This window comes from Peromyscus leucopus, chromosome 3 (assembly GCF_004664715.2).
Source record: "Peromyscus leucopus breed LL Stock chromosome 3, UCI_PerLeu_2.1, whole genome shotgun sequence".
NCBI lineage: Eukaryota > Metazoa > Chordata > Mammalia > Rodentia > Cricetidae > Peromyscus > Peromyscus leucopus.
This window is the reverse complement of record NC_051065.1, coordinates 2148863-2220951: the sequence shown is the minus strand read 5'-3', so window position 1 is coordinate 2220951 and position 72089 is coordinate 2148863.

Sequence of the window (72089 nt, the reverse complement as noted above, 5' to 3'; positions counted from 1 at the left end):
TGCTATTTCATATTTGGTTACTACAGCTAGCACAATGGAGACCCTGGCAGCAAAAGTAGCTACCACAGTTAGTTAATCTTTCTTCTTATTGGGCATGACAAATTTAATTCCACTTTTATACATTATAATTGGCTTTGTAAGTTGTAAAAAATTATTAAAACTCAAGTTCCATTTGCTTATGGGATACCACCTTACAAGGACTCCAATTTGCAGTAAGGCTCGTTTAAGAAGGGAATGGTTCAATTGCCTTTAGCCTCCTGGCTATGGGTGGGTTCGGACTTCTGTTGGTCTTTTCTGTGTCGCACAGATTGCAAGCCCAGTGCCACTTTGAGATCTTTGGCAGCAGTCACTCTACAGCTCACGTAGTTGAGTCTGTATGATAATGAGTATTCAGAGACGGGTAATACTTGGGGGGCTGCCACCAACCTAAGACAGAGCACTTGTGTGGCCTGGGCAAGTGTGTCTATGACGGGTAGGGTGGTCTGCTGGTCCCACGCAACCTAAGTCAGAAGCTCATTTAATAAAAAGGGGGGAACTGTGGGCGCCATGGGCCCTGGCCCCCGACTGGGAGTGGCTGCAGCCTTGCTTGCTTGACCTTGATCAGATGTCCTCCCTATTCAGATTCCCTACCGGTATCCACCCTTCTGAATGCTTAAGGGAAGTTCCTTGTTGTGTATCCTGCATTTTGGGCGTTAACTACTTAGATGCAATAATGTAGAACATTGAGTCTGGAATGTAGACCACTGACAGCGAACTTCTGCCCTCCGGGGGTCCCTCCATTTGTGCTGTAAGCCTGTACGTATTTAAGGTTTCTTCCCTCTTTCAATAAACGGCATTCGACATCCAATCGTACGGATGACCCGCTGTCTTTTGTCTCTATTTTTTAATCTGCAGCCCTTCGCTCGGACATGGTGAACGGTTATCGGTAATGTGGGCGTTACCGCTACACTCCACTAGTGTGGCCGGTCATCTCTGCACATCTTTGATTTCCATGTCCCCTACCTGGAGAATCCCTCATCTCTCTTATCAATTGGATTCCTGGAGCTCAGCCTGATGCCTGGCCATGGATCTCTGCATCTGCCTCCATCAGTCACTGGACAAAGGCTCTGTGATGACAGTTAGGGTATTCACTAGACTGGTCACCAGAGTAGATCAGTCTAGGCACCCTCTAGACCACTGCTAGCATTCTAAGGTGGGGTCATCCTTGTGGACTCCTGAGAACCTCCCTGGCACCCTGCCTCTTCCTATTCCCATGGTGTCCTCACTATCATGGTATCTCACTCCCTGCCCTCCTACTCTGTCCCTGTTCCAGCTTGACCCTCCCATTTCCCTATATTCTCACCCCCCACTCCTTATCTTCTGCCACCACCACCACCATTCCCAGTCTGCACATGTAGATCTCATCCACTTCTCCTTCACTGGGTCATCCTAGAGTCTTTCCCTATTAGCTAGCCTCTCTGGAGCTGTGGGATAGAGTCTGGCCATCCCTTTCCTCACATCTAGTATCCACTTATGAGTGAGTACATACTATGTTTTTCCTTCTGAGTCTGGGTTACCTTACTCAGGATGATATTTTCTAGTTCCATCCACTTGCCTGCAAATTTCATGATAGCATTTTTTTTTTTTACTGCTAAGTAGTACTCCATTGTGTATATGTGGCACATTTTCTCCATCCATTCTTCAGTTGATGGGCATCTAGGTTGTTTCCAGGTTCTGGTTATTACGAATAATGCTGATATGAATATAGTTGAGCATGTGTACTTGTGGTAAGATTGAGCATTCCTTGGGTATATGCCCAAGAGTGCTATAGCTGGGTCTTGAGGAAGACTTATTCTCTCTTTTCTGAGAAACTGCTATACTGATCTCCAGAGTGGCTATACAAGTTTGCATTTCCACCAACAGTGGAGGAGTGTTCCCCTTGCTTCATATCCGCTCCAACATAAACTGTCTTCAGTGTTTTGATCTTAACCATTCTGACAGGTGTAAGATGGTATCTCAGAGTCATTTTGATTTTCATTTCCCTGATGACTAAGGATGTTGTGCAACTCCTTAAATGTCTTTCAGCCATTTGAGATTCTTTTCAATAGCAACTCTTTATTTTGTATTCCAACTGTTTTTCCATACTATAGTTTCACACTGTTGATAGCAGCCTTTACTTCAGTTGATTGCTCTGCTCCAACACAAGGAAGCACAGTTCAGAAAGCTTTTCTGCTAATTCCATCTCTTACCAGTAACTTCCTTCCAATAAAATGTGAACACCATGACTTGTCATTTCTCCCATAATTCTTTTCTCATCCTTGAAATTATCTCATTGAAGGGCAGTTAACTTTCAGATTTTTTGTGCTCATTGAATATTCATACATACTGCTGAAGAATACTGATGGGAATATGATGTGACCATTGAATGTCCCTGACTTCTGAAGAGAACTAATCTATTGAAATCTACTACCAAGTAAAGAGATACTATAGAATAGACTGTGGGTAATAGAGAATAATTGCCTAGAGTATGCATGAGAATTTGTCATGCTCTCCATTTTGTATATGTGCATTGTACATAGGTAACATAACTCTATGCATAACATATTGAAGGCATTTGTAACAGCAAAATGTTTTATAATTAAGTGTATCATAATAAAGCTAATTACAGAAAAAACTTCTCAGAATGTGGATATTTTAATGCTGAATCAACAATTGCACAAATCAGTTTAATCTGCTTTTGTTTTTGTGCTTCTAGTTAGAGCTTGAGCTTGTACTCCTTTGTGTTAGGACAGTACACTGGATATCTGTGTTAGTCAGAACAGAATGGTGAGAATTTACTGATGACCTCTTAACCAGAAATAATATTTTACCAAGAACATTAATAACTTTACTTTGCTGTCCTTTCTTTGTTTGGGTCAAGGAAGACTATGAAAACAGATGAAGTAAATAAAGTTTTTCAATATTTTGATTAATTATAAAAAATATGTTTTTCTAACTCTATATCTTCAAGATTAATGTTCATTCATAATTATAAGAAATACTCCTTAATAATAAAAAATAAAAAGAGAACCATGTCTGGGTCCCACAGCTATGTTTTGTAGTTGGCCACATCATATTATTCCATTGCAAAGAGCACTCTCAAGCGACTTTAGCCCTTTGCACAGCACTCTGAACATCCAATATGAGGAGTTCTACTTCGATTATCTAGACTTGTCAACCAACTGTCACTGAGAGTGCAGAGAAAGGCTTTTATGGGTTTGGAGAGGGAGAACTTACTGGCAGAGCAATTTATCACTTGGCCTCCCAATCAAAAAGACATTTTGCTCTTACTCATCAAGCCACTTTGGGAGCTACATTGAAAACAACTGCTTTGCTACTATCACAGGTGTAGAAATATCTTCTAATTCTCAAGTTCGGTTTCATTTTTACTGAGGGTTTCACAAAATTCCAATTTTGGTCAGGTTATCTTCTCTTTGGAAAGTAACTTCGTCTCTCACTATCTCCCTTTTAACTGCGCCTGTTAGGATTTGAATAGACCATAAATGTCATCACGGTCTCTGTGCTTTCCAAGAATAAGTGTTGTCATTAGCATCGCATAAAACAGTTTCTATCACTTTTCACATATGTGCTTTTCAAGTAGCTTATCACTTGCAAACCAGGGGTGTCGACTTATCTTTTGTGTGTTTTTCTTTTTTTTAAAGGTTTATTTATTTATTATGTATACAGTGTTCTGTCTGCATGTTTGCCTGCAGGCCAGAAGAGGGCACCAAATATCATTATAGATGTTGTCAGCCGCCATGTGGTTGCTGGGAATTGAACTCAGGACCTCTGGAAGAGCAGCCAGTGCTCTTAACCACTGAGACACCTCACCAGCTCCATGTTTTTATATTTTTAAGAAATTGCACCACATTATCAGAAAATTATGGATCTTGCGAAACAACTAATGAAGCTGAGATCAGCATGTTCTTTACTGAAATTTACTATGTTTAGACCACCATTTGTCCTTGGAATCTCTCTAATGGAGTGTCAGCTGTGTAGGTCCTATATTTTCATAGTCCCAGCAGTTGGTGTAGGCCTAGGCATAGAGAGTCACAGAATAACTAAGCTGGAAGGGATTTTTAAAACATACTTGGTTCCAACCATGTGTGGCTTGTTCCAACACAGCCTTTTCCAATTGTCATCAAATCATGATTCTGAATTCTCCTGTCTTGTTGAAATAGTAAATGACCAAACAAAGTAACTAAAATGAACTATATTTTCCTGGGCATAATTCCCCCATCTTTATTGTCAATTGTGAAGCATGTGATGCTTTCTATTGCATTTAATTTGGTAGCAAATATTCTCAACACTGCATGTGAAATACTACATCCTGTATCCCCTTGCACAATAATGTGAATGAGCAACTTATACCATTTTACAAAAAGCTATATTTCAGGAATTTTATGACTTGATTATTAAACCCAGAATATATTTGAAATGCAATTAAATTATGCTCTTATATTAACCCACAAGGCAAGGTGTTAAGAGCAAAAGTAAAGTTTAAAAGGCATCACTTATAATTGACATCACTTCTGACTGACATTTTATTGCATATTACATATTTCACCTATAATAACTATACCATAGAAATATCACTCAATATATTGCACTTACATTGGTATGTAGAAATTTACAACAGTGCGAACATTTATGTCATAGAAATTGGCAAATGCTAACAAGACATAATTTACTGTTTTTCTGGCTACAAAGATTGAAATATGTGGTACAGAAAATGATAACAATATATGAAGATGGTTAAAATATCATTTTTATATATTATGAAACTATTAAAAATATTCTACCTTGAGAAGACCATTATATAACTCAGAGAAGCCCTTTATGTCATTAACCAATTTTCCATTTTTTAATCTAAAGGCTTAGGCTATCAGCCCACATCATCTCAAAAACAACCTGACCATTTACAAGTTGGAAGCGATCTACTCTTTTTCTTTTCTTTTTGAGGCAGAATTTCTTATAGCCCAGGCTGGTCTTGAATTCAATATGTACTCAAAGATGACCCTGAATTTTTTATACTCCTGCCTCTACCTTCCAAATTCTGGAACTACATGCTTGTGCCACTATAACCCACTCAGTTTTATCTCTCTTATTTCCCTCCTATTCTCTTCAATTTCCAGTATGTGTTTTCCTGGCAAGTCTTAATAAGGAAGCTTTTTTTTTTTTCCTGCAGATGGAAATAAACCCAGAGACTCACAACTGGACACTGTGCAGAGAACAAGAGGCTTTGGAACACTTAGCCCTGAATGGAATATTGCTATCAAACTCTGTCCCTCAGGGATTGGGGAACAATGATGAAGAGGAGGAAAAACAGATTTTAAGAACCAGATGAAATGGATGAGTCCAAGGATACAGTGTCTTCCAGACACAACAAGACTGATGTTCATATAAACTCATAGAGACTGTGACAGCACACACAGAGTCTACATAGGTCAAGCCAGATGGGGGTCTCAGCTCTGAGAGGGAGAACACAAAATCCCACCTCTAAACCAGAAGCTATTTGCTATTGCTATCAGCTGGCAATGGGAACATTAGTTTTTTTCCAGTATGGTGTCTCTGAGTACATAAGAAAACATTTCAGGATATACTATAAACCCACGAGTAGTTGACCAGCACAAACTGAACTTCATGTTTCTGTTGTTGCTATTTTTATTTATTTATTTATTTATTTATTTATTTATTTATTTATTTATTTATTTATTTTGTGTGTGTATCTTTTTGTTTCATTTTGTTAGTTTTGTCATTGGTCTTTTGCTGGATTGCTTTGTGTTTTAATGTTTTTTGTTTTGTTTTGTTTTTTGAGAGAGAGTGTGTAGCAATGAGTGGGTAGCCAAGTGGGGATGATCTGGGAGGAGTCGGGAGAAGGGAAAACATGATAAAATATAATGCATGAAAAAAAGCCGTAAAAGTTTAAAAATAGTTCAGACCATAAAAGAAAAAATTAAAAGAGAGAGAGAGAGAACTGGATTTGCTGTCATCATATCACCATTTTGCATCTCGCATTCACAAACTTCAAGTGGGTTGTGTCTCCAGAGTTCACAGGGAAATCATTCTTGAACATTGCCAGTCCTGTCTTCATCCCACGTCTACTCTCAGTATCAGGAGACAGGAATTTACCAGTTACTACTCCCTTCAGTGAATGCTGCCCATCCTTTTCCTCTGGTTTGTTCATTTCTGAGTTCTGAATGTTGGGGTGTCTTGGGAAGAAAACTTCAGCAGGTTCCTTTCTATATTCCCTCTAAATTTTCATCCTATCCTGTGGCTCTCAAAGGCATCTACATTTGGTTTACTCCCTAATTTGTATCCTTAGCAATGAGTATGTCATAAATTCAGATCGTATATCTATTGTATTTTTAAATTTAGACATCTCATAAGGATCTAAATTTTTATAGTGCAAAAAAATTTGATTTCATTTCGTATTTCTCTGTACCACAAACTTCCTCATGCCATTGATATGGACACAAGTTTTAATTCTTTGTGCTCTTGTAAATTTCATGTTGAGCCTATTAAATAACACATTATGATTAAAGCCAAACCAGAATTGTAGCAGGTTGCAAATAAATTGCTTTCTAAATATAGTTTTAAAGAGTAAAAAAAAGACCATAGAGAAGTATGGTAGTACATGCTTATAATTCAAGCAGTCATGATGTGGAGACAGGAGAATCTTTATGTTAGAGCAGGTATGGCTACCTCTGAAACCCAATATCCCACCAGAAAAGCAGAGAATTAAATTTTTAAAGCGAAGAACACTAGACTACACTCATAAGAGAAGTAAATGGCAAGCAGCATGCTGACTGCTTTTCAGAAATGGTTTTGTGATTTTATCTGAGGCAGGAATAAGCTATTTCCCTGTTCTTATTTGCAGATGGAAATAAAAATATCAACCAGCAAAATCATACATTTACAGTGGCCATAAAAGTTCAGAAAAGAATCAACAAATGGGAATGAATTGTTCTCATTAGAGTAACTCCCATGAAAACCACTCTGATTTCTGTGAGAATTTCAATACCCCAAGAGTACAGAGTCTACAGAAAGGCCTTGACCCACAGAGGCAAAGTACTGGTAGACCATTTCAAAGAACCAGTTTTGAAGCATCCGAGCATTTGTAACTCAGAATACCTAGTGGTACTTAATTAATAATGGAATAGCAAATGAAATAAACAGGCAGTTTCTTGGATAAAGGAGATATTGTGATTGTAGCAAGTTATTTCCTGTAAATTCCCCTCCAAATTTGCATAGAGATATATGGTTATTTCCAGGAAAGTTCTGGTAGAAACACCACAAAGGTTCTCAGTGTAAGAGATTTTAAATATAAGATAATAATATGAATATCAGCACAGACCTATGTTAAGCATAGTAGAGTCAAGAAACAATTTCTCTACTTTCTGTCTTTTCTGGGGGAGCCTTTGATGATAGAAGTAGGTATAGCAGATACACTGAGTCCCAATGACATACAACAAAGTACATATGAAGCTTAGGCAAATGTTGCATACATTGGTTTATTTATAACATTGCTAAATATAATGGGACCAAGAACCTGTGACTAGTTTCAGTTCAAAATTATTTAAGTTAGTATTTCCTTATGTTCCCTTTGGAGATAGCTTCTCTGTTATAGGTGTGTGTAGATGATAGATTTAACTGTATTTTCACTTCTCAATCTTGAAGTCTATACTGTTACTGTACATAGGATCTATTTTGAGAAGCAAAAGTAAGGTACAACATCACTGAAACCTTGGAAACATACCAGTTTCCATTCATTTTCTGTTGATATGTATTGGTCTTAGTAACTGATACTATTTAAGATATCATTCTGTCTTCTGTTTTCATGAGTATTTGAATGAAGTTTGAATAGACATTGTGAACACGGATGACTAGATGTATTCTAGAATAGGAAGTTTTAACGTCCATTTCATACTCCTCCTTTCAAATTTTGTTACTTAACGCAATGCCTGCTTGTAACTCACTCCTGAAATAAAGGAAGATTTTTCTTTCAGACTTCTTCCCCTTTAATTTTTAAAAATCTATTGACAATTTATACAAAAAAATTTTAGTTATTTTAACTGAACCCTGTAGGTGGTTATCTGTGCCTTACCCTGAAGCACCAATGCTAGTAAGGCAGCTGCTCCCCTGGGGTGTGGGCTAGATGGGAACCTTAAGACCTGGGATGGACATATATGTCTGTGCCTCACCCTGAAGCATCACCCCCAGTGGGGTGGGGACCTAGCAGCTACCTGCTGCCTTACTAGGGGCGGTGTTTCAGGGTGAAGCTCAGACAACCGCTCCTACATCTTCCCCTTTTGTCTAAGGAAGAAACTTCTAACCTAACACAAAACTGTATACAATAGGAAGAATGATAAAGGAGAAATAAAGGGTGATGACATAAACAAATGGAACTACAACCAACAAAAGCAACATCAAACAAGAGATATATACTGAAATCTGGAGAAGTCTAGAGCATAAGTAAATGGCATGTTACAGAGATCATTCCTAAAGGTGTACTATCCTGAAGAACCTCAATCTAATACTCACTATATTCTAGCTAAGATATGAGAAGATTGTAACTGTAACTGTTAGTCTTCAATTTCATCAAAGAGCTGAGAAGGAATACAATAATACCTGAGAAAACAGGAGATGAATGCAAGCAACTTCCAGGAGTCTTGCAAGAATAGACAGAGACACATGGCATCCTGGAGAGTCACCTAAAGTTTCTCAGCATCATTGGTGCATTCAAATTGGCTACAGGCCTAGACAATCTGGCAGACTGCTTTCAAAAGCAAAAATTTTGAAAGACCCTCTTACCCTGTCTTGGCAGAGTTCAGTAGTTGCTTTTCCTTGTATCCCACTCATCCAGAAAGAACAGTATTTCTACTATCAGCAGTTGAAGCAAAGGACAGTTCTTTGCCCAGTAGAAACCCCACCCCACCCCCACTCAGTTCCCTGTTTTTTTTTTTTTTTTTTTTTTCTGCTGGAACTCTTTTTCTCAGTCCTTCATGGTTTTATGCCTTCTTCTTTATGTGGTGTGGTGTTGCTGGAGGGCTTCTCTCCAGGTTCCACCAAGCTTTCTGAGTCTTATGTTTTGATTATGGACCAACATTGTAGTGGGTAGCCATTCCAGCTTTGACCTGGAAGTTCCAACCCCCACTGAGGCTTCAGTAATGGTCATGCCTACAAGGAAGGGCTGAGAAAGGACGATGAAGACCCTAGATCCGGATAAGCGGGCTCTCTTGGTTCCTGGACCCAGGATGCTGAAGGTAGACCGAGCAGAGTTCTTCAGAGAACACCACTGGACTGCTGTTGCCTGAGGGCTTCTCTCCAGGTTCCCCAAGCCCCGCAGTCCCACAATCCACGTATAAAATAATCACTCAGACGCTTATATTACTTACAAACTGTATGGCCATGGCAGGCTTTTTGCTAACTGTTCTTTTATCTTAAATTAACCCATTTCTATAAATCTATACCTTGCCACATGGCTGGTGGCTTACCAGCGTCTTTACATGCTGCTTGTCCTGGCGGTGGCTGCAGTGTCTCTCCTCCTTCTTCCTGTTTCCACAATTATATACCTGACATACAGAAATTATAACTACATTTTTTCCTTAACTTCATGAAGCAGAAATGTTACTAATTTTGTAAAATGTTGAAAACATTTTTGCAAGGCTGAAGTCATACATGATCCTCAACTATAATTTGACTTCCAGAACTTTGGAGAATATGATCACAAAATTATATTATAGGAAAGATTTTCCTTTAACTTAATAAATACTTGTACTCTACCTAGCACATGCTTAGACTGAAGTTGGTTTGGGAATATATAGTGTACAATATTTCCTTGTCCTCAAAGAAAGCCAATTTTAGTAAGAAAGATGGACAAAACATACTTCTAACTGTGGAAACAGAGCTGAGAACATGACTGGAATGCACATGATTTATTGGTAAAGATCCAGAAATCTTTGACAGAATATTAGAATTATTTTAATCCAGTATAGTTTTGTTTTAAGTTTTGGAATGAAACCACGAGACTGACAATTAAATGACTTGTATAGAGTGATTAAATTTTGACTGGAACGTGTACATTTTGTTTTATCAGGTCTGTTGTCTACTTCCTTATTTTGTTTTAAACTACCTCTTGACCTGATGATGTTCATTGTATAAGGCAGAAAGTTTCTGGTGAGTGAATGAATTGACCCACCTAACATAGAAATGGAGCCAACATGGGAATTAGAATCTCCTAGTCTAATGCCATTACCCATTGTTTTTAAGGCAAGATGTCAAATAAATACAATGTCTGTGAATAATGCATTCTGTAGTACTAGATATAGAAATTCACAGACATATATTAGAAATGAAGACATTTACTTTTTCTTCTATTTTTGAACTACTTTCTATCTTTCATATCTATAACTAGAAAAGTAATAAATATAGATTAGTTGTCATAAAACTTATTTAATTAAAATATTTCTATAAAGATAATTTTAAAATAAAAACAGTGCTCACTGAGATTTTTAAAAATTTTTTGGTGGTTGCACTACTGTTAACTTCTGTAGTATTGTCAACTTCACTCATTTCAGACTTGTCTTTTTACTTCCCATTAATTAAAATAAAAACTTAAATAATTACTCATGTGTTCTGTATGCAAACATTAAAATCAGAGTGCATGTGCTATCTTTGGGACTTATGCTTCCCAAAAATGTGTGAAACATTCATTAGTCTCACCACAGATAAAGGTGTCCTTGTTTACATATTTGCAAATTTGCAACACATGCCCTGAACAAGACTGCAAAAGTGGTAATGCCTATGTGAACACCTTGATTAATTTCAAATCCTCTGTAGACACTTGGGAATATTTACCTCCGGTGGTACTGTTAGTCCATGACTATCATTTATGATAATTTATACTGTTCAAATGTTTGAGGGATGGATGAATGCAAAATTATGTTATTGATTATAATACAATTCAATATGCAAAAGTCCATAAACTGTGTTTCAAGAAGCAATAGTAACTTGACAGATGGACCTGAAATATGCTGTCTTCCCTTTCATCCATTCTTCAGCCATGCTGTCCTGTTTTCAAAGCAGCCATTACAATGAAGATCTAGCAATTGTTGTAACGGAGTTGATTTGTTTTGGATATATGGAAAAGGGGGAGTTTATGGAATTCAGAGCAAGGAAAATCTTAAAATATTTTGATCCTTCTAAAAGCCTTTTTATTTTGCCAAATAGCCCCATGTAACTGCTGCAAGAAGTAGGACCATTCATCTTTTCAAACCCAAAAGACTATTAGAAAGGGTTTTTTGTTTTGTTTTGTTTGGGGGAGGGGGTAGAGTTTGCTCCTGGAAATCTTTCTCAAACGTGATTACACAATACTATTATATTAGATTAAGGACAGGAAAGTTTGCTTTAAAATTATAAGTATGGTAGATTAAAAATTCAACGTTTGATAAAAGGGAAACATTTGGGAGGAAAGATGACTAAAGAGACCAGAAGATACCATATAATCACAGAGCTCATTTTTAAAAAGATAGTCTAATGCTTTGGGAATTCACTTACACAGGCACATGATGGCTGATACAGCTGTCTTCTTTTGATTTCTCCAAAAGCATTGCAATGTTATTGGATCACTAACTCATGTGAAATAACTCTGTAATTAATGGGATATTTGTTTTTATCATAAGTATTTAATGTGTTTGTGTATATTTAAATGCAATATTAATAAAATGGAAAGCTGCATTATATAACATTTTAAATAAAAAGCATTTCTTTTGGAAATTCTGGTTCACATTTGTGGATAATATCAGCAGAGACTTTGACTGCATAATGAAAGTGATCTTGACTCACATACATTGATTAGGACAAGTTAGTGTTTAATAGTATAGAATGAACTTCACCAAAATTTCTAATTTCAACATTTGACAGGTTTCAGCTTTTATAGCAGAGACAATGTACCTAGGTTTCCTGTGCCACTTTTAGTATTTCATTCCTCCTTATCTCACTGCATTTCTTTACAAGTAGGCATTGATTACTTATTCAATAAGGGCAAAACAAATTTAAGCCTAAACGTTTTAAAAATTATTTTTATTTTATTGATTTTTGTCTGTATGTATGTCTGTGTGAGGGGGCTGGATCCTGGAGTTACAGACAGTTGTGAGCTGGGAATTGAACCCTGTGGGTGCTGGGAATTGAACCCTGTGGGTGCTGGGAATGAATTTAGACAGCTCTTAATAACATAGTTAACCCATAACCTTATATAATATTGGAAGAGAAATGCTATATAAAATATTCATGGGAAAAATAAAGATCCATGACAGATATTTACTAAAATCTTTTCTAAAATCAATGTCACTTCTGTAAAATAACTAAAAATGCAACTTACTGCATCTGCTATAGGATTTAAAATAGAGGAGAATGTGCTGGAGGGATGGCTCAGCCTTTAAAGGCTAGGCTCACAACCAAAAATAAAATAGAGGAGAATAAAAGCAAAGCCAAAGAAGACATTATTTATAATAGATACGTTTTATTATCTAAAACTGTGTGTGTGTGTGTGTGTGTGTGTGTGTGTGTGTGTGTGTGTGTTCACATTAAAATATAGGAGAGGAAGTCAGAATACAATGTGTTGGAGCTGGTTCTCTGCTTCCATCACAGAGGTCCTGTGGCTAGAACTGAGTTGTCAATGCCCTTACCTATTGAGCTATTTTCACCAGCCCTTCATTAATATTTTATGAGACTTCTTTTACCAGATATTCACAATTCAGAGTACGTTTAAATTAGCTAGCTACACTACCAGTTGAGACATAAATTACTTAATAAAATAAAATAACTGCTGCTTGGGAATATTGCTCAATAAGCAATTTTTGCTGGCTAGTTGTGTCAAAGCAAGAAAGATCAGGTGCAATGAAATGTCCTTTTTCTTGTAGGAAGATGCATACAGTGGTATAAGTGAGATAAGGACTTGATTTATCTTTATCCCTTTGAATAGAATGTAGTTAATTAAAGTTATCAATTCACGAGTAACTTTTGTTCCATTGGTTGGCAACTTATAGATGTCATTTATTTTCATTACTTAGGCATCACAGAGACTTTCATCCAACTAATATGTTTGAGTATGATATAGAAACAATACAAACAATACCTCCCCCTAAAAATAAAAAAAAGGAAATATATACCTTAATGTCACCATGCTTTCTAGGGACTAAGGCAATGGCTCATTGCTTGCTGTAAAGACATGAGACACCACTTGATAGGCTGTAGTAATGGTTGGACTTTGTAGAATTTAGACTGTGACCACTGCTGTGGATATCACTCTATATGTTGTGAATATGTTGCTCTGATTTGATTGACAAGTATCTAGGCAGGAAATATAGTAAGGGTGGGATAAGCAGAGAAGAGAATTCTGGGAACAGGAAGGCTGAGTCAAGAGTCGCCAGCCAGACACAGAGGAAGCAAGATGTAAAAGTGCCATTAAGCCACAAACCATGTGGCAACTTAGATGAATAGAAATGGGTTGATTTATGATATAAGAACTAGATAGCAAGAAGCCTGCCATGGCCATACAGCTTATAAATAATATAAGGCTCTGTGTGTTTGCTTGGGTCTGAGTGGCTGCAGGAGCCAGGTAGACACAGGAAAACTGCAGCTACAGACCATCCATAGTCCTGTTGCAGTTTTAGCTTTATCAACTATCTAGGCCTGAGTGGTTACTGGTCATTTCTTAAGTTCTGAAGCCATTGTCTTTAAAGTGAGGCTAAGGTACCACAAGATTTTGTGAGACTTTAATGCACTTCTGCCGATGAAGTGCTTAGTGACAGAACTGGCCGTCGTTGGGTGGAGCTCAGTAATCATAGCTGTTCTAGCTGGTGTGACTGCACATGAAGGAAATAGACGACAGTAGTAAAACTTGCCGCCTGCTGCTGCTCTTTGTTAATTCATGTGCAGTTAATTGGGGGATTTACATCTCTGTGTGTTTTGTAGTTGATGTTTTTTATTGTATATGTCGCTCACTCTCCTTTTTAGGGAAGTAGTATGTCAGTCATGAGAGTGTACTATACAAAAGCAGAACCTGCCCTCAGCATCCTCAGGAAATGCCAAACCTATGGAAACCAGGTGTCTGAAATGTCTTTATTTAGTGACAAAGGTTTTCTTTTACTAGTAAAGTTATTATATAAAACCAAGAATACAATTTGATACTTTTAGAAAAATGACATATATATTATATTTTCCTTAGTATCAAGAGTATTCAAATGCATTTGTTAATTTATGTTGTTTATAATTTTTAGTGATTTAGTGTACATTTTTAGTGATTATAATTTTATAATGTTAATATATATTAAAATAAGAATGCTAGGCTCAGGATATATCTACAAAAGTAGAAACAATGACCTCAGGTCTCATAATTATTTGCCTCCTATTAATGTACATTTCGAGATAATAAATGGCAACTTTTGTTATTTGACAGTAAACTGCAATGAATAAACTTGTTATGTGTATCATTCTACCAGCGCAAGTAAATGTTAGAAATAATATATTTATGTTAGATGGGTGAGTCACACCTTTCTGTCTTTCTGATTATTATCAAATTTTCTTCATAAGTTGTACCATTATGTATTACAATCAGAAATATAGTTTTCAAAATTAAATGCACAATGTCTTTAGTATTTGACAGTGTGATTCTAATATAGGCTCCATTCTTTTTTATCCACTTAAGTGATTTTAATGAGTCCAAATATATAAAAGCTTCTTTGCACTTCCTTTTCATAATCCTTGTCCAGTTTTTATATTTTGCTAATTTTTTTTCACAATTTACTCTATCCAAAAGAGACTTTTTCATGTGGGAGAATTATAGATATTTTTCCAGGATTGAATTTTGAGTTTATTAGTGATATTTGTGACTATGAATACATTCTTCTGTCTTTTAAAAAAATGTATAGGTAACCCAGACCCAGAAAGACAAACATGGTATGTACTTACTTAAAAGTGTATATTAGCTATAAAGTGAAAGATAACCAGGCTACAATACACAGCCACAAAGAGGCTAGGTAACAAGGAAGGCCTAAAGAGGGACATATGCATTTCTCTGGGAAGGGTCAATAGAAGAGTTTGCCAGGGTAAACTGGGGTGGGTATCCGGAGGTTATATGGGAACATGATGAATCTAGTTGGATAGGTTGGGGACAGGACAAAGTGGGAGAGTAATAAAAGAGATGTCTTAATGGGGGCAGCATTTCAGGGTTAGGGAAAAACCCGGTGCCAGGGAAACTCCCAGAAATCAACAAATATGATCCCAGTTAAGACTCCTAGCAATAGTGGAGAGGGTGCCTGAACTGGTCTCCTGTAATCAGATTGGTGACTACCCTAATTGTCATCAGAGAGTCTTCATCCAGTGACTGATGGAAGAAGATGCAGAGATCCACAGCCAAGCACTGGACTGAGCTCCAGCAACTTGAAGAGAGAGAGGAAAGACTGTATGAGCTAAGGGGTGTCAAGGTCATCATCACAAGGAAACCCATAGAGATAGCTGACCTGGGCTCATAGACACTCATAGACTCTGGACGGACAGCTAAGGAGCCTGCACAGGACCAACCAAGGTCTTCTGCCTGTGGGTGACAGTTGTGTAGTTTGGTCTTCTTGTAGGACTCCTAGCAGTGGAATCAGGGCCTGTTACGGGTTCTTGAGCTGGCTTTTGGAAACCTGTTTTCCAAACCAGGTTGCCTTGACCAGCCTTAATACAAAGGCAGCAGCTTAGTTCTATCTCGACTAGATATACCATGCTTTTGTTGACACTCATGGGAGGCCTATCCCTTTCTGAACAGGAAAAGAGGAGGAGTGGATGGTAGGGGTGGGGAGAGAGAAGGCAGGGGAAGAAAACGGGAGGAGAGGAGGAAAAAATTAATCAATAATAAAGGAAATGTATACATGCACATAATGTGTTTTTAGCAGGCATATTCCCCATGTTCTCTTTTCTAATTCTCCTAAATACCTCCATTATTTTTCTCTCCAAACTTCATGTGACTTCTCCTTCTCTTATAAAACAAAAACATAAACAAAAGCAAACAAACACTAAGTCCACTTAATTCTGCCTGTATTTGCATAGATGTAGGTCTATCTACTGGCATGTGGGTAACTTTTTTGGTGACCATATGCCTAAAGAAAGCTTATTCTCCTTTCCTCAGCAGCCATCAACTACCAATAGCTTCTATCAGATGGGGGTAGTACTTCACAAGATGCTCCCCCATCCATACTGGGATTTTGGTTGGCTTGATCTTGTGCATTTTGCAGGTCCTATACATGCAGTCTATACACAGCCTCTGTGACTTCATGTGTGTGCAGGCCCTATTATATTGCATAAATATTGTTTTGCTGCAGATGTGAACTACCTCTGACTCTTAGACTATTTCTGTCCTCTCTTCTGCAATGATCTCTGAGCTTTGGGAAGAGAGATACAATATAGATATTCTGTAGAGACCTAAGCAATCCACAATCTCTTTTTCTTTATATATTGAATAGTTGCATCATCTATCCACAAAAGATAGATCACTGCTGAGGATTGGGAGATGCACTAATGTGTAGATATAAAGATACAAATGTAGGAGGCAGTTTGATATCATGTCTATTTATCAGAACAATAGTAGTAGGTCCTCCCCTAGGGCATATGACTTGTGCAATCATGGATTTTTAGCACAGTTAACACCAATAAGTATGAGTTCTCCGTGGATCAGACTTGAAATCTATTTAGATAATGTATGATTACCCCCTACAACATTCATGCCACTCTTAAACAAATGGGCATATCTAGCCAGGGCAACTTTCATTGTAACTTATAGGGTTCACATCGGGGTAAGGCTGTCTAATTCTTTTCTTCCCAAATAGTGTTCTTAAAAAAAGGCCCATTACCCTAGTCTCTAGGCCTTATCCCAGGGGCACAACCTATGCCTGCATACTTCAACTCATTGCAGCCCCAGTTGCAGGCCAGCAGGCAAGACTCCTGTAGGCAGGCCTGACCACCACCACCTCAATTGGATCCTGTAATATGCAAGATCCATTCTGTCCCTCAAACCCACCCATCTCCCGAGACCATGGCTGCTCCTTAAGACACAGACTCTGCCACTCAGATTGGGCCAAGAGTGCCAACTGGACCAAGAGAAGCTCTCTGAGACACAGACACTGTTTATACCATTTGGTGGAAGAGATATGCAGACTCCAATGCAACAATATATTCAACAATATAAAGAGCAATATGACCCCACCAGAAACTAGTGGTTCTACTACAGCAAGACCTGAATATCCCAATGCAGAAGAAGCAGAAGAAAGTGACCTTAAAAATGACTTTATGAAGATGATAGATGCATTTAAAGAAGAAAAGCAAAATTCTTTATTCATCATCAAGGAAAAGATAAACAAAAAATGAGAAGTAATCAATAAATCCCTTAAAGAAAGTCAAGGAAACCAAGAAAAAGCACTCAAACAGGTGAAGGAAATAGTTCTAGACTTGAAAATTGAAATACACACAATAAGGAAAATACAAACAAAGGGAATGATGGAAATGGAAAATCTGAGTAAATGAACAGAAACTGCAGATGCAAGAATAACCAACAGAATGCAAGAAATGGAAGAGAGAATCTTTGGCTTTAAAGATACAATAGAAGAAATAGATTTGTCAGTCAAAGAAAACATTAAAGTCAACAAAGCCATAATACAAAATGTTCCGGAAATATAGGACACTATGAAAGGACCAAACATAAGAATAATAGGAGATAGAAGGAAAAGAATACCAGCTCAAAGTCACAGAAAATATACACAACAAAATCATAGAAGAAAACTTTTCCAACCTAAAAAAGGAAATGCCTATGAAGATACATGAAGCTTAAAGAACACCAACTAGACTATATTCCAAAAATAGTCCCCTTGCCACATAATAATCAAACCATGATAATCAAGAGCTGCAAAGGAAAAAGGCCAAGTAACATATAAAGGCAGACCCATCAGACTAACACCTGACTTCTCAATGGAGACTCTGAAAGCCAGAAGGTCCTGGACAGATATTATGCAGAAACTAAGAGACCATGAATGCTATCCCATACCACTATACCCAGCAAATTCTCAATTACCATAGATAAATAAACAATATATTCCATGATGAAACCAAATTTAAACAATACCTATTCACATATCCAGCCCTACAGAAGACACTAGAAGGAAAAAATCCAACCTAAGGAAGTTAAATGTACCCACAAAAACACAGGCAACAGGTAATTCCAAACCAACAAATTCCAAGGAAGGGGAAACACACACTACCACCAAAAAAAAAAAAAAAAAAAAAAAAAACAGGTATTAAAAATCACTGGTCATTAATATCACTTAATATCAATGAACTCAATTTGCCTATAAAAAAGAAAAAGGCTAATAGAATGGATAGAAAAATAGGATCCATGCGTCTGCGGCATACAGGAAACACACCTCAGCAGACACTATCTCAGAATAAAGGGTTGAGAATCAAATGGACTTAACAAGCAAGCTTGGGTAGATATCCTAATATCTAACACAATAGACTTCAATCTAAAATTAATCAAAAGAGATCAATAGGAACATTAAATATTTATCACATAAAAAGTTCATCAAGATGAAGTCCTGATCCTGAACATTTATGCCCCAAATACAAGAGCACCCACATATGTAAAAGAAATATTACTAAAGCTTAAATTGTACATCAAACCCCACACACTAATAGTGGGATGCTTCAACACCCCACTTTCACCAATGGACAGATCTGCCGAACAGAAACTTAACAGAGAAATAAGGGAACTAACAAATATTGTGACTCAAATGGATCTAATAGATATCTACAGAACATTCTATTCAAACACAAAAGAAGGTACCTCCTTCTGAGCACCCCATGGAAACATCTCTAAAATTGACCACATACGTGGCCACAAACCAAATCTCAATAGATACAAAAAAAAATTGGAATAATCTCCTGTATTTTATCAAGCTACCATGGCTTAAAGTTAGACATCAACAACAACACAAATTACAGAAAGCCTACAATCTTATGGAAACTGAAGAATGCTCAACTGAATTACCAATGGGTCAAGGAAGAAATAAAGAAAGAAATTAAAGACTTCCTAGAATTCAATGAAAATGAATATACAACATACCCGAATTTATGGGACACTATGAAAGCAGTACTAAGAGGAAAGTTCATAGGTCTAAATGCCTACATTAAGAAGCTGGAGAAATCTCATGCTAGTGACTTAACAGCACGCCTGAAAGCTCTAGAACAAAAAGAAGCAAACTCACCCAGGAGGAATAGATGCAAAGAAATAATCAAATTGAGGGCTGAAATCAATAAAATAGAAACAAAGAGACCACAACAAAGAGTCAATGAAACAAAGATTTGGTTTTTTGAAAAAATCAGCAAGATAGACAAGCCCTTATCCAAACTAACCAAAATGATGCAGAGAGAGAGCATCCAAATTAGCAAAACCAGAAATGAAAAGGGAGACATAACAACAGACAATGAGGAATTCCAGAGAATCATCAGGTCATACTTCAAAAACCTGTACTCCACAAAACTGGGAAATCTAAAAGAAATGGACAATTTTGTGGATAGGTACCATATACCAAAAGTTAAATCAAGACCAAATAAACAATTTATACTTATAACACCTGCAGAAATATAAGCAGTCATTAGAAGTCTCCCCCCCACCCCCCAAAAAAAGGCAAGGCCCAGGGCCAGATGGTTTCAGTGCAGAGTTCTACCAGAATTTCAAAGAAGAGCTAATATCAATATTCCTCAAATTGTTCCACACAATAGAAACAGAAGGAACATTGCCAAACTCTTTCAATGAGGCTACAGTTACCCTGATACTCAAACCACACAAAGATGCAACAAAGAAAGAGAATTACAGACCAATCTCCCTCATGAACATTGATACTTAAATAATCAATAAAATACTGGCTAACTGAGTACAAGAACGCATCAAAAACTCATCCACCATGACCAAGTAGGCTTCATCCAAGAGATTTGGGGATAATTCAATGTATGAAAATCTTTCAATGTAATCTACCATGTAAACAAACTGAAAGACAAAAGACCCCATGATCATTTCATCAGATGCTGAAAAAGCCTTTGACAAAACTCAACACCCCTTCATGATAAAGATCTTGGAGAGATAAAGAATACAAGGAACATACCTAAACATAATAAAGGCAATTTACAGCAAGCCAACAGCCAACATCAAATTAAATGGAGAGAAACTCAAAGCAATTCCACTAAAACCTGGAATAAGCAAGACTGTCCACTCTCCCCATATCTATTCAATATAGTACTCAAAGTTCTAGCTAGAGCAATAAGACAACAAAAGAAGATCAAAGGGATACAAATTGGAAATAAAAAAGTCAAACTTTCGCTATTTAAAGATGATATGATAGTATACATAAGTGACCCCCAAAACTCTACTAGGGAACTCCTACAGTTGATAAACACCTTCAGTAATGTGGCAGGATACAAGATTAACTAAAAAAAAAAATCAGTAGCTCTCCTGTATACAAAAGAAAGAAATCAGAGAAACATTGCCCTTTACAATAGACACAAATAACATACAATATCTTGGGGAAATTCTAACCAAACAGGTGAATCTAACCAAACAGATTGTGTATGACAAGAACTTTAAGTCCTTGAAAGAAATTGGAGAAGCTATCAGAAAATGGAAAGATCTCCCATGCTCATGGATAGGTATCACCGACATAATAAAAATGGCCATCTTACAAAAAGAAATCTACAGATTAAATGTAATCCCCATCAAAATCCCAACACGATTCTTCACAGACCTCAAAAGAACAATATTCAACTTCATACGGAAAAACAAAAAACCTGGGATAGCTAAAACAATCCTTTATAATAAAGCAACTTCTGGAGGCATCACAATCCCTGACCTCAAACTCTACTATAGAGCTCTAGTAATAAAAACAGCCTGGTATTGACATAAAAACTGACAAGTGGACTAATGGAATCAAACTGAAGATGCTAATATTATTCTGCATACCTATGGACATCTGATTTTTGACAAAGAAGCCAAAACTGTATAATGGAAAAAAGAAAGCATCTTCAACAAATGGTGCTGGCATAACTGGATATCAAAATGTAGAAGATTGCAAATAGATTCTTATCTGTCGCCATGCACAAAACTCAAGTCCAAGTGAATCAAAGAATTTAACATCAATCCAGTTACACTGAACCTGATAGAAGAGAAATTAGGAAGTAGCCTAGAACACATTGGCCCAGGAGACCACTTCCTAAATATAATACCAGTAGCATAGACATTGAGAACAACAACTAATAAATGGTACCTCCTGAAACTGAGAAGTTTCTGTAAGGCAATGGACATGGTAAATAAGACAAAACAACAGCGTACAAAATGGGACAAGATATTTACCAACCCCACATCTGACAGAGGGCTGATCCCCCAAATATATAAAGAAGTCAAGAAACTAGACATCAAAATACCAAATAATCCAATTTAAAAAAATGGGCTACTGATATAAACAGAGAATTCTCAACAGAAGAATATCAAATGGCTGAAAGACATTTAAGGAACTGCTCAACATCCTTAGTCATCAGGGAAATGCAAATCAAAACAACTCTTAACACCTGTCAGAGTGGCGAAGATCAAAAACATTGATGACAGCTTATGTTGGAGAGGATTTGGAGCAAGGGGAACACTCCTCTACTGTTGGTGGGAATGCAAACTTGTACAGCCACTTTGGAAATCAGTATGGTAGTTTTTCAGAAAATTAGAAATTAATCTACCTCAATACACAATGATAACACTCTTGGGCATATACCCATGGAATGCTCAATCATACCACAAGGCACTTGCTCAACTATGTCCATAGCAACATTATTTGTAATAGCCAGAACCTGTAAACAACATAGATGCCACTCAACTGAAGAATGGATAAAGAAAATTTGGTATCTATACAGGATGGAGTACTACCCAGCAGTAAAAAACAATGACATCATAAAATTTTCAGGCAAATAAATGGAACTAGAAAATACCATCCTGAGTGAGGTAAGCCAGACTCAGAAAGACAAATGTGGTATGTACCCACTCATAGGAAGATACTAAATGTATAGCAAAGGATAATCATACTACAACCCATAGCTCCAGAGAAGCTAGGAAATAAGGAGGACCCTCAGAGGAACTCATGGATCACCTTGGGAAGGGGAAACAGAGGAGGTCTCCATGAGTAAACTGGAGATGAGGGCAGCAATAGAGGGAAGGGGTTGGGGGATAAAAACATGAGGGAACTGGCTGGTTGACCTGTGTAGATATAATTCTGAATGGAAGGCGGTCTTGGTCTTAGTTCTTGGCTGCTTCTCTGACCTCTTGGGCTTTTAACTCTGCATTTGGCTCTGCGTTTCTTATTTAATAAAACCATTCAGAATTACATCTACAGACATGGGGAAGGGATAGAATGGGACAGCAATGAAAGAGATGTCTTGATAGAGGGAGATATTATGGTGTTAGGGAGAAAACTGATGCTAGAGAAATTCCTAGGAATCGACAAGACAACCCCAGATTAGACTACTAGCAATACTGGAGAGGGAGCCTGAACTGGCCTACCCTGCTAATCAAATTGGTGAATACCCTGTCATCATAGAACCTTCATCCAGTAACTGATGGAAGCAGATGCAGAGATCCACAGCCAAATACCAGGCTGAGCTCCAGGAGTCCAGTCAGAGAGAGAAGAGGGATTATATGAGCAAGGGGGATCAAGAGCATGATGGGGAAATCTACAGAGACAATTGAACTAAGCTTGTACAAACTCACGAACTTCAGTCCAATAGCTGTGGAATCTGTGTGGGACTGGACCAGCTCCTCTGCATATGGGAGACAGTTGTGTAGCTTGGTCTGTTTTAGGGGCCCCTGGTATTGGGATCAGGATCTATCCCTGGTGCATGAGCTGGCTTTCTGAGAGCCCATTACCTACGGTCAGAAGCCTTGCTCACCCTTGATGCAGCGGGGGAGGGGCTTGGTCTTGCCTCAACTGAATGTACCAGGCTTTTGAGACTCCCTATGGGAGGTCTTACCCTTTTGGAGGAAGGGATGGGGGTGCATGGGGGTGGTGCTTGGAGGAGCCGGAGGATGGGTGAGACTGGCATTTGTTGTTGTTATGTAAAATAATAATAAAAAAACTCTTTAAAAAAATACAGTGGAATTTCACCTTTTCTGGTTTGAGTCCCAGTTAGTATCCTTGTCTTGATTTTAAGTTTTACCAAACAGCACAATTGGCCCTCTGTGGACTTAGCACAGTGTGTTAATATTTTGTTGCCTCCTCCTGCAGCTTGTAATTTCTTCACCTTTGCAGTTCTTTGCATCTCATAATGATTATCTTCAAGATATGTCAGAAAAGAACTGATTCTGTTCTAAATAGCTGTGGGGTCATTTATTAAAGTTAGATGGGCTCTGACGAATAAATATATATCTACAGCTTTGAGGATCCTGAACACTGTAACCTAAGGGTGCTTGTGAACTTGATATGGGTCATCATTGGAATATCTCAAATTCTGAGTCTATATAAAGGTAATCCTGCATTTATAAAGGTTTGTAAGAAACAAAAGGCAGATCAGCTCCGGAGAGAGCTGACATCATCTTACAGCCTAAATAACATGATTTAGATAATTAATTTTACATATGTGATGTATGGAATGTAGTAACTATATCTTCATTCAGGATTATAAAATGCAAAGAATGATCTATACAATTCAGCTGAAAAGGAGAAGAGTTGGAGTTCTTGAGGCAAGCTGCCAATTGCTGCTAAAAAAGACAAAACAGACTGTAGTGGTAACGCCCGCATTACCGATACCCGTTCACCATGTCCAAGCGAAGGGCTGCGGATTAAAAATAGAGACAAGAGACAGCGAGTCATTCGCCACGGCTGAATGCCGAATGCCGTTTATTGAAAGAGGGAAGAAACCTTAAATACAGGCTTACAACACAAATGGAGGATCCCCGGAGGGCAGAAGTTCGCTACCAATGGTCTACATTCTAGACCCAATGTTCTACATTCTTGCATCTAAGTTGTTTACACCAAATACAGGATGCATCTAAGTTGTTTACACCACATACAGGATGTAGGAAAAAAGAACCTCCGATGAGCTCTCTGGTGATCCTTAGGTGAGAAGGAGACCGGCAGGGAATCTGAATAGGGAGGACATCTGATAAAGGTCAGCAAGCAAGGCGGCAGCCACTCACAGTCGGGGGCCAGGGCCCAAGGCGCCCACAACAGACCTGAATATTTGGCAGAAATCTGGAATGCACAGGCAACTAAAGTGATAAGATTAAATTGTAAGTGTATTGAAAATTAACAATAAATGTTTAGTGGTGTATTAGACACACATAAGAACAGCATTTACATACTAATGTAGGAGCAACACAAAGCCAGAAGAAAATACCTGGAATGATCAGAGCAGTCAAGATTGAGACTAGGCATAGTAATGATATAATGGAGGTGGGTGTTGTGGCTAGAGACTACTGTATTAAGAAAATACAAGTAAAAGTTAAAAGAACAACATCCCCAGATGAGCATGAAGGCTGTTTTTGCTGTTAAAAAAAAAAAAAAACCTTAATGATAATTAACAGATTATAAAAAAAATTCCAATTAATGATGTGGGTTACATAGTAAATCTTAGGATGAAAAATAAATATGAATGTTTTGCATGATTTTAGTTTAGCGAAAATAAAACTTTTGCCTGATGATAACTGAAAGATGGGAGAGGAAAGAAAAAGCAACAAAAACAGGAATTACGTGGCCCAAAGCACTTTATGTCCTGCTTTCATTTAATCTGACTTCTACAATGAGCTGATTTCAGTTCACCGCTACTTTATTTTCATAGTTTTTCCAGTAATTATGTAAATCGGTATTCATGGAAGTTTATGCAGAAAGCATTTTTAGAATCATTGCAGATTAACCAGTGGATAAACTTCCATGAATAGTAAACTGTGTTTCAGACTTACTTTTTTTTCATTATGTGTTAAACATCAGCATTATCTGCTAAAATTTTTGAAGTCCACTTTATTCTAGATTTGTGTAGCTGTCTATGCTTTGTTAAAATATGTTCACTTGTTGAGGATATGGGTTAACCTTGCCTATTTGGGTGACTCTCCTTACTTCGCATGGTAATTTTCCAGTAGATTGACTTAGTAAAATATTTTTCTGCGGTGACATATTTATATTTAAATGATTCAGTTTTTGTCTTGCGTTCTTTTCATTCCCCCATTTGGAGACTCCAGTGATGCATGCATTAACCGACCTCGCCTGCACCCTTTGCTTCTTACTGTCTCTCCAGTTCTTGACAACTGTGGTTCCGACTCCACTTCTCCGCGTCAGTACTTAGTTTTTACTCTTATTTAACTTACTGAATTTTCAGCAGCTTCTGTTCCTTTCTTTGTCCGAGTCTTTTTACTTCTGCCTTTCATTTATTTCACTCTACTTCTTTTCTGTTTCTAACTACTCAGCTGTTTTCTCTGCCATCTCCATCTTTCTCCTTAGATTTGTGTTTCTATTTTGTAACATTTTTTCCTCAAAATAAATGACTTCACTAAGTATATTTAAATAATCATAACAAGATAACTGGTCCAATTTTCATCCTGCTTGTGGGGTTATTTGTGGTTAATGTTATTTATCAAGTAGAAGACAATTTAAGTAAAGTGGTTCAAAGTCCTTATAATTCGCTTCAAAAATCGGAATTGTATGCTGTTCTTATGGTATTAATGGATTTTTTGGAACTTCTCAATATAGTTACTGACTCTCAGTATGCTGAAAGTGTGCTCTTATATTGAGACTGCAGAATTTATCCCTGATGAGTCAGAATTAACTGTGTTATTTATTTAGTTACAAGATATAATCAGGATTAGGAAGCATCCCTATCCAATCCCATACTGGTCTGCCAGCCCCTCTAGCACAAGGTAATGACGTGATTCCCATGTTTTATTGTATCTTATTAATGCTTAATTTACATACTTATTCCTCTCTGGTTTCTAGTGCTTTGATAGGCTTCTTTTCAGTCCTATCAATATTCTAAAGCTCTCTTGAGTTAGAACTTCACTGTTTTGTATATGATCTCTTTGAGTTTATCGATCTTTACTTCCCATATGCTTATGGACTTCTTGGTGTTCACCAAGCCCTGGGGGCATCATAATGAACATCAAAACCAGATATTCCATTTCATAGAGTTTATAAGATCTGAGAATAAAAAGACAAATGGATTTAATACAGTAGTAGGGAGGAGAAATGGAGAACACTGTGGAAACACATATTAAAGACATTAAGCATTTAGATCTCTTAATGAGCCTGCCCCAAACCTACATTTTGGAGAGAGTTCTCTCATGTACTTCTAGTGCTTGAAAGACTCATGAAAACATTCTATGAGAAAGAGAATTTGTTCTAGCTGAAGTAACTGTAATACTGTAAGAACATTATGAAGGAGTTTATATTTCCTAGAGAATAAATATCATTGGTCTATTTTATGACTTTGTATGAAGAGAGAACCTATGAAGATATTGCCCTTTTGCATAGCATGCCCACCAAGTTTTAGTCTAACATTTTCTTTATCGGTTGATCTCTGCTCTTATTCTTTTGTTATCAATTAAGTCTTTTGCTGTGGATATTGTTCTATATAAATAAAACACTGATGGCCAGTGACCAGGCAGGAAGTAGGTTGCCAGGCAGGAAGTAGGTGGGACAAGGAGAGAGGAGAATTCTGGGAAACAGAAGTCTGAGGGGAGAGACACTGCAGTCACGGCCAGGACAAGCAGCATGTGAAGACGCCGGTAAGCCACCAGCCATGTGGCAAGGTATAGATTTATAAAAATGGGTTAATTTAAGATAAAAAAAACAGTTAGCAAGAAGCCTGCCACGGCCATACAGTTTATAAGTGATATAAGTGTCTGAGTGATTATTTTGTAAGTGGATTGTGGGACTGAGGGGCTTGGGGAACCTGGAGAGAAGCTCTCCAGCAACAGTCTTTTCTTTGAGAATTTCATAAGTATACAATTATTCTGATTACTGTCTCCCACCTCCACCTTTCCTTATACCTTTATCAATTACCCCAGTCCCTTTCTCATGTTTATAACTTATGAATAATACAGTTTCTTCAGTCATCCATTTAGTTTAACCACGGCCACCTGCATGGCTATTGGATAATAAATATCCCATTGTACATCATTTTCCAAAAAAGCCCATCAAGTCCCCTTTTGGGACTTGTGTCAGCTTGTTTTGAAGCTTTGTTGACTGAACACTAAAGTGAAAGCGGCTGTTTGGAGTCGCCAGCATCATGTACTTTGAAGCATGATGCCCATCTTCATGGGTTCTCATAGTGAACTGTACACTTACTAGATGCGCTGCTATTAATTCTGTTATTCTTTAACACATCAGTCAATTTTCATAGTATTTTTCTGAGGCACTTCAAAATTCTAACAACAGTGACAGTATGTTGGCTTGATGAGTCCAGAAGCTGCCAGCTAAGTGAATATTATAGAATTCCTATGACAATCTCTGTCGCATCCTTGCTGGACAGGATTCATGATGTCTTGCTAGATCCCTTAGTTTGTTTCCATGTTTAGATTAGGCATGCAGACATTAACTAATCTATCCTATTTATGGCACAAATGTCGAAGTCTTGTTCTAATTAAATCCTTGGAGCATCTCCTATGTATATAAAAGAAAAACACACTCGGGCGACTGTGAATGCCTTTTTTCTTTTTAGTTGCAGAACTGAAGCTACAGCTTGTTTACTTAATTGGTTTGGCAGAGGAAAAAATGTTAGAAGGAAAACAGAACAGCTAATCCATGGTCGTTTTTACATTCACCTTGTATTCCCCAAAGTAAGTATTTGATTCTTTTTTTGCAACAGAGGACATGCACCTACAAAGACTGACAATTTGCAGATTATAATTCATTGCTGGCAGTGTGGATCCTTAGAGTGAAGTTGGAATAAATGAATAATGTGACAAATATGAGATAAGCTGTTTACTGATTCTGTTTTTAAAAATAGAATCAGTTTTGGTGAATAAAGAAAAATTAAAAGGTAATATGTCGGTCCTAGGATTTTAATTTCAAAACCTTCAGAAGGCCAAACTCAGGAAATGAAAAATGCATCAAAGGAGAGCCAGAGTTATTATTGTGTCTTTTGATCAAATTTTGCTTTTTGATATTTATGTATTTTTGTGTATGTGTGCCAGTGAGATTGCCTGTTCACATTTGTGTGTTGGTACCCATGAAGGCCAGAGGGGGTTTTGGGGTTCCATGAGCTGAGGGATCTGTGGGTCACCTGACATGGAAACTGGGTGTAGTTGGAGTTTTCTACAGTTCCGCTCAGGCTGCTGCTGCTCAGACCCAAGTAAACACAAAGAGACTTACATTACTTATAAACTGTATGGCCATGGAAGGCTTCTTGCTATCTAGTTCTTATATCTTAAATTAATCCATTTCTATTAATCTATAAGGTGCCATGTGGCTTGTGGCTTACCGGCCCTTTTATATCTCGCTTCCTCTGTGTCTGGCAGGTGACTCCTGACTCAGTCTTCCTCTTTTCATAGTTCTCCTCTCTGCTTCTTTCACCTATATTATACTTCCTGCCTGGCTACTGGCCAATGAACCTTTTATTTATCATTCAAATCAGAGCAACACATTCACAGCATCCCTAGCAACTGGGAGTCAAATCCTCAATCTCCTGAAGGTAGAACAGTGTTCATAAACAATGAGGCATCTCCCCCAGCTTCTAAATAATATATATATATTATATATTATATATATATATTATATTATATATTATATATATATATTTGATGCAGCCAAGCTGGGTTTCCATGTCTGAGTCTGGTAGGTGTTTTATGTTTTTTTTTGTTATGTTACTTTTTATATATCTGTGTACAAGTGATGGAAGACTCTAATTATCAACTGTTCCTATATTCTCTTGGTCTTCTTTTTCTAGACTTTTTTGTTTTGTTTTGATACATAGTGTGGTGATTAAGAAATAAACCCTTTCTTCCCCAAATTGATTCTGTCATGGTGTTTTTATCAAGCAACAGAAAACTAAGACACTACCTGTCTGTCCGTCCATCCATCCATCCATCCATCTATACATACATACATATATATATATATGTATATATATATACACACATATATATATACACACACATCCCATAGCAACTTGCAGTACTTATTATTACTATCATCTTCCTTATCAAAAACCTACAGGCTGGTCCTTGAGTATCTTCACTCAAGTAACATGCTGCCTTCTCACAGTACAATCTAGCCTATTATTTTCCTTTGAATAAAGTAATTTTACTATATATAAAAAGAAAAGCTACTGGGTAGAATATCTCTTATCTTGTTTTCATTAAAATCATTTCTGCTTTCTTTGCTACAAACACTGTTTATAAGTGGCACCTAACAACAGCAGCCTGTCCGCTGCTTATTTGCACCACCACAGTCTCTGCCTGGTGTCTCTGACTTTCAGAACTTTTTCCTCAATTGTGCCACACCTAACAGGAAGTGCAAGCTGTTTTCTGTGTATTTCTACTGAAGGCCTTTGAAACAAATGGGATTAGAAATAATCCCCACATTGTGCTTGGAAGTCAGTGGAATATGCCCTAATGTATTTTCCATTGTTTGCAAATCACATAGTTGTATACCTGCAGATCACAAAACACTGTAGATGTATCCAACTGTCTTATTAAATAAGAAGCACAGAACCAATGTAAAAGAGGAAGCCGAGAGGTCAGAGCTCAGAGCTAAAATCTCACCCTTCCTCCTGCGGTGGTCTTAGTTTCCCGAAAGAGAGCTATTTCCCTGTGTGTAAATCGTTTCATAGTCATTCTGCCTTCTCATTGGTTGTAAACCCAAACACGTGACTGCCTCGTCACTGTCTGTATGTACAGGCCCCCAGGTCTTAAAGGCATATGTCTCCAATGCTGGCTGTATCCCTGAACACACAGAGATCTATGGGGTTAAAGGCATGCGCCACCACCACCACACTCTGTCTATGGCTCTAATAACTCTGACCCCCGAGCAACTTTGTTTATTAACATATAATCAAAATCACATTTCAGTACAATTAGAATACCACCACAAAACACTGTAAGTGTTGGACCAAATATTGTTTACTGCTTTATTACATTTCTAAACCATCCAGTAGGATGTTGAACATACATAATGTCAATGGTCATCAGTGCTGTATTTCCTATATATCTGTTTGTTCTCAAAGAAACTAAATTATGATCATTTAGTTTGACAAATACTTTGAAACTTTGAGAGTTGAAATTTAATAAAAATTCTAGTTCCTGTATGTACATTTTCAACTTTACAGACATAAATTGTATAATTTTGTAGGAACTTTACTTTTAAATCAGAGAAAACAGTTAAAATGTATTTGTGTACATTAGGCTTCCACCCCAAAGCAATGTCCATGGCATCCTCTCATGAAGGAGAGGTGAGGAAGCACTCTTGTGGGATCTTCAACATTAGTTCCTTATCAACCATGGGTTCCCTCGTTTCCCCCATCCTGCCATCATTTTAGAGCCCCATTATTTTTTTAGTATGGACTAAGAACACAGTTGCTTATGGTTTCCTCTACTATAAATTAGGTTAATTAACTAAAAACTCACCTTTTAAAAACATTTGAAGTTTACATTAGCTACGCAGTCTCTATGTGGTATAATAAAATACCAGAAGTTAATCTCCTGATCTGTATTTTTTGTCCCTCTCTTTTCCTACACACTAGGCTATGATAGTCATTTACACTTTTTATAGAGTGCTCACATACATGAGAGTATGTGATATTTGTTTTTGGTTGCATTTAAGCCAGCCTAATGGATTAAGAGATTTCTTTATGTTATTATAAATGGCAGAATTGTATTTAAAAATAAATAGAATTTGATAACAGTATATGTGCTTCTGTTACCCATTTATCAATTCTTGGTATGAGCTAATAATAAACAAACATCCAATTTTTCTGCTAGTAATTACACGCCAGGCTATGTAATATCTTTTATTACATGTTTATCACAGATTTGATATTTTATGCTCAAAATATTTACTAATTTCCATTCTTTTTTATTCCTCAAGTTTATGAGTGGTCAGAGGTGTACTAATAAAAACCTAAATTTGGTTTATTCCTGCATAATTTTAGCAACAGTGGAAAATTTATCTTGTATTTTATGTATCAATTTAAATATATAGAATAGGATTTTGGGCCCATCAAATAACATATGATTGAAAATTCTAAGTAGTGAAGATATGCATTAAGTATTGTATCATTCTCAGTGTCAATGTTCAATTTTAGTTATGACTTTATGCTTCACAAAACTAACATTTTCCACTTGTTTAATTTTATTTTTTAATAGTAAGGTTTGTGTTAAGACTTGACAGTAGAGTTGGTATTTGTCTATACTTTTAATTTCTAAGGTTTTTCTTCACAAATTTTCAAATTCATTGTACAAATTTAACTTTACCTATCCTTAAATTCAATTCATTTTAATATCATTCTGATAATTCATGAGTTAAATTGTTGGCATATGAAATACCCTATTATAAGATGAAACTATATTCTGGATTCATTTATGGGGGTATTTCTGGTGTTTCAGTCAGTTAACCTAGTATAACAATCAAGTTTTCTAGAAAAACAGAGTCACCAAAATGAGGATATTCCAAAAGGGATTTAGTACATTGGCTTACATGGGAAGTCCAGTAGCTATCTGCACACTGGAGTGTCTTAGAACTAGCAGGGGCTCTATCTATGGGACTGTATGCCTTAGCACCCCCAATTTTGTGTGTAAGACCCGGTAGATTGGAAAGCCACAGGCATTCTATCCATGTTGGAAAACTGAAGAAGTAGGGTTCTGCTGCTGGTGAAGCAAATAGAGGCCAGGAAGATAAACTCTCCAGACAGAGGTGAAGACGAGCTGGTAAAAAGGAGAAGCTTTACTCTTGGATGTCCTTATACGTAGGCCACCACTGGAAAGTGAATGTACTTTACATATTTAAGGTAGGTCTTCCTACTTCAGTTAACCTAATTAAGAAAATCCCTAACAGGTGTGCCTACAAGCTGGCATCTTAGTTGATTCTAGATAGACCTGATCAAGTTATCAACAAAGGTTAAGTGTTACATCCAGAAGACTCTCCCTCCTCCAGTAGAGGATGGAAAAAACATAATGACTCTCATAAAATTAGTCCCATTTATTTTTCATATGTGTAAACAAAAGTAACTGTGTGCAATTTTAAGAGGTGATTTACTAGGTTGGGTCATATGGCCAGAGACTGGGATGTTCCACAATGGCTGCTAGCCAGAGATCTGGGGAAAGCAGTAGTTACTCAATCTAAAGGGATGAATGCATCATAACAAAAGCAAAAAATGATATAGCCCTTGTTTTAGGATAAAGCCCTAGAAGACAAGAGAGGTGAGTGTAAATTTGTGTTCAAATGCTGAGAATCTGAGTTTGATGTTTCCTGGAGATGCTCCAACAACAACAGAAAAACCCCTCTCCTTGTCAAGAAAACTCCATGTGCTACCATGGAAGACTTCCCTTTCTTCTGCTATTCCTTGTGTCTAGGTCTCCGACTATTTATGACAAAGCATTATGCATATTCAGAGTGAGTCTTTCCCACTCAGTGTTCTGACCCACATGTCACTGTCTCTGGGAACATCGACATCGACAGTGCCAGAAGTGTGTAGTAGTTATGCATTAGGTATCTCTCACACCAGACCAGTTGCCAAGCAATGCTAACCATCACAGATCAGAACTAAAGCCATCAGTTCTTTCTATCTCTATAGTCTTCAGCTTGCAGACTGGAACCAGATTGTTGTTCTAGCTCATCCCCAACTTCTAGATTGTAAGTCTTGGGGCCTGTCAGTCTACAATAACACCAGTCACTTCTTTATAAAAGGTATTTCCCAGCACTCGGGAGGCAGAGCCAGGCGGATCTCTGTGAGTTCGAGGCCAGCCTGGGCTACCAAGTGAGTTCCAGGAAAGGCGCAAAGCTACACAGAAAAACCCTGTCTCGAAAAAAAAAAAAAAAAAAAAAAAAAAACCAAAACTGTCTGAACATAAATAAGCACACACATATATATATGCACACATATTATTTGATTTTATTATTTTCTTCTTTTTTTGAAATAAATATAATTTTGTATATTAATTCTTCCATTTGATTTGAATTAATATACATATATTTATTATTAATTTAGTGATATGTCTAGGCATCAGTAGATTTTATTAATGTTTTTACCATTTCCTGGACAATATAATACATTTAGACAAAGTAAGCCTATGTGTCTAAACTATGAGTTTTACACTGCTGTTGAAACTTTTTAATCTTATGTATGTAGAGGTATACATATATACATATAAACAATACAAACACTTGTGCAAATAGATGTGCACACATGCATACACAGTCATGCATGCACTCAAAATTCCACAGAACATTTTTAATCAGAACAGTCCATAGGCATTTAGAATCTTTTCATTCTCCCAAATTCCTACCGCTGTTCATACTTTTGTATGATTACACTTGTATTTTCTGAAGTATTCTGTTATATCCTTTGGCACAGTTGTCCTAAAGGGATTCTGCTCAGAGGTTTATTGCAAATTTTCTCCATTTAAACACGATTTAAAGGAGATTTTTTTTTCAGTGGTTATAGAAGTTCAGAGTCACAGCTTTTTTTTTTTTTCAGTACTTTGAAGCTGTCATTTCAATTTCCTCCAACTCTGTCAGGTTGCGTGAGTTGTCAGCTTCGGTCATCGCCACTCCTTTGAAGGAAATGTGTTTCTGACCCCTGGCTTTCTGTTTTCTCTGCTTCTTTTCAGCATGCACTTAACATATTTTCCTAGACGGATTTTTTTTTTTCAGTTTTCCTACTTAATCATAGAAGTATTTTTTGGCGTTTTTCTTTATAGGTCTAGTATTGATGGTTAGGTCCTTATTTATCATGGGGAATATATTTTCAGCCCAACATAACTTAAAATATCCTTCTTCGTTGTTCATTTCTGGACTCCTACTTTATGCACACTTGGTATTTCTTTTATTACTATTTTTTAATAAATTTATTTATTTACTTATTTTACATCCAGGCCACAATTTCCCTTTCCTCCTCTCCTCTCAGTCCCTCCCCATCCCAATCTACTCCTACATTTCTGTTTTGGAAAGGGCAGGTCTCCCATGAGTATCAGCAAAACATGACATATCAAGTTGCAGTAATAATAAGCACCTCCCCATGTATTAAGCTGGGAAAGGCAACCCAGTATGAGAAGTAGGGTTTCAAAGGCCTCTAAAAAAGTTGAAGACAGCCCCTGTTCCCACTGTTAGGAGTCTTACAAGAGGACTCGGTTCAGTCTCTGTGAGCCAGTATGAACACAAGTTAGTTAATTCTGTGAGTTTTCTTGTACCACTCTTAATATTTCTAATTTTGATTTTTATTCTCAATATATATTGTAAATTTCTTTACTTCTTTGTATTTACATGTTCATTTCTCTACTGATCCATTTCTTGCTTGATAATCTTCTGTTCTGTGATGTTAAATATTTTATTAAAATTATATTATAAAATTACAACTTAATTTACTATACTTTTAATTTTACAGAATTTGTTTCTTCCCAATGTCTAGCTTTGATCATACTTTAGAATCATTTGAAGAAGTCCACAGACGTTTAGGAAACATTTGCGACATGTTTAAATGATGCTTTTTTTTTTCCAGAAACAAACCAATTTTATTATGACAGGAAACAAAGTAGCCTCTATAAATCTACAGATTGAAATAACATTGGACTTTCTAGATGCTGTTCTAACTGGATTTCATCATTTGAGTACTAGACTATCGTAGCTGATTGAGGTCCTCCACTAGAGGTCTTAAATCTTTGCTGTAGACCTTCCTCCTTTGAGATCAGACTTGCTTTGCTTCCTGATACACTTTCCTTGCATGTGTGGATTAGTTACCAGACATTAATTCCAAGATATCCCAGACCAGGCATACTCGTTTGTGTCTACTGTTACTTTAAAACTCCACATCTCAAATATCTGACTATTCAGGCAATCTCATTGTAGGGCAGTCTTTAGTTGAGCCTGAGGTTAAGGAGATAATTACAACTTTTCAATGCCAACTGCTTCACAGAGTACCCTGTAATCTAGGACCAACCTAATAGCTATCTTTAAGAAATTGCTACGATTTAAAGGGAAATAACGTTGTTAAATCAATTAGCTGCTTTAAATTAATGGAAAAATAAATCTACCAAATCTTAAGCCTGAAATCTGAGGTCATCTAGCATTATGTAAAATAGAAACAATATCAATACCTAAAAAGGGTTTCTGAAAGTAAAATTAAGAACAGCAACTCTTTAGCTGTGTATGTACTTTGTCCGCATGTTACTACTTTACAGAAGGGAGAAGGGTTCAGAGTATTGACACCATTTGTTCAACATCAAACGGCAACTGACAGAGCTAAGTGTCAATTCTAAGCCAATATTTTTATTATATGTTTTATGATTAATTATAACAACATTTAGTCATTCTTCATATATATTTCATATAGTAAAATTATAAGCATGATTGTGTGTTTTTGTGTGTTTACATATGCAATAGATAGTGTGAAGTAGTGAAAATGTTATATTCTGGACTAGGAAACATGCTATTATGAAATTTCACAAAGTAGATTTTGAAATCTTAAGCTATTGTGAGCTCTTGGGCAATTTCCAACTTTGGAAATATTGTTAAATGGTATATATATATATATATATATATATATATATATATATATATATATAAATTTGTACAAAACTTGGTATTAGTTTTTGCTATTTCATAACAGCTTTATTGCAATATTTTTTATTTATACATTAAAAAATGAATGCCTAGTAGCTAGAAGTAGTAGGATCTAAATGAGATAAGAACTCAGGCTAAATAAGGGGTTATATATGAGTTGTTTTATTGCACATTTAATAGAAACAATATTATCAGAATCTATTCAACTTCTATTTTTATTCCAGTGCCCTGCTTCATTTGGAATCAAACATCTCCATTCTGGGACAGATACAGTTAAGTACATGTATGTGTGAATTCCAGAAGATTAAGTCATACGATTTGCAGACTGGTTTAAATTTGTAGACCTAAAAAACACTATTGATAGATGAACAGCAGGGAGCAAAATGCCCTCAAACTCATCAGTACGTATATTAAGCATACCCCAAAGAACAGTTATAAATCAATTTTTATCTTCTCTTTTAATGTAATGATGAGTTTATTAGATAAGGGAATACTGAAGATCAATATGGTGTATATAATGGATTCAATAACCTGATGAAATGCCATGCAGCAACCACACCAAAAAGGAAATCAATTTTAAAATACTAAGACTTAAATGTCACATATTTAAAAGGTAAGCAGAGTCAGAAGAAAGTGAAATCAGACACAAAATTCCTCTGAGTTTGTTCAGCAAAGGGAGTCTCTCCTTCCATACTTCCAGCCACATGCGTCTTTACTATGGACACCAAGTAACAAATTACTGTCATTTGTCATTTTCCTCCCCTGCTATTTTCTCTCTGTAAGCTATTTCTTGTCAGAGAAACATTTACTCATTTTAGGTCTTTAATCCCCAATAAAATGCCTGACATATTTTGTGAAATTCTTTATTATGGCTGAAAGTTGCTAATTTTGTAATTATAAAAACATCAATTTTAGTCTTAAATTGAGTCTGAAATCTTCATGCTATGAAGACATGTGGGTTCTGATGAGTGTTAGGTTGCAAATCGTTATTTCTTAGAGGAAAGTGTTATTACACATGAAAGGATCTGTTTTTAGCTAACGCTATTTCTTGAGGAGAAACCAACAAGCCACCTAGCATGGGCTAGAGGAAGCTGACAGCCTCTTGTTAAGCTGATGATTGAATCCAGGCAAAGGATTCTAAAGTTTTTGTTTTGTAAGTTCCTCTATAGGGTCGTTGACTTTTCCATCTTAAGTGCAGTTTTGGGAGCAGGTGTGTAGATGGTGTAAGACGAGCTCACAGGTAACTCAGGCTTACAACAGAAACGTGTAATTGGATATCGGACCACATTAAATGTACTAGTTGTTTTGAAAAGAAATTATAATATGCGGTTGAAATGAGGCATTGTTGGCTTTTCTGGGTGGAACTGTCTTAAAATAAAGATTCTGTTTAATAACAATTCATCGAACCAGAAGGTGTTATGATAAGTGTGTTTAATAAGATCTGTTAATGTAATTAGGCATTAATTTCAAACTAATTGAACTGTAATAACTTCAGGCGTAGAAACAACTGGCTTGCCTCTGACAATGGTTTATTATACATTTTATGACACATTAGCATTTTAATGCTGAGAATATCAAGATGGAGAAAGCAGAACAGATGTATAGAAAACACAGCTTCACCCTGAGAGATTCTTGGAAAAAACTAATACAGAGAATATCTATACTATTTTTTTCCTGAAAGTGGACATGATGTGTTGAGAAAGTTAGTCACACAGAAATAATTGTAGCAATTCCCCAAATAAATTTACTTATTAGAAAAATAAATTTAGCATGTTTTGTGCTCTTATTAAGGCTTTTTTATTACAATTATTCATTAAATAAACTCTTTTATGTTTTGGGGTGCCAAAACGGGGACAAAAGTGCAAGTGTAGCATTTTAAAAAATTTCATATAACTAAATTCCCACTAATTAAAACTCCTCTGTACCACTAAGATCCTCAGTGGCTAAATGTATTTCCTGCCTACCTTGACAACCACAGTTTGATCTTCAGAACCTAGATGGTGGAAGGGTAGAACTACCTATCATAAATTGTCTTTTGACCTCTGTATGCACACTGTGGCATGCATACATGCACAAACACACAATAAATAAATAGGTAAATGTAAGACCCAAATAATTTAAAATTTACTACTTATTTGACATGCTGTGAGATCATTAGTTGCAAACATTTACCAATAATAAAAAAGAATGATCTCATCTCTCATCCATATTTTACATACAAAACCACAAGGTATAGAAATAGTAGATCAAATGTGGAAAATGAAAAGTGACTCTTCATTTAAAAATGTCTATGAAACACTCAAAAACCAAAGCAAGAAGTAATAACAAGTATTCAAATGAGAGAAACTATTTTCAGATATATTTTGATAGAGAGAAGTGGAGGACTTGAGATATTTAGCTCATATGCAGCTCAAAGAAATTTTTATCAGTTCATGTATAACTCATCTAGAAAAAAAATCTCATTTCTGATAGGAGTCAAAATAGTAGCTTAAAAAAATTAACCCAGGGACCATCAAGCATATAAAAGCCATTTATCATTTCAATTTATTTTAAACTGGTAGCAAAACTTGTCCAAAGTTTTACAAAGCAGTGATTCAAACACAGTTATGATGAGTACAAGAAAGCAAATTCCTGTTGTTGACAATTTAAGGAAACCATATGATTTTTTCTAACATCGTAATAAAAATTTAGAAATCATTATTATTTATCTTTTATATAACTGATTTTTATGTAAGAATTGAGATAACAAAGTAATTGGAAGATCTTTAGCTGACGACTAATAAAGCAACAACTCTTCAGTATAGTAGACTGGGAGGCTAGTTTAGGAAGGAAATGTAAGGAGCATCAGGGGAAGATAAAAAGGAAGTAGAAAAATGCACAAGTCATACAAGCCAGTCACTACACAGGGCCTCTTTGAAATAGATGTTATTCTTTGATAAGTGCCTTTTGTCCCACCTGGGAATGTTGCTGTTACTCACTCTATAGGACTGAAGCAGATTTCTTTTCTTTTCCATCACAACCTATGATTCTTTCTTCCTAATCTCTGTTAATACTCCAATCCATCGCTTCAAGGGACTACTTAAAGAAATAAATACAATTTCCATTTTACAAATTATGATTTCATGAGAAACCCATACTGACTATTGAATAAATTCCATACATTTAGATGGCTTCATTTAATTCTTGTAATTTATGACTAAAGGTCATCTCAAAGAGTTGATCCCAACTCAACTCCAGTTGTGAATTCAAAATTGTTTCTACTTTGATATGCTTTCACATTTGCATAATTATTAAGGATAGTAGATGATATTTAAAGAAAGATAGCATTTTTTTTATTAACAAAGTGGTGGTGAAATCTTTCTTAGAAAGTGAGTGTGGTGAACCATGGTGATAAGAGAGGGAACTTGGACAATGCTCTCACTTACATTGACAATGAGGCGCTTTTTGTGGGAAGAAGGATAGCAATGAAAGTTGCATATGAGCTGAATAGAGAAGGCTCTCAGCAGCTCTTTATGAGAAGGGATGTAGATGTGATTCATTTCCTCATTTAAACTCAAATACAGTTCTCTACCTCTGTGCGTTAAAGTTTCAAGAAGCACAGGCTACTTTGTCTCTCTTTTGCCTTTACATTCTAGAAGTTCAAGTAATAATAAGATATATGAAATTAGCATTTTTTGGTAATCTATTCTAACTGTCGCAACTATGCTCCCTTACTTAAGGGTTGAGGCTCAGCCAGTTTATAATAATATGGATATTTACATTATAATTTTCTCAAACAATGGGGGTTAAATCACCAAGGAATTTAAACAATTTTTGATAAAAGATAAAACAGGTAAATATTGTCTTTAGTGCTGGTGTAAGTTCCCCATATATTACTTTATTATGTTCAAAAGGTCTACTTTTTAAATACAGGAATACATTAAATACATTTTCACATCTTTGAAATGGAGATACAACTTTAAGGCAATGTGATTAAAACAGTGTAGTGGCTATGTTTGATTGACATTTTAATGCTACACAAAATAATGCTGCATTTTACAATTAATGCTCTGTAAAATTTGGTGAAATGAAATGCAAGACAGAGTTTTCACAAGAAACTGTCTCTCTGGAGATATTTCTGATTGTTCAATAACATATAAGTGGCAAGTATAACATATTACTTATTAACATATTAACATATAACATATGGGGTATATAAATATAAGATTCTGAAATGGAAAAAAAAAACTGAGTCATAAATGATAGGTTTAGGATCACCAAGAATGACTTAAAGATGGCAGCCTTTCAGTCATTGTGGTGACTGGTAACAGATATATTTTGGTTGGGGTTTATTTCTGATTCACTGTTCCAGGTTTATGTAACCTCTCCTACTGCTCCAGTCTTAATCTTTGCTACTGTCCATTCTTTCTAATCTTGCTTTATCTGCTGCTGCAGCCTTAGATAATCTTGCCCACACTCCAGCCTTAGTGTTTGAACTTGGGTCCCTGACCATGATCAAAGATTCAGCCTCTCTGTGTTCAAATTTCTTTATCTACAAAGTAGAGAGATTCAGTGTGACTCCTAAGATTACATAAAAGAACAATATAAACAGGTTATATTTTTAAAGTACATATACAGTATATACTAAGATGTACAGGCATGTAATAACAATTAATGAAAAATGTGCCTTGAATTTGAAAGAGAGAAAGTAAGGCTATATAGGAGGACTGGGTTTGGGGGAGGAAGAAGAGGTGATATAATTATCTTATAAATTCAAATAAGAGAAATAAGAAAAAAACATAACATGATAACTAGGATGAAGTAGCACAATGCTTAGGACATGAACAGAAGAAAATCTTCAAAGAAGACTTGGCATAAAACAAATTCTGAAAATGTGAATTTCACAGAAGTCCAAGAAAGTCTCCTTGCTATGAGTTTAGCCTTACCTCAACAGAGGCTGACAGAGTAGATTAGAACTGGATGCGTCTAGCAGTCTTGAAGGTAAATGTCTTCTGCTCAGTTTAGGGCATAGTTAACAGAACACAACAGAATGAAGGGAAAACTCCTGTTATGAAATAAGTATGTCCAGCAGTTAAAGGTCTGTGCCAAGGTCTTCAAAACAGGAGGAGCAAGTATCATACTGGGAGCCCTACACAGTGCAGATAAGTATCAAAACATTAACAGCAGGTGTTTATGCACACAGTATATATATATATATATATATATATATATATATATATATATATATATATATATGTCTGTTTGTTTGTGTGTGTGTGTGTGTGTGTGTGATGTGTGAATGACTTATCACAGCAATTCAAACATCTCAAATATTTCTCAGTGTGAATACCTCTACTATAGTTCAATCACTTTGGTTTGAATATGTGTACAAAGGTACAAATATCATACAAGAGGGAAGACATATTTTACAGGCACATTAGTGTACATAATGTGTCATATTAGATAAGAAAAGAAATAGACTCAAAGACAAATAAAGTTTTTGGAGATGAGTGGAATTTACATAGTCTTGAGATAAGCAAGTCAGACTTCAACAGCAGGAAAACAGAATGATTCGGACAGATGGGAGATTTTGGGAGCCTGTGTTAGGGGGAGAGAATAAGTATTAAAGTTCTAAGAAAAATCTAAATTGACTTTTCTTTGACTCCAGTTCCTGGTACAGAATATGGCACAAACAGGCCTTCAATAACATTTGAGGACGGAAAAGATGGGTCAATGAGACACTTTCAAAAGAAATGGACTTGTATTATCTGTATGTTGCTAAAGTACCAAAATGCGTGGATTTTATTCTTTCATGATAATGTAAAGTGAAGAGCATAGCAAAACAGAGATGAAAGATGTTCTATTGATTTTCAACGAACAACACTATCTATAATTACTTAAACCTACAGAGTAAAGTAATGGCTGTGAGCCACTTTGAAGCAAGAGTCACACATAGTCTGATTTTTATAACCTGGTATTTATCATAATTCATAAAATATGATAAGTGCTTAATAAGTATTGGGTAAGTTAATGGGAATTTTGTACATTGCTTATGATGTAAAAGCTTTGTATGTTTTTTTTTTTTTTTTTCCTAACAGTTAAGAACATTACTGAGCAGTTACTATGCAGGTACAGTAACCACAACACCTTCCTCATCTGTAGATGGCTCACTTGATTGTGTTTATGTTTTACTGTGTTGTAATTTTTTATGTGAGAATATGTTTGCTTCCCTGCCAAATTTTTGCTCAGCCACATTTACATGTGTATTGACAAATTAGAGTATTTCACTGGCCTTATGTTTCTGCTGAACAGACATGAGAGGCTTTATTTGCAGCATCTGTGTATTTTAAAATATTCTGACTAGAAGGTGCAATTTTTTTCCTGTAAATGAATGTAGAAAGATGAGATTCAAACCTTGGTAAAGGGGTTCTGCAGAGTTTTCTTAAAATGTAGAAACTAGTATCTCACTACAGATTCTGATCTAGCTAATACAGAAAAGAGAAAATTAGAGTCCATTGTGTGGTTGTTATCTTTTAACTACCTGTCCCAACCTGATTTTGACAGGCTGGTTCCTATCAGGGTGGGGCTAATTGGAATGTGGGGAGAACATCCTCATTCATCAGCCCTTCCCCATCACCAACCTCTATTCATTTAACCTGTGCCTTTTCATCCTCAAGCCAGTGATAAATATGCAATCTCTTAATACTGACTTGTGATCTCGTAGTCTTGAAATATGGTAATTAACCCTTGTCAATTGTTAGTGAACCTCCTCAAAGATATCGCTTCTGCCCTCATTAGCTTGTTGCCAAATTCATTTGAAAAGAATCCAGTGACTTTAAGCAAAAAAAAAAAAAAATTGAGGATTGCTTCAAAACATAGAGCCCATTGTAAATTGATAAAGTTCTAACAGAAATGCAGGTTAACAAATTTCCCTTTAACTTAATTAAGTCCTCTGCTAAAATAAAAATAAAAAATAAATAATACAAAAAGTTCTCATAAAATATTAGCTCCATGTTTCTAAGACTGCTACATGGCTAGTGAATAGCCGTTTTTAAAGGAGAGCAAAGACTTACTAGAAAGCTATACAAACCTACTCTTTGAAAATACTGACTAGAGACAAGGAGATCCACATGCATGCCCATGGGGGCCAAGGAGAAACATTGGCCCTCCTGGTGCCTTGTGGTGCCGGGTGGGGTGATTGGTAACCATTATGGTGAGCAAATGCATGGTGTGGTACGGGAGAGAAAGAGAGAAAATAGTTCATGTCCTGTGGTCAGAGGAGGATCTGAAGAGGTAAAAATGGTGAGGAGCAGGCTGAGGTAGGTGGTGATTATTCGTCCTTGGCTACTGCCAAGGCCCAAATCTGGGTATATGGGGCTGCTGCAGCCGGTCTGTGTTCATATCCATGGCTCCTGATACCACCAAAGGCAGAGAGGATAAGGCTGTATAAAGTTGGCCCCGCCTCTCACTGTCTGCTACACTAGGAAGAACTGGCCCTACCCCTAACTGACTGCAGTGCTTTGAGATCCGGTCCTACACAACAGAGCCAACCCTGTTCTCAGGGGTGTGGGTGAGCTGGCCGTGAGGGCATGAGAGTAGGAGAGTGGGTCCTCCCCCCTCTCATCTGACATGTGGTGGTGTAGGGAAAGATTCCTTCTACCCCTCACCACTTGCCACCTGTGGCAAGCAGGGGAGCTGACTCACCCCCTCACTAGCTGCAGCACTTGAGAGAATGGGCCCCGTGCCTTGTCTGGGGAGCACAGTAGAGCTGACCCTGTTGATAGGAGTCTGGGTGAGCTGCCTGGATAACAAGAGCTTAGGAGATCTGGCCCCGCCCCTCATCTGGCCCCTCCCCTCATCTGCCATTTGCGCTGTGGAAAGATGCCCCTCCTCCCCTTGATACCACCTGTGATGGGTGGAAGAGCTGGCCCTGAGGTCATGAGAATGGTAGAGCTGTCTGTGCCCCTCACCAGCTGCAGCACTCTGGAGAGCAGGTCCTTCACCTCACATTGGGCAGCACATTAGAACTGACCCTGTTGGAGGGGGCATAGGTGAGCAGGCCCTGAGCATGTGAGCATGGGAAAACTGTCCCCACGACTTGTCTTTCATGTGGTGGTGTGGGCGAGGGAGAGATGCCCCCCTCTCTTTCCCCTGACTACCTGCAGCAGACAAAGGAGCGGACCCTCCCCCTTACCAGCTGCCATACTCAGGAAAGCAGGTCCAGCACCTTGCCTGGGCAGCACAGGAGAGGTGACCCTGTAGATAGGTGCACCAGCGAGCAGACCCCAAGAATGCGAGCATGGGTAACACATTAGAGCTGGCCCTGAAGGTGTAGGAGTGGGTGAGTTGGCCCTTAGGGCAGGAAAGCAGGAGAACCAGTCCCACCCCTTGCTCCTTGCTGCATAGGGGGAACTAACCAGGGCAGTGCTGGAGAGCTTCCCCTGGTGGTGAGGTTGGGGGAGAGCTGGCCGGCTGACCAACCCTACACCTACCCAGGCCCAGAACCAGGGCTATGAGTTGCCCCACCCCAACATCCACCCCATCTATGATTTGCTGGAACACGTGAAGGGGCAGGTCCTGCACATCCAAAGCTGCAGAATCGCCAGGACACAGGAAAACAACAGCATATCCAAAGGGAGTCCCAGTGAGGGCCCAGTATCCATGGTGTAGCAGAAACCAAAAGCCTGGAACCAGACTAATTACTCTTTGCAATGAACACTTGCAAGTAAAGATATATATGGACTAAAGGGTTTCCTGTGTGACTCACTGTGTCACACTACAGCTTCTATGATGAGATTGATTTTTCTTTTTCTTTTCTCTTAAATTTCATTTTATTTTATTTTGGAAGAGAAGTTGCAAGGGCAGAGGGCAGATGTGATGGGACAGAGAGATGAATGCGATCAAGTTGCACAATATGAAAGTCACAAAGAATAAATAAATAAATAAATAAGTAAATAAACAAATACATTAAAAAAGAAAAGACAAATACTGACTACAGCTAATGTTAAGCCATTTTTTTTCTAGTCTAAAACCTTCATAATGAATTAAGTGGCAAGAGCAATTATTATCTGTAATTTGGTTATTAATTGAGATTTTTTTTAGAAGAAAGTAGAAAAAGTAATTCATGAAAAACAAAGGTGTTCATCTTTAAAGATGTAAACCACATCAAGTATATGACCCTTGAGCCACACACAGCCAAATTAGAGACAGGGCTAGACATTTTTCATAGAATATTTAATATATGACTATGGAAGGTTTGATGTTATTACACTTATTGAGAATATAGTCCTGGAGACTGCAACTGTTCCCTGAGACAGAGCCTGCCAGCACTCGCCTAGACCAAGAGGAACTCCATTGTGTTCTCAAGGCGGCTACTTTATTCAAAGTTTAAAAAGAAATGATGTAGTTCAGGACACACTGGCCCTAAATGTGACATCCAAGTCTAGCAAGCAATTTAAGCTGGAGGAAATAGAAAAATACACATATGTGAGACCCCAGAGCTGACTTTAACTCATCCACCTTGTCTCCTAAAACGGATCATTGAAATTAGAATTCCCCTTGCCAAGTTTCTCGTGAAGCAGATCCATACTCTTTACTCCAGGGCAATCCTCCCTGCAGGGGACCCCTCCCTTTGAAGGAAAGAAAGGAAGGTTAAGACAGAGAAGAACCTTAACACCCAGTTCTTTCTAAACAACAACCCCACATACAGTTTATAGCCATTAGAGCATGTCCCCTTGTCTTCCAAACAAACTTGTATATACATTCTACAAAATTCCGCAGTTTTTTGTATTTATTCAGGTCTTTAAAGATTCTCATGTCATATATAACATGCCAAATAAATGTGTAAGTTTTGCTCTTGTCAACTGTCTTTCAGTACAGAGGAATAAATCATGAACCTTTTGATTGGTGCATAAAATATTTTCCCTTCCCTTCTTTAAAAAAACAAAAGTATATTTGCAACTGTGGGAGAGATGACGGCTTTATGGAAAAAAGGACAGGCAAGTGAATTAAGGAAATTGTTGTCCTTGTTATTATATTACAGATGTTTACAACTGCTGATTTACATAGGTATTAAATTTTGTCAGAAGACATTTTGTACATATGATATGTGCATTTCGCTATGTAAATTTTACCTCTTGAAAGGGAATATGAGTAAATATTTAACTTCACTTAATGATATGTATTCTGTGCAGTTGAGTGTACAGATATCAGCAACTTCAAAATGTGCCAAAATATATCAGCCTTTGTGTCTGAATGAATGAATGTAAAGTGCTCATATAAATGATAAAACAAATATGTTAAATGTTAATTGTAGATTACAGGTGACCAGTGTACAGACTATTATATAATTCTTTGATTTTTAATCTATATTTCAATTTTTTAAATGAAATGTAATGAAGGTTACAGTGAATGTACCTAGAGGACACACTTATGAGAGCCCCTATTATACCTTATATACACCCCAACTGCCTTGTTTATCCGATATGGCTTTCATTAGTTTTATCATTCTAATTTTCACACTATACTATATATATTGAAGAATGAGTCTATGTAACCTACTTTTTCCTGGAGCAAAACTCACTGTCACGTAGTTTATAATTTATAAAGAAGTGAGCAGTACACTGCTATGCATTCATTCAGTTGAGAAACATTACCTTGGTTCTCAGAGCTTTCATTCTTGTGTGCTTTCCATGATTCACAGTACCATGTGATGTGCTTTACCTACATTTCTTCATTTCAACTTTCAGACAGTTCACAGGTTTTGAGCTATTGCTTAAGTATTAAGAGTAAAATGTCAGAAGCAGAGTGCTAGAGAGGTCTCCAGAAATCCACAAAGATACCTCCAACTGTAGACTACTGGCAATGGTCAAGAGAGTGCCTGAGCTGACCTGCTCTGGTGATTGGATGGCCGAACACCCTAGCTGTCATGATAGAACTCCCATCCAGTGTCTGATGGAAGCGGATGCAGAGATCCAGGGCCAAGTCCCAGGTGGAGCTCCGGGATTCCAATCTGTGAGAGAGATATTGAGACCATGATTGGAAGAAGCACAGGGACAAATAGCCAAACTAGTGGAAGCGCATGAACTGCGAACCAATGGTGGAGGAACCCCCAAGGTACTGGACCAGGTCCTCTGGATAACTGAGACAGTTCATTAGCTTGAACTGTTTGGGAGGCCCCCAGGCAGTGGAGCCAGGACCTGTACTTGGTGTATGGACTGACTTTTTGGAGCCTGGGGCCTATGCTGAGACACTTTGCTCAGCCTTGGTGCAGGGAAGAGGGGGCTGGACTTGCCTCGGCTGAGTCTGTGAGGCTGGGCTGATTCCCCAGGGGAGACCTTGCCTTGGAGGAGGTGGGCGTGGAGGGTGGATTGGAGGGAGGACTGGGGGATGGGAGGACGGAGGATGGGGGAATTCGTGGCTGTTATGTGAAATTAAGTTAATTATAAAATAAAAATACTATAAAAAAAGAAAAAAAGAGAATATAGTCCTACCTGTAGTTCTAAATATTAAAAAAAAAAAAAAACAAACCAAAAAACCACCGTCTTAAATATAGGGAAAGATAGAAGTGATAAGCCAGTGCTAAGAAGAAAGCCCGATAAGTAGTAATCAATATATTTTGTTGAATAAGTACTCCTTTCCAAGGAAGTCATTAAGGTAGATATTGTGGACATTGAAAATCCAACAGTTTTATTTTCTATATGTTGTAGCCCTTGTTATTCTCTCACATCTTTAATCTTTACTCATGAATAAAAAATGAAGAAGCTTCATATTACCACAATGATCCAGTGCTAATATTTGATGAGTTTTATTTGGGGTCAGCGTTCTTGTATGTCAGAGAAACTATTATCAGTTCTAATGACTAGTAAGTGGTACATTTTCTTGAACTGCAGATAAGAGAGTGTCTTTAATAAGAGAATGGTGGAATGAGGGAATGAAAGAGACATGGGTAGGAAAGGTGGATTGGAGAAAAGGAAGATAGAAGAATATATATATATATATATATATATATATATATATATATATATATATACACTAATCAAACTAGTAAGCAGAATGGCTTTGCATAATCTAACATAATAAAATCATTTTATTTCATTATTCCAGGTTCATTATCCCTAAAGTTAGTGAGCACCCAAGATAAAAGTTAGGTATAATTTCTTCTTTGTTTCTCTAAAAATGAAAGCATTTGTCCATGATTAATAAATTATTCTGTTATTGATTTTGCTTGGATGTATTTAAATGAATAATATTCTTAATTAATGTAGCATACAGATTATCAGGAAGTTTGAGGGCTTTTGACAAAATGCCCTTGTGGTTTTAATTTTTCATTCTTTTAGTGAGCAGAAGAGATGGAGAGGGGCACTGATGATACATTGTCTGTTTTTCTAATCACCAATGTACTACTTACAGCCCTATCTTGATTACAGAGGCCATCAACATCATTCTGAGCTGAAAGGATGCCTTAGGAAGAAAGATTCTAAATGATAAAAGGTATAACAGGGTGTGTATCTACTTTCATTGAAAATCACTGTCTTGTCAGAGATATACTCTTGTCAGAGAGAGAGAGAGAATACAACATCTCTACCTAGCTGGCAAATGAGGGGCAAATGCCCTTTCATACCTTATTTCCAATTGTATTGCTTTGATGACACAGCTTGACATAGTAGACATTTTTCACTCTGCACATCTTGATCAGATTTTCTTGAGCATGAATGTCTGTAAGGAATGCTTCTGTTGCATCTTTCTCCTCTTATCCTATTTAAATGTTGCTGTTTATGAGTTACGTCCTGTTGTGCTAAGGGTCCCATAGATCATCCTCTACATTCATAATATCAAAATATTATCAGAAGAAATGGTAAGGTTATTATAACACATTAGATAAAATTATCTTCCAGGAAGCTTTTCACTCTCATTATATTGTTTATCCTATAAACCTGGTTGAGCAAAAAGTCAGGGGTTTTACCTTGTCAATATCACTAGGTCCCAACATCATGAAATCTCATAAAATATTTATAAAGTAAATTATACACACACTTTATTTAAAGCTGTCAGTTTTCCATTGTGTTTGACTAGTGTTCTAAGGTAAGGAATGTCTACTTACACAGACATACAGAATGCAGATGCCCAGGAGTACATCTTTTGCTGACATCCTCACTATGCTAAGGCTGTTTCCTTTAAGTATTTAACACATTACTATATCCTTAGCCCCAGACTAGGTTATGCTAGGTTAGCAGGATTTAACAGTGCAATGTTATTTTTCTTCAATGCCTCTATCAAAACTAATAGCCACTGAGCTATTTCAGAAAAAAATCTATTCAGAAAAACAGCTCTATATTTTCAGGTAACTTAACAGGTCAGGTACCTTTGGGCACATTGGATGACTGAGTTAAGGAATCAAAATGTATAGAATAACTTACTGAGTTGTACTTGCAATTTCAGTGAATAGCCATAGGTGATTTATGACTTTGCTGGGTTTCAAGCATGTCTTTGCCAATCTTCTATTGCTATGAAGAGGCACCATGACCACAATCACTCTTATAAAGGAAAGCTTTTAATTGGGACTGGCTTACCTGTTCAGAGGTTTCATCCATTATCAGCATTGTGGGAAGCATGATGGCACACAGGCAGACATGGTGCTGGGGAAGGAATTGAGTTCTACAGCCAGGTCCTCAGGCAGCAGGAAGAGAGAAGCACTGGGCCCAGCTTGAGCATTTGAAACCCCAAAGTCACCCCTACTTTCTCCAACAAGGTCACACCTACCCCAACAAGGCCAGACCTTCTAATAGTGCTGAGTATTTAAGAATATGAGCCTGTTGGGGCCATTCCTATTCAGACCACCACAGAGTACAACCACTGGAGGGATCCCTTGTTATGGAAAGGAACTCTGTGAATATATTAGTGAAGACAGATGAACCGGTGCTATGACATCTGAGAGCTGCGACATTGTTTTCATCTTCATAATCTATAGAGATTCCTTTAACATACATACACCACACCCAATCAAAAACATTAAGTTGGAATTATATTAAGTAGAAATTAATATGAGACAAAACATAACTGCTATCAAGATACAATGTCTAGTTACAATAAGACAAATCCCAAGCTTCTCTTGGTGAGTAAGAAAATTTCTCTTAAAAGCTAAACTATAAATCCAATGTACGGAAAAAGTAACTGTTAAAATAATCAATAGAACCATTTTTAATGAGCCAGTGAATGTATTTAAGGATGTCAATGAAAGTAGGAATTTTTAATGCACAAATTCCCTAACTACGGCTGAAATCCAAATTAACACAGAATTATAAAAGACTAAATAGCATTTGCTGATGTATCATGAGGGACATATTTCCCCCTGGCTACGCTTGCTGCCTCTGCAGGATGAATAGTCAATAATTATTATTTGGTATCACATATTTTATAGAAACTGTCAGAACGTGCAATTAGTCAGGAATGATGAAATGGTAATAAAAGAGTTAGGAATAATGCATTGGCTGTGTAAGTCATCAGTGTGTGTCACATACAGTTTTTATAATGTTTTCTAGCCTACTGGTTATTAAATGTGGTCCTGGTTGGTAGAAACAGATGACCTTTGATTTAGTGACTTTAAAATGTATAACTCTCACTTTAAAATGGACCACGTTTGTTCAATTATCTTAGTCCTCAGTATACCATAAGCCACTCTAGAAGTCAATATGGAAATCAACTATAGTTTTGGTACCACTGTCTGAAAGCATTCATTCTGGAAAGTTATACAAAAGCCTCAGCTATACACTGATTTCACAGCATGGATGCCGTGAACATTAAGTCTCCAGAGAAGCTGCAACTGTTTGTGACAGCTGAGCTCTGAGATCAGCCTTAAAGACAGAATTGATTATAAAACATTAACTTTAGATGAAACTTTGACCACTCAGCATATCGCTTAAGTATTCAAAAATGCTATGAATCATCTTATGCAAAGATGGTTTTTAAATTTACCTGCAAATTAACCCATGGGCAACAAGCAAAGACGATTGAGAACAGTACTGTGGATACATTTATATTTTTCTATTTTGTTAAGCCATAACCTATATAACAGAGTTACATAACTATAATTTGGATTGTGTACTTTGAAAAAAATTGGGATACTGTAATTATCATTGAAAATCATTAAAACTTATAGGGTGTTACAATTGATATCATTAGTAAGAAGTGATGATATGTTATGCTCCATTTCACCCTTGACTGTTGAAATCACACCCTAGTGATAACCATATTATAGTGATGGATGGAGTGTTTGGGAAATGTCTGTAGTCCACAGTATCTGGGATGCAAAAGAATATTTTCCAGGTGTGTAACCAGAGAAGAATAGTTTAACATAATATTTCTCATCCTCATAATTCACATTACAGAATATGGAATCTGCTCATTTGTGAATCCTTGAAGATGGTGACATTTGACATACTTCTGAAATGCGAGACTGAACTTAATATCCATAATGAAGTGTCGACATCCCCGCTTCGCTCTCATACTTGGCAACATTACACGGGCATTACAGACTCGCTGTTGTGCAGCAGATTTTTAAATGAGCATATTTCAGAGCTCCCTATAAAGTAATGAATTAGAAATTTGCTTTGAATTCAGCTTGGTTGGCAGCTCTTATTTGGTACATAGATCTCATGAGACAGTGGTGTGCAGTCACACAATAGCAATTTGTAACATTATGCCATGATATTGAAAATACATGCTAGGTACTACATTTGAACCAATTTTTTGAGGGTTTGCTTTCATATTTCCTATGTGAGGCTATACCCTTATACCACTATTGTGTAGAATGTAAAATTTAGGATAATGTTAAAACAGTGCTGACCCTATCCAAGTTTGGATTTATTACTTGAAATACCAACAGGATTCATTGTACTATGACTTAGTTTATAATAGATTCCCATGTTATGAATCTCATGGATAGCATTGCAGTTCATTTTCAGGGCTACAAGACAAAGAAAAGTAATTAGATCCTAATGAAAAACAATCATTTTTAGCATCGGTATCTATTTATGCAGAGATGTATTTTAGGAAATTTGATTGGATTAAGCAATTTTGAACATGGTACAGATACTTGGGGTAATATATGCTGTACATTACATATCATGAGGTGTATCTTACCATTGTCATGTTCAGATTTTGTCTTCAAGAGCAGGGAGAATTGGTGTCATAAGGCTTTTTATTTTTATCCTACACAGTCTCTAAAGGTTTGATTTCTAACTCTCAAATGCATAATGTTCATGTTTCTCTTTTCAGTTTTATTTGCATATTTCATCTGTAGCCTCCAATACCTTTTGCCACCATCCCTTTGGTGGTGAAGTGTTTCTTCCACTGATATTACCTGATCATTGTGGCATATTTACAGTCTTCCTTAGTCCTGTTTTTTTTTTTTTTTTTTTTTTTTTTTTTACTTGAAGTATAATAACCAGTTTTATTTTCAAATCCAAAATGTACTGAAATATATGCAACACTGTCATGGGTAGCAGGTGTTGTTGTGTGTTACTACTGTGCTTCCCTTTCCTCCTTTTGCAGAATTCACTTGATACTGCCTTCCGAATTTACTTTTTAAAGCTAAATTCCACTTTTCCTATGAAAATTCCTACATATTCATTATTTTTGCTATTTGATATACTTTCGTCAAATTCTACATTGTCTTTGTTTTAGCCATCACACCAGATTTGTACCCAAATGTCCAGTTCTTCAATAATTCTCTTAAAATAATTTTTGTGTATGGTATTTTGCCCATATAGGAGCCTATGAACCATTGCCTGCAGTGCCCATAGAGGTCAGAAGAGGGTGTCGGTACCTTGGAGTTACAGAGAGTATTGCACTCCCATGTAGGTGCTGAGAATTGAACCTGAGTTCACTGGAAAATCAGGCACTGCTGACTGCTGAGCCATCTCTTTCTCACTGTGTAGCCCTGGCTGTCCTGGAACTCACTTTGTAGACCTGACTGACCTCGAACTTGGAGATCCACATGCCTCTACCTCCCGAATGCTGAGATTAAAGGCATGCGCCAATACCACCCAGCTCTATCTGCCCTTATAATCAATGCTCTAAACTGTTTTGTGCAGTTCCAATAAAATTTTGTCAGGAAAAGAAGTTTATTTTTGGCCCACAGTTTGAGAGGTTGAAAGTTCAAGATAAGAGAGGGGGGCTGCACCGTGAGAGATCTTCCCACTTAGTCATAATGTCATGAATGGCAAACTAAGATAAACACCTGTGCGAAAACAGAAAGTAGTACTTGGGAAAAGGGTTACAGGATGAGGCTCCAACTCTTTGGTACTTTCCTCTTTAGTGTCCCATGAACTAGAGATACAAAAGGACAGAATTAATCCTTTTTAAGGGTTTCTGTCAATGACTTAATTATCTCTCACTAGGCCACCCTCTTGAAGGGGCTCATGCTGGAAGCCAAACCAGCAATAAATAGATCATTGGGAGACATACCATAGCAGTCAACTTTATCAAGCTTTTTACATCCCAGTGAGAAAGCAAATGCATCTTAAAACTGTTGTTGATGAAGGGTTGTCCATAAGCCGTATTATTGCTTCTTTAACCATGACAGAATGGGAGTGAAATGATGTTCATTGACCTTCCAGGGGAGTGGTGAATTTAACATGGCTTCTTTACTGGGACAGCACCAGCTGCCCAAGTGATAACTCATACAAGTCCATCTTAATGAGTAAGATGAGTTCATTAAATCTTATGTACACAGCCGTGGATTTCCCTTAAATACCTGTATGTTCTGAGGGGCCAGTTCTACACCTTCCATGCTCTTAATTAATTGATATATTAATTAATTATATAAAAGATTTTCTAGTCATTTTACGTATCAGCCACAGATTCCCCTGTCTTCCTTCTTCCCCCCCCCACCCAATCCACCTTCTATTTCCACCTCTTCCAAGGCAAGGTCACCCCTGGGGAGTCAGCCCAACCTGAGTTGAGGCAGGTCCAGTCTTCTCCTCCCTGCACCAAGGCTGAGCAAAGTGTGTCAGCATAGGCCCTAGGTTCCAAAAAGCCAGCTCATGCACCAAGGACAGGCCCCGGTCCTGCAGCCTGGGGGCCTCCTAAACAGTTCAAGCTAATCAACTGTCTCACTTACCTAGAGGGCCTAGTTCAGTTCTATGGGGGCTCCTCAGCTATTAGTTCACAGTTCATGTGTTTCCACTAGTTTGGCTATTTGTCCCTGTGCTTTTTCCCATAATGGTCTCAATATCTCTTGCTCATATAATCCCTCCTCTCTCTCTCTCTCTCTCTCTCTCTCTCTCTCTCTCTCTCTCTCTCTCTCTCTCTCTCTCTCTCTCTCTGCCCCCATTGGACTCCTGGTGCTTGGCTGTGGATCTCTGCATCTGCTCTCGTAAGTCACTGGATGAGAGTTCTATCACGACAGTTAGGGTGTTAGGCTATCTGATCACCAGAGTAGGTCAGCTCAGGCACTCACTTGACCATTGCCAGTAGTCTATTGTGGAGTCATCTTTGTGGATTTCTGGGGACCTCTCTAGCACTCTGCTTCTTCCTATTCCCGTGGGTTCTTCATTTATCATGGTATCTCTTTCCTTGTTCTCCCATTCTGCTCCTGATCCAACTGGGATCTCCTGCTCCCACCAGTACAATTAAAAAATGGGCTACAGAACTAAACAGAGAATTCTCAACAGAAGAAGCTCAAATGGCTGAAAGACATTTAAGGATTGCTCAACATCCTTAATTGTCAGGGAAATGCAAATCAAAATGACTCTGAGATACTATCTTACACCCGTCAGAATGGCTAAAATCAAAAACACTGAAGACAGCTTATTTTGGAGAGGATGTGGAACAAGGGGAACACTCCTACACTGTTGGTGGGAATGCAAACTTGTACAGCCACTTTGGAAATCAATATGGCACTTTCTTAGAAAATTGGGAATCAATCTCCCTCAAGACCCAGCTATACCACTCTTTGGCATATACCCAAGGAATGCTCAATCATACCACAAGGACACTTGCTCAGCTATGTTCATATCAGCATTGTTTGTAATAGCTAGAACCTAGAAACAACCTAGATGCCCTTCAACTGAAGAATGGAGAAATAAAATGTGGTACATATACACAATGGAGTACTACTCAGCAGAGAAAAACAATGACATTATGAGGTTTGCAAGCAAATGGATGGGACTAGAAAATATCCTGAGTGAAGTAACCGGGACTCAAAAAGACAAACATGGTATGTACTCACTCATAAGTGGATACTAGATGTAAAGCAAAAGATAACCAGACTGCAACTCACAACTTCAGGGAGGCTACCTAGTAAAGAGGATCCTAAGAAAGACATAGGGATCACCCAGCAACAGAGAAATGGATGAGATCTACATGAGCAAACTGGGAGTGATATGGGTAATGGAGGGCAAGTGTTGGGGGAAAGAGAGCTTAGGGGAGCAGGAGGTCCCAGCTGGATCAAGAAGCAAGCTCTAAATTTATATGGCTTCAAGTCTACAATAGAATTGATGCAAACCTGGCCTCAAGGTTCTAACCAGTGCTAAAATAATGTAAGTAACCATAAGATCAGATAACATAAAGCAGAGATGATAATCAACCAGACCATGAGAAAGTTACATATTTTTGTATACTCCATCTTTGCCCTTATAGAGGATTCTTATGTTCTCAGCAAACCCTAATCAAACTTGGGAAGGAAGGCTTATTTGACTCAAGTCTTAGAGGTAGAATAGATAAATAGTAGAATGTTGAAAGATGGACTTACTCTGCATAGAACTTAGAGACCTATTCTCAGTATAAACAGTGACATTATCTGTGAGAGATATTTAATGAACTCTCTATTTCTCTGTATCTTTCTATTTACACACTCTCTCTTTCCCCCCATCGTTTTCCTCCTCCCTTTTCCTTTACTCAATGCTGGAACTACTTGAATTTATTGATTATAGTCTTTTAATATATTCCATCATACATTGTAGGATTATAAATCGACGTTTTAGATAGATATTGTTGATGAATATGTGATTTCAGTACTGTTTGATTCAACATAAGGCATTAATATTATTTTATCAAAATATTTAGAATTTTGTTTTATTTGAAAATATGATGTACATATTTATTCTTTGCATTATTTTTGGCATCATTCTTTTTTTTCATGTCATCTTTAATTATCGACTGGGCAATACCCACTTTTACCTTCTATTTGAATTACAAAATTATTTCTTTAACTAGTTTCCAATTTTCTAGATTTGTTCCCTTTCAGTTATACTATGCACAGCTAGAGCATTTCTCTTCATAAACAACCTTTTATTTATATTTATATTCTTTTCATACCACCCACCATTGGTAACCTTTGGGCTGTATCATATTTCTTTAGAATTTCTACCTATGCAGTAGGCAATGAATAACCTCTTTTGGAGTTGTTGACTAGTGAGGTTTCATAGACTCTAGATCTTGACAGCAAGACCCTTCTGCTGAATAAACCACATAATTAAGTTATAGAATACAGTAAAAATACAGAATGTATTCATCTGTAGAAGCTTCATCTCTACTGGCTAGGTTTCATCATTCTGAAAGGTGTTATCTAGTTACAAAACCTGCAAGCTACAATAATCACTGGCATAGTGAGACATGTCCACTTGTTCATTAGTGGCATGAATGTAATGGGAGTAACTAATTACTTTCTGGTTGGATTTAAGTCTTTTTCCACAATATTAAATCCACATCTGGTACAATTACCAGGCCAAAACCTATGGCTAAATGGGTCTTAGGCCCTAGGGAGAAACCTAATATTTATCACTTACTATTTATTCATTTAATATTTTAATCATTTGTTATTTATTTATTTATTCTTACCAATTATTTTGCTAAATGGACATGATGTTAACCTAAATCCTAAGAGCTAGTTGTTATATCTGTAGATAAGTGAATCTCTCAACTCTCATATGAGAATCCTTAATTGCAGTATATGGTTATTAAATGAAAGACCCCTAACTGGCTGAGGTATAGAGAATAACAGACTGTAGAATTCTCATTTCTATAGGGAACATATATATTGTACCTATGCCTCAAGACTAAGGGGTCATTGCAGAAGAGGGTTGGAAATCATGTAAGAGCCAGAGGAGATGGAAGACTACAAAGAAATACTATTTTCTGGATACTGCAGAGTAGTTCACAAATGAACTCATAGCAGTTGCAACAGCATGCCCCAAACCTGCACAAATCCAAGCCAGACTGAATCACAGCATGGAGAAAGGAATTGAGCACACAATCCCACCCCTAGCTCTGGAGCAATTGGCAATTGTTAGTTCTGGAATGGGAAGGATAGTTTTCTCTGAGTGTATCTCCGGTAATGAAGTACACCACGAATTAGTCTTGAAAAAAAGTAAAAGAGAACACAAATTTGAGGGTGAGGATGGAGATGAGTGGATCTTGGAATAATTGTGATAGGTGGGTGAATAATTAATAATTAATAATAGAATTAAAGTTAAAATTTCCTGCTTGTGCTGCTTTGTTTTAATTTTCAACTTGACACAACCTAAAATCTCCTACAAATAGAGTTTTAATGAGATATTATCTAGATCGGGTTGGCTTGTGCATGTATATGGGGGAATGTCTTTACTGTTAATTGATGTAGGAAAGTTTGGGCTATTATGTTCAGTTCTAAAAAAGGAACATACTTAAAACAATACTCCTCCCAAGGCTCCCAGATGAAGGTGAAGACGGTGGAAAAAAATGTAAAATCTAGAGGCAGTGGATGACTTTAAGAAATCAAACTTTCTGAACACAATAGGGCAACTGCACATATGAGTTCACAACCTTCATGAAAACATACAAGATCTGTACTTGCTTAAGTTAGAATATATTACCCGATGGAAGCATGAAGAAGGGAAGTGGGCAAGGAATCCCACTCCTACCTAAGGATTTACTAGCAACTGGTAGTTGCTGGTAGAGGAAGGGTCAGTCTTCTTCAAGAGTTTATCCACTGGTAAGTGAACCACACATCCAAGAACATTTGGACAGCACAATTTACCTTGATGGGTGGAAAACAAAAGATACAAAATTGAGTGGATAGGGAAGGGAGGTAGATCTGGGAGGAGTTGGGGAGGGTGTGAATATGATCAAAACACATAGAGAAAAATTCCCAAAAAAGCTTATGAATTTTTAAAAAGATATATTTAGAAAAGTGGTTTAATTTTGATTTACTGCTTTTCTGTTACTACTGATGCTAACTAGATTTATATTTTTGGTCTTGCACATATAATACTAGTAATCAGAGTAATATAATTTTATATAGGCATCAATTATAATCTACATATTTATATAAAGTTACATACCATATATAAACTGCATATATTCTATACAGTTTTATCTTAAATGTTGGGTTAATTGAATATGTGCCATTTGACAATAATTGAATAGTTTTTTTTTTTTCAGAAACCCAGGTTAACAAGTAGTAAATTAATATCACAATAAAATGTTAACAAAAATGCCTGGTAAAATGCAATTCCAGGCATTTGTTACAAAGGATCAATTTTTCATTACATTCTTTAAATGATTTCAATGCTTTTTTTTTTTTTTTTTTTTTTGGTACAAGACCAACTGCTTTTCTTAATCTGTACCAGAAGATGGTGCTATATAAATAAGCTAAGACCTTTGCAGGAGCATTTTTATCAAAATATCTACTAAAAACCACCCATATTTTTTGAAAAAGAACTCTTTAGTGACATGGCACGCTTCTTTAATAATGATTATATCTTAAAATGTAAATTTTCTATTCATTTGGCAAAATGGACTTCAAAAATATTAAAATTTTCTCATATTTTTATTGGTATTCCTTTTCAAGTCATAAGAACTAAGGTAACTCGGGTAAAACATATTAATATCAGTGGGTTTTGTTTTAAAACTCATGCTCTGTTGGCAGATGTAGATTGATTTTACGGTAGTTTAATCGCAAAACACAAATACAATGTACACACACACACACACACACACACACACTCACACACACATAGATTTTTGTGCTAAGGATGGAAAGTGAAATTAAAGACAGTAAAGCCAGAAAAGATCCTTGCTGTAAGCCCATGCAGTTTACTACAAGAAAATAAGTCTTACACTTATTTTTCTTCCCATTTAACAAGGGTCCATCAAAGCCCAACTCAGGGATGTACTTGTCTTTTATTTATCACAGAGGATCAAGTCATTCCTCATAGGATTGTTAGCCGATAGAGTTTCCTACTGATTCTGTTTTGTGTCCTAAATTTTATATATATCTTTTTAAAAAGCAGATAATTGAATGCCAGGCAAACTGTGTCAATTCAGACTAAGAATGGGACTTTTGTTAAGCAGAAAAATGAACCTTAATGAACCTCTGTGCTTCTATGTTGCTCCTGGCTCCAGAATTTTCTAATGAGTAGCAACAGGAACTCGGCAACCACGAAGCGCTTTCCTAATCTGACAGTAATCTCATCTAATAAGAAGACAGACCAGAGCCAAAGTTCCACTGAGATAGCCAATTTTGCCTCAAAGGAGTGAGTTCTAGATGAGGAAGAGCTACACACATATTAAACTTTATTAATGTGTGGGATAGTGTTGGTGAACATTTTATTCTTTTACTTTTCTTTTTGTTATGATTTCTGCAGTGCTTTCTCATTCCCACAAACACAGCAATGTCTCATTCCTTGTAGTAAGCTGGATCAGCTCTTATTATAATTAGTGAGTTCCTTCTACGAGCAGAATAGCTTCCGTGTTTTCAGAACTAAAGAATGCATTAGAAATAGAAAGCAATGCTTTAAATCATTTAATTAGGGAGATTTAAAAAAAAACACATTAGTGCAGAAAACATCCCATTTGGTATTATCAAGTCATGTAATGTAAAATGACTGTGGGATTGAATAGTGACTATTTGACTTCTATCAATACTTTTGTTAGAATGTGAAGAAAAACACATAAAAACGAAAACCCAAGACTAGTGACCGTCAGGCTGTGTGAACACTGCGTTCTCTTCTTTGTTAGGTGAGGAAACAGAGTCTTGAAGAAGTTGTCCAAATGAGAACTTGCATAGCTAATGGGCTGAGGGATTTGTGATTCAGCCTCTCATTAGTTCTAGCTCTGGATTCAGAGATTTCTCCACAGTGGCAGATAGTCCCAAACCCCATCATGACACATTCAGCTTCAGATAAAGTTCACATCCATTTTGTCTATCTCTTATTGTGAAATCTTAAGTTTCTTGTCTTTACCTTTAAAAAAAAAATCCTCCGGAAAAATTTTCTGAGTCAGACTTGAGATTGATTTCTGTGATTCATTTGTCACTGTGGAAAGAGATTAGAGTAGAAAGAAAAGTCACTCCTGTGTGAGGGCTCCTGCTCACTGCTGCATGACTGGCGGCTTCTAGAACAGAAAAACATTTGCTTTCCTTTGGGGACTCAGCAGTAGGAGGATATTTCATTCAGCAAAGCTGATGAAAAATTTTCTTTATGTTGGACACCTCAGTTCCCCTGGGAACACTGGGAGTAATATTCCCCACAGGTGTAGAATTCCAGGATGATCTTTTCCAAGCAGGAATGCATTCTCTGTAAGTCCTCTCGTTGTTTGGATCTTGTGTGACGATTTCCACAAAATTAATCTGGCGCCTCAGGTTTCTAGCAAAGACAAGCTGTTCTTAAGGGTCTGACAGCAGAACAATCAAACATTGTCTCACCTGGTTTGGCCCATTCCCATTAAACTTACCGATTAAAAAAATGACTATTTCACTAGCATCCTCAGAATTTACATCCATGTTGAAATATACACAAGATTTACTACACTGTTGACTACTCAAAATGAACATATATCATTACAAGAAAACATTTTTCTTAGTTTGCATTCATCTAGAATACTAATTTTAATTCCCAGTTTCTAGTAAATGGTGCCAAAGTGACTTTGGTGTTATAACTCATGATTGCTGTAGAAATTGCATTTCTTAGATGTTATGAAATGGTCTGTGAATCAACTTACAGACAAGAGCATAGGTGTTGGAGGTATGAATGTATCTACATTGAAAGAAAATCTCACAAAATTAAAAAAAAAACTTTTGGAGGCACACAACTTTTGTTTAAATCACAGCAGATATGTGAGAAAGTGAATCACTTTCTTTGTTTTGGTTTGTTCCAAACAATTTCTTTAAAGTCTTTTAATGTAATTAGATTATGTGTGTGGGTGTTTTATCATGATATATGCATATATTATTTACAATACATACAATACTCTGAATTTCTCAAAGCTCATTGTGTTAGACTGTGTTTTGATGAGTTTCAGACCCTAATTCACAACCATTATTTTATTTCAATCTTTTTTATCAAAATTATATATAAATGTGTGTGTGTGTGTGTGTGTGTGTGTGTGTGTGTGTGTGTTCTACATAGTATTCTGGTTGTGAGTGTATATGCACACATAAAAATATGGAATAACAAATAATGTTTTGCCACAATAATGCCAGGCATCAAATTTATAAAACTTCCTATATTATTGGGCCCTCATGGAAACTCCTCTCGGATATCTTGTTGTTGCTCCAAGTCATGGAGGTTCTGCTGTTATCATTCTGCAGGACCAGTTCCTTTGTACACTCCAACAAATCATAGATGGGACAGATGTTAGGGTGGGCCAATCCAAGGCCCAGGATATAGGTCTGGGTGGTAGCTGAGCTGGTAGGTTCAGGCCCTTGGGACCACCATCCTCAGGCAAGGGGTAGAGCCAGCTTTTCTAGGCCTATGCCATCAGGGCCAACTCTCCCACACATGTTGTGAGGGGTGGGACCATCTCTTCTGCCCTGAGTGCTGGGGTCAGCTCTCCTATGAGGGGGCACAGCACCATCTCTCCTGTTGCAGTGTCCAGCAAGGGGTAAGACTAGCTATTCTGGGAAACCAGAGGCCTTGAACCAGACCAACGACTCACTGCAATGAGCATTTTGTAGATGGAGCTGATTGGACAAAAGCGTATGCTGTGTGACACACCACAGCTCCCAGTGCCTCTAGGATGAATGAAGAAGTGTTGGAAAGACTGAGGATGGAGGTTGGGTTTTTTTGTTTGTTCATTTGTTTTGTTTTTAATTAATTTTTGAAGGGAGGAGATATGGCAGGAGTGAGGGGAAGATATGCAGGGAGTAGGAGGTGAGTGGGATTGAGGTGCATGATGTGATTTTTTTTCCCCAAAGAATCAATAAAGAATTATGTTTAAAACAAACAAACAAAAAGAAACCTCCAATAAGCACAGTAAGTATTTGTTTTTGTTTTCAAGATCTAGGCTTCTTTCTGCTGCTCTGGGTTGGGGCAGGCTTGTCTTGTGTTGTGCAGGGTTACATCAGAGGGATCATCTTATCTCTGATACACAGAATCTCCAACACTTTGGCTCCTGCAAGAAAATATGAGGCTATACAGAGCTACTGAAGCCCAAACTGGGCAGCGTATCACTTCTTTATTCTTGGTGGTTAAGTTGCTATATCAGAAACAATTTGCTACAAAGTTATAGGAAAAGGGATATGGCCACAGAAAATGGAAGAAAGTTGAGGTGATTTCTGTAATTCATATACCGTATAAATAAGGAGATTTGCCAGGCAGTGGTGGCACACACCTTTAATTCCAGCACTCAGGAAGCAGAGGCAGGAGGATCTCAGTGAGTTCAAGGCCAGTCTGGTCTACAAAGTAAGTTCCAGGATAGCCAGGGATACACAGAGAAACCCTGCCTCCAAAAACCAAAATAAATAAGTAAATAAGGATATTTTTAAAAGTACACTTTAGAAATGATGCTGTACAAGGTTTCTTCAGAAAGATAGACTTATTAAGATAGGTAGATAGATCACAGATAATCACACCTTTCTTGGTAATAGGCATGCAATCTTACAAATTTGTCATCAATCCCAGAGTTCTACAAATATCAGAGATGGTTTAGGTCAATCACTTGATATAATTAAGAACTTCCATAAGCAAGATATTTTTATTAATCAATGCTAATACTGCATACTGCTTTAAATAACTTTATTTTAGTGAATAAAAGGGTTAGACTCTAAACAACAATAAAACATTGCAAAATAAATATGTAAAGCAGCACACTCATTTGTTATCACCATCAACTATTGAGCATTATTGTACATATATTACATTGTTGTGCTATATAGCTATCTGTACTATATTTGGCTTTTTGTATTTTAAGACAAGGTCTCTCTGTGTAGCTCATAAGCCTCTAACTCACAACTTTCCTGCTTCATTCTCTGAGCAGAGGGATTACAGGCATGTTTCATCATGCCTGGCATGAGTTATACTTTTTGATACTACTATTGTTGGAGATTTGCACACATCTTTATCCCCACAACATGAATAACACACTGCCATACAATGCTGCATTTTCAGCTGAACATAGGAATTTAATAGCTCCTCCATAGTTTTTTTCTCTTCTTATATTTGTGTATATACTGTGCCTCTGTATGTGTTTATGTATGAATCTGAGGGCATATGTTTAAGGGGACCACTAATGAACACGTGTGTTCATGTGTTTGGAAGTTTAAGTTTGATATCAATTGTTTATTACAATTGCTTTCTACCTTACACATTGAGAAAGAGTCCCTCCCTTGAAACCAGTACTTACGATTGGATTATGCTACTCTAGCCAGATGTCTGCTTCTCATATGCTGGGATTACAAATTGGTCATCATTGTCATCAGGATTTTGCATGGGTGCTGGTGATCTGAACTTTGATCCTCACACTTGAACGGCAGGCCATCTAGCCATCTCCCTAGCCCTCATCAGAATTTTTACCAGACCATATATGCAGTTCATTGTGAACCAAAACATTATGTTATATGACATGTAAACATAAGTGCTAGATTATAGATATAGTTGATATAAAAATAGATGCAAATATTGAAATATGAGAGCAAATTAACTAGAACAAAATTACATCTTTGGTTACGACATCTGAGCTGTCCATGGTAGGTAGTGGATATACCAAAAAACCGAGGATTCTAGGAGCCTGGCTTAATTCAAACCCAAATCCTTCAGAAGCAGGAAAATAGATGATATGACTCTCAGTTCAAGGCAGAAGCTTAAAAGCCCAGGACACTCTTGAAGTGGGTTTTAGAGTCCCAAATGCAGTGAATCTGGAGCTCTGGTGCCCCAGCCCCAGAAGTGAATGGGTCAACTCACCTTTACGCTACTCCTTCTGTTTTATATAGACTCTTAGCCAAATGGCCAAGGATGGTGTAGGTCTTTCATACTCAGTGCACTCATTTGATTGTCCATGTCTCCTAAAATCAACCCCACAACCTACACACAGACATAGTACTCTAGCAACTGTCTAGGAGTCCCTTAATTAAGTCATAGCCACTTTTAAGTATCACAGGTGCTAATCTGTTTTTAGCACTTTTAGCCTTTGTTACTGTGAAGTTCTCATGATATTCAGCTTCATAGCCATTAGTAGAAATTACTAGCTTATACAAATTAAAATAATTATTATTGGCCATAAACAATGTATAAGGGAAATAGGTACTTTATAGATATTTTCCTAATTACCTTTCACAGCCACTCTTTAAAATAGACACGATTGTTATCATATCTATGTTAGAAGACAGTGAGTTTCAGAGAAATAAGTAATTTGTTCATAGCCAGAAAACTAATAAGCAACAGAGCTTTCTTTACTTATAAAGGTTGGTTAGACAGTAGTATTAGCTATGATGTGTCTTCATTCATTCTACTTATGTTTTTGGAGTGTCAATCAAAACAGGGAAAGAATAGGAAAAAATCAACTAGATGATTGCTGTGTTGCATTAAATACAACTTAATTAATATTCAAAGCAAAGTTTTAAAGGCATAGCTATTCTATGTATAATTATTCCAAGAGTTAAGGGGCACACCTTGGAGGGCTGTTTTCTACCTTATATTTGGAGACTTTATGTTCTAATTGCTAGGCCCTACTCCTATGCCAAAATGAACCAATTAACCAAATTTCCATGCAACTTCTTGTGAAAATGTCAAGTTTAAGACAGATTCATTTAAATGTATACAATAATAAATGGGTTCCATTTAAAATAACATACCCCAGGCAGTATTCATAATTAGAAAATTGAAATGAATGCTATTCCTTAATCTTGTAACATTCTCTTGATATATTACTATTTTCATTAGATGCTCTGATGTCTACTAGCACCTGAGTCACAGAGACATTTTTGGGAAATTGTCTACAGCAGGAAAGAATCATCTCAGAGGGTTAAAAATAATTGTCTTGGATGCTTATGATCCACATGTGAAACTATAGCAGCATTGTCAACATAAGGACCCATAATACGTCAGGACCTTCTGTAGTTTCTTTTTCCCCTTTATTTCCATGGCTCCTCCTCCCTACTCCCATGGCACTAGTTTCTACATATGTTTGCAAATGTATAAGAAATTCTTTCTTTTCCTCTCTTTTTTTCATTGCCTTTGTTATTATGCTGGCCTCAACTCTCATTATCTTTGTTTTGGAATGAAGCTGTTTTTTTTTTTTCTAATATGTTTCCTATAGTGCCTCTTTTATCCAATATATTATTTACTATTCTGTTGCTGTGATAAAATATGACCAAAGAATATTAGGGAAAAAAAACTTTATTTTTGCTTATAGTTCTAAAGGGACAAGAGTTCATCACAGCAGAGAGGCATGGCAGCAAGTGGTAGGCCCTGGAGGCTTGAGCACAAAGCTTGAGAGATCATAGCTCCAACCGCAAGTAGAAAACAAGAGGACAAAGTGGAAGGAGGGCGAGGCTATAAACTCTCAAATCTGCTCCAAGAACACACTTCCTCCACTCAGGCTGTACCTTCCACAGCCTTTCCTAATAGCACCACCTACTGGGGACCAAGTGTCCAAATGTCTGAACTTAAGGAGGGGCATTTCTCATTTCAACCACTGCATCTGCATTCGTGGTAGTTAGGATGCCAAGACAAATGCCCTGAGGTTTCTTGCTCTCAACATGGCTTTAAATGATCTTGTTACTAATTGGCCTTACCATTCTCGAGTTGTTTCCTAGATTATTGGATGGCTGGAGGAGGACTGTATATCTCACCAAAAATCTTTCTCAGTCCATTCATTTTTAGGAGACTTAGACTGCTCTGGCTCTCCATAGCAATCACATGGTGGTTGAGAACAAGTCAACTTGAGAAGCACTAGGCAGATAGTTTTCAAACTGCACTTCCAAAAAGGTGAGTGAGCAGCTCGGACTTGTCTTGGAAGAAGACAGGAAAGATGGTGGTGAGAATAAGCTTATGATTCTGCACTGCTTGGCTTCCTTACTTATCGCTGCCTTCTTAGAATGGTTCACTTGTATTTTTATTTTTTTTCAATTTATTGGACTCAGCATCAGTATGTTTTAGGTTATAGAAATTAACTAATAGTGCTTAAAACAACAGCAAATAAGCGGTGAGGATTATTAGTATTTAGGGCTGACCACTTGGCACTGGATAGCTTGGCGCTCGTCCCTGAATATCTAAACACAGTTATACAGGAGCAACACCAAATGGACTCAGCAGATTGTGTGTATATTTATGCAATAATAATTATAGAAAAGAAGGTCATGAATTTGAGGTAAAATAAAAAGAAACGTTGAAGAAATTGGTGGAGGGAGACTGAGGAGTGTATATGATGCAAGTTCAGCACTTATGTATGAACTTCTCAAAAAAATAAATTAAAATGATCAGTTTATGTGTAAAAAACATTCTCTCTCACTAATAAAGAACAATGATGGGAAATTAGATATATTTTCATCTACAAAATGGACAATATACAAACACTTTGATAGTTACTGCTGAGAGAACACTGACATAGAGTCCTGTAATCTTCAAAGAGAATTCCCAAGACTCTATTGAAGATTTTTGTGCTAGAGCCTATACTGCTGGTAATTTGAGTACAGAATGTCAGCATCTGCCTTGGTGACATTTAACCTAAAAATACTTATTTTTTCCTCTATCAGTACTATTCCTATTAATTTCTCTCATCAAAACAATTATAGGTTTTTGCAAATTGGGCCAATAAGAACCATTATTACTACATTATGACAAATACAAAATTCTGGAAAATAATTTAAACATAAAACTATAAAGAATTAATTAAATACATGCTTAGGAAAGTACAATGCACAATAATTATCTTGTAGGATACTTAAAAGCAATTCAGATTTCATCAGGAAGTTTTATTGTAACAGATTTAACTACTGTGTATTTGTGAAATGTATATATACATATTCATAGATATATACTCATATGCACATGTGTTGACTGTGTATATGTGTGCAGTGTGGTGTGTATGTGAATATATGTGCTGTGTGTGTGTGTGTGTGTGTGCGTGTTCATGAAGCATCCTGGAAGGCTAAGTCACAAGTCATAGAAATTTTCCTATTGATCATCACTGACTACTATGTGATTACTTGAGATATTTGCTTTCTGTTTTTATGATATCATATACTTAAAATAATCCAGTGTTAGTTTTAGAATCAGATAAATAAATGTTTTCTTTAAAAGTTTTAATATATATGCTTTTTATTTACTCGTATTAGTACATTTTCCTTTTGTTTGTGTTCATCTGGAGGTTTTTAAATAAAGGAATTTAATATTTTAAAATATTTACCTGCTGCCATTGATTAATAGAATGATAGCATCACCAACTCTTAGCACAGTGCAGGAAACAATGTTGAGATAGACTTATTCACAGGAACCACAAAGCTACCGGGAGAAAAGCAGAGCTGTAAAGGTGTTATAATCGTGCTGCCCAGGGTGTCTCAGCTCACTTCCCAAGTCTGCCATCAATATCTGAAAAATCAATTTTCTCTCCGTTTTCTTCCCACTCTTAAAAGCCAAGACTAGCTATAGACTGGATGAGTTTGAAGGTTTGTGGGGAGGATTATCTTATGAAGGCAAATTTATCTAGTCAGTGATACATGAATGTTTACAAAATATATTTACAACCTGAAAATTATGAAACTGGCTATAAATATTTGATGCTCTATAACTTATCAAAGGGAACTTATTTAATGATGCTGTTGTAATAGTCACACAATTTCCAGAAAGAAAAACCCTAGACATTCACAAAGCAGCACTATTCAGCAATGCCTTCCATACTTTCATAAAAGCCTATAAACATATGAGTAACAACAAGGTGATTTCATCTGGTTGTGACTCTGGCTACACTGAAGATGTGCTAGCTTTGAAACAAGTTTTGATGTGGTACTGTAGGAGCACACCTGCCCAACACTGGCATAATGGTTTGTAAGAGACACGAGAATCTCAACTGTTAGACTACCCAGTAGCAAGAGAAAGCACTGAAGCTGAGGATCTGCTGAGCACCATGGGCTTTCCAGATAATCAAGAACCCAAATCACTATTGTGTATGCAAAATGACATAATTGTTGATGATGCTGGTCCTAAAGTACTTTTCAAAAGATTTGAGAATTAGGTCTATATTTCCTCAAAAGTCTGATTTAAATTATTCACTTGAACAAGTTTTATTTTTTTTAATAAAGTGGTCAAAGTAATGAAATAAGTTCTCAGCTAAGTTACACAAAATGCAGTTGATGTTTTCCCACTATTTTTGTTTTATTAAAATAGATTTTTTTCATACAATATATTCTGATGTTTCTCTCCCTAAACTCCTCGAGTATCTTCCCTGCCTCCTCTCCCATCTGAATTTACATCTTTTCCATTTCTCCCTATGAAACAAACATCTAAAGAATACTAATAAAACAAAATAAAAACAAAACCCAAACTGGACTTTGCAAAACAAACAAACAGAAGAAAAAGAGCCAAAGAAAAAGTACACCACACACACACACACACACACACACACACACACACACACACACACACACTGGCACAGACAGGAATCCCAGAAAAGCACAAAACTAGAAATCAGCCATCATCATAGATGCTTCCTCCTGCAGCAGATGAGAACAAATACAGATGTTTTCCCACTATTTTTGTTTTATTAAAAGGACCTGTAAGATTTAAAATGAAGTGCTCTGGCAAAATATTATGAGACAAAGATCTCCGAAGATGCCACTGAGTTTGTCTTGTGTTGCCCATCTACTGATGGACATAGGAATTGCCTTTGGGAGTGATTTGTATCTCCAGTGAGACTCCATTGGATGAATGTTGGTGGATGTCTTTCTGTATGCTGTGAATATAAGTTGTTCTCATTGGTTAATAAATAAGCCACAAAGCAGCTTAGAGGCAAGCAGGAATTCCAAGGAGAGAGATAGGAAAGAGAAAGGTAGAGTCCGGAGGGGAATGCCAGCTGCAGCCAGGAGAAGCAAGATGTGAAAGTACTGGTAAGGCACGGCTATGTGGCAACTTATAGATTAATAGAAATGGGTTAATTTAAGATATAAGAGCTAGCTGGCAAGAGGCCTGCCATAGGCCATCAAGTTTGTACATAATATTAAGCCTCTGGGCAATTATTTTTTAAGTGGCTGCAGGACCGTGGGGACAGGCAGGACTGGAGAAAACCTTCAGACTACAGATGAAACTAATTTTTTATTTGAGAATGGTTATCAATTGGAGATAGGTTCTGCATTAGGGATAGAGTCTTGTGTCCTTTTGTCTCTCAGTTCTGGGGCCGTGTCTAGCACAGACACTTACAGACCTTGTGCATGGTGCCACAGCCTCTGTGAGTTCGTATCTGTGTTGATCCTTCCCTTTTTTAAGAAGACCTTTTTTTCTTTGGTGTCCTCAATCCTCTCTGGATCTTACAATCTTTCCATCTCCTCTTTCAAAGGTTCTCTGAGCCCTGAGAGGGGGTGGATTTGATGAAGACATTCTATTTAGGACTGAGTGCTCTAAGGTCTCTCACTCTTTGCACATTGTTCAGCTAGAGTCTCTGTATTTGTTCTCATATGCTGCAGGAGGAAGCATCTATGATGATGGCTGATCAAGGCACTGGTTGCAGCACACTTTCCTAGTGTGCTGTTTCCTAGTGGCTGTACCCAGCAGGGCTACATAAGAGGTTGATTGGACCACAGGCCTGGATACCAGGTGTTTAAAAGGGTCTACACTTGACCGTAGCTAGCAAGGGGGACGTCTTTTGCTCTATCCTTTGGCATTGTTATAAATAGACCTTTGGTATAAAGTTCTGGGTTGGTGGATAAGAATCCAGGCCCACCCGAGTCTATCTTGTGTTTTCTCTCTGTTTTTCTCCCCCTCTATTTCTAAATAAGCCTCTTATCCCTCATTCCTCAAGAGTCTCTGGGGTAAATAATTGTGGGGGCTGGTCCCCCACAGGCACTGATCTATGATTATAGCAGAATGTCATTAGGAGTGATTTTATGGTTATATTCGTTTATCAAGACATTGTTATATCATTTTCCTTAGGTGCCTGGACAATCTAGTCTCAGGTTTTTAGCCACTTAAACAGTGCTGGGCATGTGTTCCTTCTCATGGAGTAGGCCTTAAATCCATCTAGATATTGGTTGGTGAGTCCCACAAGCTTTGTGCCACTTTTTGCAGTACATTTTGCAGGTGGATCATCATTGCAGATCAAAGAGTTTGTAGAGGATTTGTTTGACATTTACCTTTCTCCTTTGATGGAGTGCAGAACACCTTCCAGTACCATGAACATTAGTCAGTAGGGGTGATGGCTCTAGGTAGGTACCAGCTTGACTTCTTGTAGCAGGAATCTTAACAGGTCTTATTAATAAAATCAAACCTGAGGCAAGTTATTGGGGTGAATGCTGGAAGATCAGAGAAGCAGAACAAGCCACAGCTACCTCACCTTGCCAATTCCTCAACTGATCCTGTTTCCTCAGACTGAATGCCTCTGAGTCCTCATCCAGAATGAATCTCAGCTGAACTGCTGCTCCAAAGCCTGAAAGCTTAACCAGCCAAATGCTTCTAGTTTCTGGTCTTCACTCCTTATATACCTTTCTGCTATCTGCTATCACTCCCTGGGATTAAAGGCTCACTTTCTGGGATTAAAGGCGTGAGTCACCATGCTTGGCTGTATCCTTGAACACATGGATTTCTGTCTCTGGAATGCTAGGATTAAAGGTGTGTGCTACCACTGCCTATCCTCTATGTTTAATATTGTGGCTGTCCTGTCTCTGACCCCAGATAAGTTTATTAGAGTGCACAATATTTCGGGGAACACAATACCACCACAACTTCTCCATTTTAAAAGTGTGGTAAAGCCGGGCGGTGGTGGCGCACGCCTTTAATCCCAGCACTCGGGAGGCAGAGGCAGGCGGATCTCTGTGAGTTCGAGGCCAGCCTGGGCTACCAAGTGAGTTCTAAGAAAGGCACAAAGCTACACAGAGAAACACTGTCTCGAAAAAAAAAAAAAAAAAGCAGAATTTATTTTTATCTGTCACCATGCACAAAACTCAAGTCCAAGTGGATCAAAGACCTAAACATAAATCCAGTTACACTAAACTTAATAGAAAAGAAAATAGGAAGCACTCTTGAACGCATTGGCACTGGAGACCATTTCCTAAATAAAACACCAACAGCACAGACCCTGAGCACAACAATTAATAAATGGGACCTCTCAAAACTGAGAAGCTTTTGCAGGGCAAAAGACACAGTCAATAAGACAAAAAGACAGCCAACAGATTGGGAAAAGATCTTCACCAACCCCACATCTGACAGAGGATTGATCTCCACAATATATAAAGAACTCAAGAAACTAGACATCAAAGCACTGAACAGTCCAATTAAAAAATGGGCTAAAGAGCTAAACAGAGAATTCACAAAACAAGAATCACAAATGGCTGAAAGACATTTAAAGAAATGCTCAACATCCTTAATCATCAGAGAAATGCAAATCAAAACGACTCTGAGATACCACCTTACACCTGTTAGAATGGCTAAGATCAAAAACACCAATGACAACCAATGTTGGAGAGGATGTGGAGCAAAGGGAACACTCCTCCACTGTTGGTGGGAATGTAAACTTGTACAACCACTGTGGAAATCAGTATGGCGGTTTCTCAGAAAATTAGGAATCGAACTACCACAAGACCCAGCCATCCCACTCTTGGGCATATACCCAAAGAATGCTGATACATACCATAAAGATATATGCTCAGCTATGTTCATAGCAGCACTATTTGTAATAGCCAGAACCTGGAAACAACCTAGATGCCCATCAACGGAAGAATGGATGAAAAAAATGTGGTACATATACACAATGGAGTACTACTCAGCAGAGAAAAACAATGAAAGCATGAAATTTGCAGGCAAATGGATGGAACTAGAAAAAATCATCCTGAGTGAGGTAACCCAAACCCAGAAAGACAGTTAT